Source organism: Biomphalaria glabrata, chromosome 7 (genome assembly GCF_947242115.1).
Source record: "Biomphalaria glabrata chromosome 7, xgBioGlab47.1, whole genome shotgun sequence".
Classification (NCBI taxonomy): domain Eukaryota; kingdom Metazoa; phylum Mollusca; class Gastropoda; family Planorbidae; genus Biomphalaria; species Biomphalaria glabrata.
In genome coordinates this window covers 21,162,576-21,223,523 of record NC_074717.1, presented here as the reverse complement: position 1 = coordinate 21,223,523, position 60,948 = coordinate 21,162,576, and the positions used below count along the sequence as shown (strand labels likewise).

The 60,948-nt window shown below is 39.8% G+C and overlaps 1 protein-coding gene across 2 annotated transcripts; it reads left to right on the top strand.

Annotated features, from left to right (window-relative positions):
* Nucleotides 1-3,847: 3,847 nt before the first annotated feature.
* On the top strand, nt 3,848-60,095 carry LOC106051357 (uncharacterized). Of its 2 annotated transcripts, none has more exons than XM_056036358.1 (19): nt 3,848-3,997; nt 4,589-4,794; nt 7,414-7,627; nt 15,985-16,073; nt 18,860-19,070; nt 24,578-24,789; nt 29,020-29,242; nt 30,688-30,764; nt 35,398-35,608; nt 36,297-36,481; nt 41,142-41,337; nt 48,014-48,087; nt 49,939-50,134; nt 50,986-51,161; nt 52,786-52,945; nt 54,117-54,217; nt 55,931-56,174; nt 57,737-57,967; nt 59,819-60,095. In XM_056036358.1, the coding sequence occupies exons 1-19, from the start codon at nt 3,949-3,951 to the stop codon at nt 59,869-59,871; spliced, it is 3,108 nt and encodes a 1,035-aa protein (XP_055892333.1). In that variant the 5' UTR covers nt 3,848-3,948; the 3' UTR covers nt 59,872-60,095. The 2 variants fall into 2 exon arrangements, with proteins under 2 accessions (XP_055892333.1, XP_055892332.1); XM_056036357.1 differs by having other exon boundaries at nt 57,734-57,967.
* The last annotated feature ends 853 nt before the right edge of the window (nt 60,096-60,948 follow it).

The following is a 60,948-nucleotide window of genomic DNA, read 5'->3' as shown; positions in this document are numbered from 1 at the left end:
AATAATAATAATAAGCAGTATTTCTCAGTATTTTCTTGCATTCTTCACTGCAGAAACGCATTCTCCTGACATCTAAAGCTCTTTATCCATCAGTGGAGTTCGGGGCGAAGCCCAGACGCCAAAAAGCGTTTTCTTGCATTTTTCACTGCAGAAACGCCAGCTCCTGACATCTACAGCTCACTATTCATCAGTGAGTTTCGGGGCGAAGCCCCGACGCTTAAAGCGTTTTCATGCATTTTTTACTGAAGAAACGCATTCTCCTGACGTTTACAGCTCATTATTAATCAGTGGAGTTCGGGGCGAAGCCCCGACGCCAAAAGCGTTTTCTTGCATTTTTTTTACTGCAGAAATGCCTGCTCCTGACAACTACAGCTCACTATTCATCAGTGATTTTCGGGGCGAAGCAGCGACGCTAAAAGCGTTTTCTTGCATTTTCATTTTTTTTTACATTTTGTAATTTCTTAACTATAATACAAAAAGAAAAATTATTGCTTTGTCCGATAAGGGAAAGGAGATGGCATGTATCGCCCCTCCCACCTTTTTCCTTTTATATTTACTAATCATAAAATTTGAGATTAGAGTGTGGTGCGACATAATATACAAATGGTTTCACATATCAATTATATAGATATTCAACTATTTTTGTTCACAAACTATGATTCCTCCATAAAAATAGGACCACTCCCCACTCAGAGGGCTAGAGCGGGGAGGGCAGTACATGCAATCGCCCCCCCCCTTTACCCCACGGAATCAGCCAAGATACCAGAAGGGGAGCGACATAATATCAAATGTATATATCAATTCAACTAATCTTGCTCACAAACTATGATTTCTCCATAAAAGTAGGACCGCCCCCCCCACTCAAAGGGTTTAGGTGGGAAGGGCAGTAGAGGTTTCGCCCCCCCCCACCAATCGGACAACAGGGGAACGACATAATATAGAGATCGGTTAAAATATCAATAAGTTTTAATCATATAGATATTTAATTGATTCTTTTAGCAAGCTGTGATTTTTACAGATAAATTGGACCGCCCCCCCACTCAAAAGTTTATGGTTGGGGGGGGGCGGATTGATGCTATCGCCCCCTCCCGACCCCACCAAATCGGCCAACATACTAGAGGGGGGGGCGAAATAATCTAAAAATAGTTTGAAATATAAATAATTAGTATATATTATTAACATAAGTAATAAATTCGTATACAAATTGTGTGACTTCTATACTAAAATTCGTCGGGGGGGTCGGCCGAGTGGGGGGGGGGCGATCGCCCCTACCGCCCCCCCCTGGATCCGCCAGTGGCTTGGGCTCCATTAATAAAGTGTGAATAGTCTTCTACCGAAATTGAAAAACACTAAATGTGGCTCAACAAAGATGGCTAAGACAGATTTTAGGAGTCAGTTATAGAGATCGGGTCTAAATCATAGAAAGCATATGCCGAACTGGGAGTCGAATCCTTAGTAAGGTTGTGACAGAGCGTCGCATGAGGTTTTGTTCTCCGACAAAATGAATTACGCAAAATAAGAGTTGCGGAAACAGCTCGCCGGAAAATGCGCCGAACGGTGCGAGAAGGTCTAAGTCAGTAAGAATAGCACATTAGGTTTTTGAAATAAAACTATTTAATAGCAAGATAATGCACTGTAGATACCTCAGAATATGCATTTTGTTGGTTTTAAATACCAGAAATAGTGCTTGGCGGCGGGGCTTCGCCCCGCGCTGGGGGAGCGCTGCGAGCTCCCCCAGACCCTCTTGCTAACAAGGGCAAGGAGTCTACAATAAACAATAAACGTCTTCCGAAAGGGTCAGAATGTAATAAAGATTAATTATGTACACATACACACACATATATAAATATATAATTTTTTTTCCGACGGGGGTGGGGGCGGATCGGGGGTGGGGGAATTCCCCCCAAACGCCCCCCCCCCCCCCAAAAAAAAATCCTGGCTACGCCCATGCATACATACATACATACATACGCCAAACATTCTGCTTTATATAATAGATATATGTCTATGGGGAAGACATATTAGGAACTTCATTTATTGCGTAAACACAAGCAGAGTTGCACTGACGCGCTAGTGTGCAAATGTACATATAATACCAATATGTTACACATATTTTTATATAGGCCCGTGTTGGCAACATTTGTATACTTTCACTGAACGGAAATGTGCTTAAAATAAAAATGTGGAATGTACCTAATGGTGTATCTAGATCAAGATTCTAATTGATTTTCTTTCTGGCATATAATTGTTGTATAGTAGGCCTATTATCATTTTGTTTATCAATCATCTTTCTTCTACAGTAGTACAACTCTTTAAAAATTAACCTACTGTAAGTAACATTCTGTTACAATCTTCTTTTTTTTTGGGTAACGTCTGTAATAGTAATCATAGGCCTATATATTATAATATAGATCTAGGCCTGATATAATACATTATATAACCCACAATATTATAAAAAGTGAAACCAACTAAATTAAGAGCAACCGTTAAATTTCTACGTAACAAATAAGTGGTTTCCAAATTAGACAGCTCTCCGTATAGTTGTTCCTATAGTCGTGTTATGAAGCCATCTACTCTACAATATTAATATAGGCCTATAGTTCTAGATCTTGACCAATCGAGATAGGACCAGGGCCCAGGGATTTACCGTCTCTACAATATTTAAAAAATCTATAATATCTGTCCCGTGAAGTCAATGTAGGTAGGATCTAATTACTAAATCTCGTGTCTCATAGTGGCGAAGGCTGTCTATGCTTGTACTAAGTATGGTAGATCTACCGGTTATAGAAGGCAATGCATTTGTTTTTCAAAAAAAGAGCCGCTTGGGTAGGCCGTATGCAACAGGATATTACTTATGCTTAGTAATAAATCAAAATTCAATAAAACGCGGTGGCTGATTGGTAAAGCGCTCTGCTGCTGAACTGGGTATCGAGCCCTGGTGAAGACTGGGATTTTTAATTCCGTAATCTTTAGTGCACCTCTGAGTCCACCCAGCTCTAATGGGTACCTGACATTTGTTGAGGAAAAGTAAAGGCGGTTGGTCGTTGTGCTGGCCACATGACACCCTCGTTAACCGTGGCCACACCAACAGATGACCTTTACATCCTCTGCCCTATAGATCGCAATGTTTGAAAGGGAAACTTGACTTTTAACGTCAAAGGAGAATACTAATCTGTCCAAATAAAGGATACTGATAGTGACAAAAATGAATAAGCCATTATTACTTTCTCTGTTCACCAACTTTCCATGTACGAGGTAAAGCTCAGAGGAACCCATGATTGTTATCTCTGTTTACCAACTTTCCATGTACGAGGTAAAGCTCAGAGGAAGCCATTATTACTTTCTCTGTTCACCAATTTGTCATGTACGAGGTAAAGCTCAGAAGAAGCCATTATTACTTTCTTTGTTCACCTTCTTGCCATGTACAAGGTGTAGCTCAGAATAAGCCATTATTACTTTATCTGTTTACCAACTTTCCATGTACGAGGTGTAGCTCAGAGGAAGCCATTATTACTTTCTCTGTTCACCAACTTTCCATGTACGAGGTAAAGCTCAGAGGAAGCCATGATTGTAGCTGTTCACCAGCTTGCATTGTACAGTATACTGATATAGCTTAGGGGCCTGTCATCGCAAAAAATTGAGTCCGAGGGAGCCGATTCTCTGTGACTTCATTTCGTGATGTGGGCAAACGTTTCGGGTGGGATCGCACTGCGTCACAGGCCGCAAGTGGCCCGCGTGTAGTAGTTTGGCATCATAACTCAAATACCTTTATCCTTTATTTATTTTATTAGTTTTTTAAAATTATAACTTATATATATACACATCTGAAACTGAATGTTAGTGTTGATTAGGTCTACAAGTGAGTGCCATGTCCACTTCTCAGGAAGAACATAAATCCAAAACTGACTAGATGACGTGTGCACAGGACAACGTTCACCAAGTGACGCAATGCTGGGATACTTGGGATTAGTTTTTATCTGTCTACCCATTGTGACAGGTGAGTCCGAGGGGAATGGTTCCAACAGGTGCTTCTAGTGTAGATAGTCGTCTGTCGTACAATATTGTGACAAATTAGTTATACAGATTTGACAGGTTAGTTTTTTGTAGAGTTTTTCATCGAACTGTTATATTAAAAAAAAGAATAAATGCAGTTTTCCATATTAAAAAAAATCACATAGCAAGAATAGTGTAGAGATTCTATTTAGAGACATAGGTCTATATCTAATTAGTCGTTAACTAATAATAAAAATACATTAAAAACATAGACTACAACAAGCGTTCAAAGCAGCAAGAAATAAGATTAATTTAGGGGAGATAATCACATTTTCTTACGAACTAAATTTTAAAAGTAGTAATTGGAAAGGAAATGTAAAAGCTGATACACTCTCCATGTAAATAATGTGTACCTCTATCTATAGTCTATGGCGAAACAGGGAGGCATGTTATATGTTTCAGCACCATATTGTCTGGAAATGTCACGCTATTTCGACTGCGCTATTTTTTTTTGTTTTTGGCAATGTTGAATCGGCACATTTTAGTCCGCGATATTTTGTAGGGGAACCCTAATTTTCCTATCTAACCCATACAGGAGTCCTACTACTTCCGGTTGTAAGCCAAACTGAAGCGTTGCTGGGAGACATTGTGACGCTGTCCTGCAGTCTAGAACACTTTGAGGAGAAGCTGAACCTCACGTTGAGAAATGTCAAAGAGCTGGTGATAGAGAGGAGCGAGAATGGAAGTGACAAATTCTACTCTCTACTTGTTTACGACACTGCTAATAAAAGTTGCACACACGTAAGTTTGGTGAAAAGCTCTACTCTCTACTTGTTTACGACACTGCTAATAAAAGCTGCACACACGTAAGTTTGGTGAAAAGCTCTACTCTCTACTTGTTTACGACACTGCTAATAAAAGCTGCACACACGTAAGTTTGGTGAAAAGCTCTACTCTCTACTTGTTTACGACACTGCTAATAAAAGCTGCACACACGTAAGTTTGGTGAAAAGCTCTACTCTCTACTTGTTTACGACACTGCTAATAAAAGCTGCACACACGTAAGTTTGGTGAAAAGCTCTACTCTCTACTTGTTTACGACACTGCTAAAAAAAACAGCACACACGTAAGTTTGGTGAAAAGCTCTACTCTCTACTTGTTTACGACACTGCTAATAAAAGCTGCACACACGTAAGTTTGGTGAAAAGCTCTACTCTCTACTTGTTTACGACACTGCTAATAAAAGCTGCACACACGTAAGTTTGGTGAAAAGCTCTACTCTCTACTTGTTTACGACACTGCTAATAAAAGCAGCACACACGTAAGTTTGGTGAAAAGCTCTACTCTCTACTTGTTTACGACACTGCTAATAAAAGCTGCACACACGTAAGTTTGGTGAAAAGCTCTACTCTCTACTTGTTTACGACACTGCTAATAAAAGCTGCACACACGTAAGTTTGGTGAAAAGCTCTACTCTCTACTTGTTTACGACACTGCTAATAAAAGCTGCACACACGTAAGTTTGGTGAAAAGCTCTACTCTCTACTTGTTTACGACACTGCTAATAAAAGCAGCACACACGTAAGTTTGGTGAAAAGCTCTACTCTCTACTTGTTTACGACACTGCTAATAAAAGCTGCACACACGTAAGTTTGGTGAAAAGCTCTACTCTCTACTTGTTTACGACACTGCTAATAAAAGCTGCACACACGTAAGTTTGGTGAAAAGCTCTACTCTCTACTTGTTTACGACACTGCTAATAAAAGCTGCACACACGTAAGTTTGGTGAAAAGCTCTACTCTCTACTTGTTTACGACACTGCTAATAAAAGCTGCACACACGTAAGTTTGGTGAAAAGCTCTACTCTCTACTTGTTTACGACACTGCTAATAAAAGCTGCACACACGTAAGTTTGGTGAAAAGCTCTACTCTCTACTTGTTTACGACACTGCTAAAAAAAACAGCACACACGTAAGTTTGGTGAAAAGCTCTACTCTCTACTTGTTTACGACACTGCTAATAAAAGCTGCACACACGTAAGTTTGGTGAAAAGCTCTACTCTCTACTTGTTTACGACACTGCTAATAAAAGCTGCACACACGTAAGTTTGGTGAAAAGCTCTACTCTCTACTTGTTTACGACACTGCTAATAAAAGCTGCACACACGTAAGTTTGGTGAAAAGCTCTACTCTCTACTTGTTTACGACACTGCTAATAAAAGCAGCACACACGTAAGTTTGGTGAAAAGCTCTACTCTCTACTTGTTTACGACACTGCTAATAAAAGCTGCACACACGTAAGTTTGGTGAAAAGCTCTACTCTCTACTTGTTTACGACACTGCTAATAAAAGCTGCACACACGTAAGTTTGGTGAAAAGCTCTACTCTCTACTTGTTTACGACACTGCTAATAAAAGCAGCACACACGTAAGTTTGGTGAAAAGCTCTACTCTCTACTTGTTTACGACACTGCTAATAAAAGCTGCACACACGTAAGTTTGGTTGGGTATAGCTTTGCTTCATGATTAGAACAAAAGCAACATAAGCAGCAAGAACAACAGCCACTGTAAGAACAGCAGCAGCAACACCAAAAAACTCCCCATTAACAATGACACCACCACCAACACCAAATTGTAATCAACAACAGCATTAGCAACAAAAACAACAGCAACAACAACGAAAACAACAGAAACAGCAGCAACAACAATAGCATCGATACCACCACCAACGAAATCAACAACAACAGCACAAAAAAAGTTAACAATAACACCACCTCCCCCATCAAAATCAACAACAACTTGTTTTCGGATTTCATTTCTTTCACAAGTACTACGTGTCTAAGTGTTGGTGTTTTCTGGGTATTTATGAACCGATTTATTGAAGTAATCATTACGTCTAAGATCAGAAGAGCTTACTGACACCACGGACATATAAACATTTAGACTTTGAAATAGTAAACATAATAACAACCATACGATTCAAAATACATGTACGATAATACATGTAGTTGGAAATGATTTTTAAGGAAACATTCAAACGGAAGAGGAATCCTTCTGAAGGTTTAAGTATTTGTCATTTTTAACAAATATTAATTGATTCACTATAAAACTGTATCGCTTGGCTAGCAAGCGTAGATTGGATATGATTATATAGGTTAAGAAAGTCTATATAGGAAATGATTATAGGTTGATAAAGTCTATCTAGAACATAATTATAGGTTAAGAAAGTCTATCTAGGTTATGATTATAGGTTAAGAAAGTCTACCTAGGATATGATTATAGGTTAAGAAAGTCTATTAATAATCTTTCTTTTCTTTCTTTCCTTTTTTCTCTTACTTTCGTATTTTCTTTATTCCTTTCTTAGTTCCTTCTTTCTTTCTTTGCTTATTTCTTACTTTTTTTTCCTGTTTACTTTTCTTCAGGTTAAATGGCAAGTGGCCGTAGATTTATTTTCTGAGAGCGTGGAACATCCGAAAGAATCTTGTTCAACGGAACAACCCTTGGGCAAGGACAGGATGTTTTTTCAAGCATTGCACCCAGTGGGTCTGTGCAGTGACAGGGGCTACTACAGGTGCCGAGCTGTGGACGATGGAAGACTGATTCTAACCCCGGCATACTTCCTGGAGGTTTACAAAGGTTAACCTTGACGATTGGGCGTTGTCGATGTCTGTCTTGTTGATTGGATGTAGCTTCTGTTGTTATAACTTAACACACGTTTACGCATACTCGCGTGGCCCTCCAGTTTGAACAAAATGTCACACGCAATGTGTGCACTCCAGGCATTCCATACTTTTCAGGCATAGTAGGAAACACAGTTCTTCATTTTTCTTAAACAGTCAAGTTTTACTTGCATCAAAGTCTAGACCTGTCCCAGGGGCGGACTGGCTAAATGGGCCGGCAGGGCCACCTAAAGGGCCTCATGCAGTGGCGTACCGAGGGTGCCAGGCGCCCGGGGCGGCATAGTCTGTTGGCGCCCCCCCCCTATTAGTATGCGTAATCTATATTTGCATTAAAACAATCACCAATCAATATATTCAATTTTTTTATTGTAAAAAAAAGTTAATGAACAATCTGAAGCAACATTAGCCATTTCTTATAGAACTACTTTTCGTGATCTTGCACTAGCAAAGTTGTCAATGACATCATCAAAATTAATTGTTTCGACCAGCTCCTTTTCTATGCTTAGCAATGCCAAGTCTGACAGACGCTCCTGACCCATTGAAGCTCTTAAATAAGTTAAAATGATTTTTAGTTTACTAAAAGAACGCTCACAGCTAGCAAGTGACACAGAGATTGTCAGCATAATTTGCAAAGCAATTCGCAAGTTTGGAAATATGTCATTGCCATATGAAATAATAAATGAAAGTAATTCTAATGGTCTGCTTGGGGTAGCATCTGGCCGGGTTTTCAGCAACATACTGCAGTCACTGATTTCTACGAACAGTTCAGTTCCATCGATATCAGTTTTATAAAAGTCAGCCAGCGTAGCACAGTGCTGTTGAATATCATTAGAGGTATCATTAGCAAACAATATGCTGATGTTGAATAGAAATCCAAACTTTTCATCTAACGTCTTCAGACGACCAAATCGTGTTGTCATCTCCTGGATTAGTCTATCAATAACTGATTTCATAATGCGAGTTATTTCTTCAACCGCAGCGAGTCCTGCATCACCAGCATTTTCACCAGGCATCTGTTTTCGACGTTTAATTCTTCCTTCTATCCTAATTCCCAATTTTTCACACAGAACTTTAGCTGCATTGACTGCAGTGATGCAAACATCTTCTCGAATGCTACTTAGCCGTTGCTGCAGTCCTTCTAAATCCAGTGCTGCGTCATGGAAATTCATTGATGGATCTTGCAGTCGTTTTTGAATCCGGTCAATTTTTGACAAAACTACATGCCAGAAATCAAGTAGAGTGATGAAATGGAAATTCATCAAATTTTGAAGCAAACTGTATGCATCATTCTGAGTCTCACTAGTTTGAGTACCATCTTCATACAGGTTTTCTAACAGCTGTAAAAATCCATCAAACTGTTCGTGGATTGCATTCACCGCAACTTGTCTTGCACTCCAGCGTGTTGGACATTCTCTCTTCAATGTAATTCCAAGCAATTCTTTCATTTTCTCCCATCGAACAGTTGAAGCATTGAAAAAAACGTACATTTTCTCAACTGTACCAAAAAATGTAACAACAACTGGATCCTGTTTGCAGCATGTAATCCATCTAAATTCAAGCTATGGTTGTTACAATTAACAAACGATGCTTGAGGATTTCGAATGGCAATTCTTTGTTGGAGCCCGGACAGTTCTCCTGCCATTACAGCTGCGTTATCATAACACTGAGATCGACAGTCAGCTATAGGAAGGTTGTCTGCTTGCAACTGTTCAACAATAACATTTTCTAGTGTTGCTGCATCTTTTGCATGAAGCTGAATAAAACCAAGAAAAGATTCTTTGATGGTCACTTTTTTGGTTTTGAAATTAACATCAACAAACCTAATAACTTCTGATAACTGTTCCCGGTGTGCTAGATCAGGTGTTGAATCTAGCATTAGTCCATAATATTTGTTTCGTCGAATATCACAGAGTATCTGCTTTCTGACAGTAGATGCAAGAAGAGTTCACCTTTAAACAATATTAAATTAAATAAATGTGAAATTTTCTAATTAGTTACACTTCCAAAAACGCGTCTGCTTTAATCTGCAGCGTAATCGCTGCCTATTATCGCTTACTTTAAAATGCATAGGGAATTTGACATATTTTACCGTACAAATCTAGCAAAACATTTACGAGACTGATAGCCTATTCATGGGTGCTCTCCCCTATATAGAGCGTGTAATACCCAGATCTAAATCTGTATTTACTAGTTAATTTAAAGTGTTTTAAAATGACAATTTCAATGTACATTGTAATGTGATAACTCTTATTTGATATTTGTTATCATAATCCTCAAATATACTTTCTTTCATAAGCTGCTCAACACATATTTACAAATATTCAACATTACAATGATTGCACACGTTAAATACATTCTAATTGAGAATTAATTTTATCTGCATGCTTAAAACTTAGTATTTATAGTTCTACGTTATCCAAAATAAACAACAAAAACAACTTACTTTTCCTTTAATTAATACAAAAATTTACCCGGATTTATCTGTAAATAATTTGTTATTGGCAACTGTGCCATGTGAGTTCATTTTTATATATTATTTCAAGAGTATCCAATTGTCACCCCTTATTTTACTCTACAACACATCAATGTTTTATTAACCTACCGCACTCTTTCTCGTTAACACGATAGGCGGATTTTTTTAATACAGGGGGAATAAAAAAATGACAGCAAACTTCTACACCATCGCACAATGCGACAAGAGCTTGCAACAATCACAATAGCCTCGATGACACAGTTCCATACATCAAAGAAGTTTTCCGATCCATGCCGCTAAAAGTATGGTGTAATGTTTTGCTAGTAAAATTAGTATGGTGTAACGTTTTGGTTAATTTGATGGAACCAAAATTATTTATAGAAACATATTGAGAGAGAGAATCAGAGAACAGAAAAAAGAGAGAGGAGATTCTACTTGCGTAAATAAGTTCGCAATATGTGCCAGATTTAAAGTTGTTGTCTGCTTTTGAAAAGTTGTTTTTTTTCACTTGGGTGTCACCCCCTTATGGGTGTCACCCGGTGCGGACCACACCCCCCGCACCTGCCTAGTGACGCCACTGGTAATACCCATTTTGGCGCCCCCTACTCTCCGGCGCCCGGGGCGGATGCCCCCCCCCTCGGTATGCCACTGGCCTCATGAATGCCACTATAGAACGTATTAAATTGTTAAAGGTTTGATTATATTCTCTCTGAGAGTCGTGTTTAAACAAAAAAATCTTATACAGACTCTACAGTGTAATGCTAATTTAATCGAACACATTTTCCGAAATAATGTAATAGCCTACATCCGAGTACATCCTTTTAGGACCTACACACTTAGCGATATAAAACATCATAAGGACTATGGTTCTCATTAAGATACAGAGTTCATTGTATGCATGCGTTCAGTTATCGATACATCATTAAACTTAACAGAATGATTTTGAGGACAGATAGACCTAGAATTGGTCTATCCTATGATATACAGTTTGTGAGTCGGATTGTATAGAAATGCCCGGACCTATCTTAACCCCCAGTCCGCCTCTGCCTGTGCCATTGAGTTTATTGACCTAGAGACGATGTACATTTCCATCACTCATACGAACCGCATCTCATCGTCGTGTCCAGTGGAACTTCTCGTATTGGGAGTGAAAGTGTCGAGGGATTGGACAGTCGTGTCGAGGGATTGGACAGTCGTGTCGAGGGATTGGACAGTCGTGTCGAGGGATTGGACAGTCGTGTCGAGGGATTGGACAGTCGTGTCGAGGGATCGGACAGTACCGTGTCGAGGGATTGGACAGTACCATGTCGAGGGATTGGACAGTACCGTGTCGAGGGATTGGACAGTACCGTGTCGAGGGATCGGACAGTACCGTGTCGAGGGATCGGACAGTACCGTGTCGAGGGATTGGACAGTACCGTGTCGAGGGATTGGACAGTCGTGTCGAGGGATTGGACAGTACCGTGTCGAGGGATTGGACAGTACCGTGTCGAGGGATCGGACAGTACCGTGTCGAGGGATTGGACAGTCGTGTCGAGGGATCGGACAGTACCGTGTCGAGGGATCGGACAGTACCGTGTCGAGGGATCGGACAGTACCGTGTCGAGGGATTGGACAGTACCGTGTCGAGGGATTGGACAGTCGTGTCGATTGATTGGACAGTCGTGTCGAGGGATCGGACAGTACCGTGTCGAGGGATCGGACAGTACCGTGTCGAGGGATTGGACAGTACCGTGTCGAGGGATCGGACAGTACCGTGTCGAGGGATTGGACAGTCGTGTCGAGGGATCGGACAGTACCGTGTCGAGGGATCGGACAGTACCGTGTCGAGGGATCGGACAGTACCGTGTCGAGGGATCGGACAGTACCGTGTCGAGGGATTGGACAGTACCGTGTCGAGGGATTTGACAGTCGTGTCGAGGGATCGGACAGTACCGTGTCGAGGGATTGGACAGTCGTGTCGAGGGATCGGACAGTACCGTATCGAGGGATTGGACAGTCGTGTCGAGGGATAGGACAGTCGTGTCGAGGGATCGGACAGTCGTGTCGAGGGATCGGACAGTACCGTGTCGAGGGATCGGACAGTCGTGTCGAGGGATTGGACAGTCGTGTCGAGGGATTGGACAGTCGTGTCGAGGGATTGGACAGTCGTGTCGAGGGATTGGACAGTCGTGTCGAGGGATCGGACAGTACCGTGTCGAGGGATCGGACAGTACCGTGTCGAGGGATCGGACAGTACCGTGTCGAGGGATTGGACAGTCGTGTCGAGGGATCGGACAGTACCTTGTCGAGGGATCGGACAGTGCCGTGTCGAGGGATTGGACAGTCGTGTCGAGGGATCGGACAGTCGTGTCGAGGGATTGGACAGTCGTGTCGAGGGATCGGACAGTCGTGTCGAGGGATTGGACAGTCGTGTCGAGGGATTGGACAGTCGTGTCGAGGGATTGGACAGTCGTGTCGAGGGATTGGACAGTCGTGTCCAGGGATTGGACAGTCGTGTCGAGGGATAGGACAGTACCGTGTCGAGGGATCGGACAGTACCGTGTCGAGGGATCGGACAGTCGTGTCGAGGGATTGGACAGTCGTGTCGAGGGATTGGACAGTCGTGTCGAGGGATTGGACAGTATCGTGTCGAGGGATTGGACAGTACCGTGTCGAGGGATTGGACAGTCGTGTCGAGGGATTGGACAGTCGTGTCGAGGGATTGGACAGTCGTGTCGAGGGATTGGACAGTCGTGTCGAGGGATTGGACAGTACCGTGTCGAGGGATTGGACAGTCGTGTCGAGGGATTGGACAGTCGTATCGAGGGATTGGACAGTACCGTGTCGAGGGATTGGACAGTGCCGTGTCGAGGGATCGGACAGTACCGTGTCGAGGGATCGGACAGTCGTGTCGAGGGATCGGACAGTGCCGTGTCGAGGGATTGGACAGTCGTGTCGAGGGATCGGACAGTCGTGTCGAGGGATAGGACAGTACCGTGTCGAGGGATTGGACAGTCGTGTCGAGGGATCGGACAGTCGTGTCGAGGGATCGGACAGTCGTGTCGAGGGATTGGACAGTACCGTGTCGAGGGATTGGACAGTCGTGTCGAGGGATTGGACAGTCGTATCGAGGGATTGGACAGTACCGTGTCGAGGGATTGGACAGTGCCGTGTCGAGGGATCGGACAGTACCGTGTCGAGGGATCGGACAGTCGTGTCGAGGGATCGGACAGTGCCGTGTCGAGGGATTGGACAGTCGTGTCGAGGGATCGGACAGTCGTGTCGAGGGATAGGACAGTACCGTGTCGAGGGATTGGACAGTCGTGTCGAGGGATCGGACAGTCGTGTCGAGGGATCGGACAGTCGTGTCGAGGGATTGGACAGTCGTGTCGAGGGATTGGACAGTCGTGTCGAGGGATTGGACAGTCGTGTCGAGGGATTGGACAGTCGTGTCGAGGGATTGGACAGTGCCGTGTCGAGGGATTGGACAGTCGTGTCGAGGGATCGGACAGTACCGTGTCGAGGGATCGGACAGTCGTGTCGAGGGATCGGACAGTGCCGTGTCGAGGGATCGGACAGTCGTGTCGAGGGATCGGACAGTGCCGTGTCGAGGGATTGGACAGTCGTGTCGAGGGATTGGACAGTCGTGTCGAGGGATCGGACAGTCGTGTCGAGGGATTGGACAGTCGTGTCGAGGGATTGGACAGTCGTGTCGAGGGATTGGACAGTCGTGTCGAGGGATTGGACAGTCGTGTCGAGGGATTGGACAGTCGTGTCGAGGGATTGGACAGTCGTGTCGAGGAATCGGACAGTACCGTGTCGAGGGATCGGACAGTACCGTGTCGAGGGATTGGACAGTACCGTGTCGAGGGATCGGACAGTACCGTGTCGAGAGATTGGACAGTCGTGTCGAGGGATCGGACAGTACCTTGTCGAGGGATCGGACAGTACCGTGTCGAGGGATCGGACAGTACCCTGTCGAGGGATCGGACAGTACCGTGTCGAGGGATTGGACAGTACCGTGTCGAGGGATTGGACAGTCGTGTCGAGGGATCGGACAGTACCGTGTCGAGGGATTGGACAGTCGTGTCGAGGGATAGGACAGTCGTGTCGAGGGATCGGACAGTCGTGTCGAGGGATCGGACAGTACCGTGTCGAGGGATCGGACAGTCGTGTCGAGGGATCGGACAGTGCCGTGTCGAGGGATTGGACAGTCGTGTCGAGGGATCGGACAGTCGTGTCGAGGGATTGGACAGTCGTGTCGAGGGATTGGACAGTCGTGTCCAGGGATTGGACAGTCGTGTCGAGGGATAGGACAGTACCGTGTCGAGGGATCGGACAGTACCGTGTCGAGGGATCGGACAGTCGTGTCGAGGGATTGGACAGTCGTGTCGAGGGATTGGACAGTCGTGTCGAGGGATTGGACAGTACCGTGTCGAGGGATTGGACAGTACCGTGTCGAGGGATTGGACAGTCGTGTCGAGGGATTGGACAGTCGTGTCGAGGGATTGGACAGTCGTGTCGAGGGATTGGACAGTCGTGTCGAGGGATTGGACAGTACCGTGTCGAGGGATTGGACAGTCGTGTCGAGGGATTGGACAGTCGTATCGAGGGATTGGACAGTACCGTGTCGAGGGATTGGACAGTGCCGTGTCGAGGGATCGGACAGTACCGTGTCGAGGGATCGGATAGTCGTGTCGAGGGATCGGACAGTCGTGTCGAGGGATCGGACAGTGCCGTGTCGAGGGATTGGACAGTCGTGTCGAGGGATAGGACAGTACCGTGTCGAGGGATTGGACAGTCGTGTCGAGGGATCGGACAGTCGTGTCGAGGGATCGGACAGTCGTGTCGAGGGATTGGACAGTCGTGTCGAGGGATTGGACAGTCGTGTCGAGGGATTGGACAGTCGTGTCGAGGGATTGGACAGTCGTGTCGAGGGATTGGACAGTCGTGTCGAGGGATAGGACAGTACCGTGTCGAGGGATCGGACAGTACCGTGTCGAGGGATCGGACTTTGAAAAGTCGTGTCGAGGGCCGTTGGTTCCTTAACAAAAACTTTCGGGACAAAATAAAAATCTGGATTCATACGAGTATCAGAAAACCTAGATTCTGGGTTTAAAAAATCCTAAGTGCATTTTTTAAAAAATACAATGCTTTAAAATTCCTTTATGTATTTAAACTTTTAATTTTTTTCGGAACTCGATGGATTTCTATGATGTTCTTTTTTCTTATATTCGCTATAACTGGGAGACTTACAGATTTAGCCTTTATTCTTTTAGGTCAAATGGACGCCATCACTAAGCTTGGTGAACCGTGCAACTATAGTTTGAAGGGCTCAATCACTAGTAATAGTGTATCTATGGTTCACATTGGTTAAGCTATATTGATACGAAATATTTCACTGAGTTAGGTTGAAGGTCCAACAAGAGTCTGATTTTGGTTTTGGAGAGAGAGAGAGAGAGAGAGAGAGAGAGAGAAAGTACTTATTAGCATTTGATAATTATAACATTTAATCATAGTTCTCGAAGGGACGAAGTGTTTGAGTGAAAAGCGCCTGGGATTTCGGGTTCGAATCTTAATGAAGAATCGAAGTTTGAATTTCGGAATTATTAAGATTCCCATGAATCCACCAAACTCCAGTGGATACCTTGTATTAGTTGGGGAGAATTAAGGCGGTTGGTCGTTGAGTGGGTCAGATGACACGTTCGTTAATCATCGGCCATAGCCAGAGATGACCTTTACATCATCTGTCCTATAAATCGCAAGGTCTGAAAGGGAAATTTTACTCTTTACTTTTTTAGTTCTGTAAGACTATATTTGAGTACTGTGACTGTTCAAACTCTTTCTGTTCTGTTCAGAGAAACCAAAGCTGAAGGCGTACACTGTACAAACTTGGCGGATGTCTAATCAAAAATGCTTTTTTCAAAATTTTACCTGTGTTGTCCATGTAAGTAACTTTAGAACACATCTGTTGTTTAGTCTGTATAAGTAGATATCTGGGTATTCAATACCAGCCGTTTATTATCTAAGCCTACATAAACTTTAAGGCAGAAAGCAATTCGTATCTCTTGTTCTCTCAGTTCGCTGCCTGGTAAACTTCTGAGTAGATAATCACGTTTGTTGTGCTAGTAGACAGCTCAGTTTGCTGGTAAACAAGAAGAACTCTTCAGTACTACGATAGCTCAGTTTGCTGGTAAACAAGAAGAACTCTTCAGTACTACGATAGCTCAGTTTGCTGGTAAACAAGAAGAACTCTTCAGTACTACGATAGCTCAGTTTGCTAGAAACAAGAGGAACTCTTCAGTACTACAATAGTTCAGTTTGCAGGTAAACAAGAGGGTTTCTTCAATACTTCGATAGTTCAGTTTGCTAGAAACAAGAGGAGCTCTTCAGTACTACGATAGTTCAGTTTGCAGGTAAACAAGAGGGTTTCTTCAATACTACGATAGTTCAGTTTGCAGGTAAACAAGAGGGTTTCTTCAATACTACGATAGTTCAGTTTGCAGGTAAACAAGAGGGTTTCTTCAATACTACGATAGTTCAGTTTGCCAGAAACAAGAGGAACTCTTCAATACTTCGATAGTTCAGTTTGCTAGAAACAAGAGGAGCTCTTCAGTACTACGATAGTTCAGTTTGCAGGTAAACAAGAGGATTTCTTCAATACTACGATAGTTCAGTTTGCAGGTAAACAAGAGGAACTCTTCAGTACTACGATAGTTCAGTTTGCCAGAAACAAGAGGAACTCTTCAGTACTATGATAGTTCAGTTTGCCAGAAACAAGAGAAACTCTTCAGTACTACGATAGTTCAGTTTGCCAGAAACAAGAGGAACTCTTCAGTACTACGATAGTTCAGTTTGCCAGAAACAAGAGGAACTCTTCAGTACTACGATAGTTCAGTTTACCAGAAACAAGAGGAACTCTTCAGTACTATGATAGTTCAGTTTGCCAGAAACAAGAGGAACTCTTCAGTAGCCTACTACGATAGTTCAGTTTGCAGGTAAACAAGAGGATTTCTTCAATACTACGATAGTTCAGTTTGCCAGAAACAAGAGGAACTCTTCAGTAGCCTACTACGATAGTTCAGTTTGCAGGTAAACAAGAGGATTTCTTCAATACTACGATAGTTCAGTTTGCCAGAAACAAGAGGAACTCTTCAGTACTACGACGGTACGGTTAGGCTGTTAGACGTAATTGATTTTGGAAAGATAATCCTCATGACGGAAAAAGGGGGTGGGGTGGCTGAGTGGTAAATCGCTTGGCATCTGAACCGGGTTTGAATCTAGGTGAAGCCTGTTATTTTTAATTTCGGGTTTTGAAGGACACACACTGAGTCCAGCCAACTATAATGGGTACCTGACTTTAGTTGGGAATTTTTGGTTTCTCAGACCCGTCGAGACGGAGATCATCAAGTCTAGGGCAGTCAAACAGACTATGAGACACGGTTCCCTCTTCTTCCCCACAGCGGGGGCACCGTGAGTCAAAGTCTGTCCATAGCGTGAGAAATATGAGCCAACAGGACAGTGGCCTGTCCTTCATTGTGCTATAATAGCGTGCTCAGGCTTGGACAGCCTCCACCACGGGGAAGTGCGGTCAGGGCGCCTCATGCGCTCCCAGACTCCACTGGCTTTTTGGGACTTGTCCCAGCACTCAAACCACTTTTCCATTTGATAATGGTAAAAGATGGGACAGAACATTGCTACACAAATGCGGACGTCTGTTGACAACCAGAAGTGGAGAACTATTGTTTAAGCATTGCGAAGAGCTCTCCCTAACTATTTAATAACGAAGTCAGTGGTTCCAAATAATGAGTCACTTATGATTCTTCGTCCACTCTGACCTACATTACATCTAATGAACTTGCAAGAATAGTCGAAGCCTGAATACAGTTGGGCGTATAATGTTCGCAGACATATGTCAAGTATCTGTTGGATGACATGGACCTAGGGCTTCGTAGAACTAGAGATCTCTCAAATGTCATTTGTGGTCTCTATAACCTTTCATTCTTCTGCCGACCTGACATTTCCCACTAAATCTTGCTGCGTGACAAGACATTAAAAAAGTTCCGAAGATCACTTCATTCAAAACATGACTTTGTTTCCTCAAATATGTCTGACCATCTGTTTTTTTTCTTACATTGACTTACAATTTTTTAAAAATGTTGAAATTATCATTTTATCTAGTAACTAAAAGCTTAAATAGGTAACAAAATGTCCACGAAAAGAAAGAATGTTGTCTCTGCAGCAACTGTCCATAACTATAATTCTTACATTAAACTCACTTGTTCTGTGTTATTTCTTTGGTCTCATTAATTGTATGAACATCTCGGCCAATTAGGGTGTCATATTACTATTAAAATTCTATTCCTGTAGAACTTTTTTTTTTAGGAATAGGTAATTATCATTTTTTGCGAGCAGACATTTTTTTTTCTTGGGGTGAAATGCGCCACTTTTGGCGCATTCTCCATAGGTCGGCCACCCGTGGGTTAGGGATTACATGGAGTCTGGTTTAAAAAAAACGCTCCTCCCCCTTTAAAAAGTTCTGGATCTGCTAGTGCCTTGTGTGTTTGAGGAGATATTGTAAAAAAAATAATTAAACAAACTTCAAAGTTTTTGCTTCTGTTCTATTCGAACACAATTAATTTTATTTTTAAAGAGCGGGTTAAAAATATAATTATTTTCTAAGTATGGATAGGAAACTCAAGTTATAGGAACTTGAATTTTTGTTTCCCAAAGGGGTCAAAGACCTTGAATATCACCTGGAAATACCAGGGCAATGTGACAGACTCGCTCTACAAGCAGCGAATCATTTCAGTCTCCGAAGACTTCTGCACCCAATTTGAACACACACTTCAAGTGACGACGAGAAGACGGAAGTCTGATCAGTGGCCAGCATGCGAGGTGCAGTTCAATGACGCCGTGATATACGCCAGGAATAAGGAACTCGGTAATCTAGATACACAATATACACACTAGTTGTGACTCTTTACTTTGTCAACATAAACAATAGTTGTGGGTCTTTACTTTGTCAACATAAACAATAGTTGTGACTCTTTACTTTGTCAACATAAACTATAGTTGTGACTCTTTACTTTGTCAACATAAACTATAGTTGAGTCTTTACTTTGTCAACATAAACAATAGTTGTGAGTCTTTACTTTGTCAACATAAACAATAGTTGTGGGTCTTTACTTTGTCAACATAAACAATAGTCGTGACTCTTTACTTTGTCAACATAAACAATAGTTGTGACTCTTTACTTTGTCAACATAAACTATAGTTGTGACTCTTTACTTTGTCGACATAAACTATAGTTGAGTCTTTACTTTGTCAACATAAACAATAGTTGTGAGTCTTTACTTTGTCTACATAAACAATAAGTTGTGATTCCTTGAATCCTGTCTACATGAACAATAGTTGTAATTTTTGACTCTGTCTACATAAACATTTGTTATTCCATGCTTACATTTGACACTCGAGAAATACAACTCAATCCATTGAAATCTATAAGAACAAGATTACAAAGACAGTTTGTGTGGAAACACCAACTCAAAATCGGCCCCCGAAGTGGTCCACCCAGGAAGGTAAAAAGGCAAATATCAATATTTTCAGAAAGAACATCAGAATTAAATTCTATCAAAGACAAATGACAGAGAAGAATGGAGAAAGATGGTTGACAGATCTTGTATGGTGCCCCAGAGGTCCTGCAGACCAATGGTTAGGTGAAAGTGAATGTGAGGTTCATTTTGAACCTAGCGTAATTGATGTCTTATAATGAATATGTAATTAATTAAATTGTTTTGTAAAGAGTCAATCTCTTATTCAAATCCTCAAAAAAAAAAAAAAGAAAAAAAAAATTCTGTAAAAAAAAAAAAAGAAAACAAAAATCTTTTTTAGCGGCCCCCGTAAGGGGAAAAAGCCGCTATTAGGTTTGTGCAAAATGTCCGTCTGTCCGTCTGTCCGTCTGTCCGTCTGTCACACTCAGATCTCATAAACTAGGAGAGATATGAAAAATATTATTTCATCATTAAATCCGGCTTGAAAAGTTTAGGTGCAACGGCTACTTTTGGTTTTCTAAAAGCAAACCGTTTAATTTATAAAATTAATTATGCAAGCGATTTTTTCATAAAAATACACCAATTCTAAAACAATTACGTAAATGTAAGGGAGGCAATGTTACAATATGCTAACAAAGATGGACAATTTTTGTGTATTTTCAGTATCACTAAGTCAAATATATTTTTAAAATGTACAGGAAATGTTTACAACAAATACAAATAATAGTTAAAGACGTTTTTTCTGGTCAACTAGCTGCTAAAATTAAAAGAAAACATTTCTGTTTGTTTATAAAGGCTAATAATGCACTTTGTATGTAAATATCACGCACATTTTTTTAAATGGACTTTTTATGCAGCGATTTTCGTGCAGTAGCGTAACGTCGCAACATGATCAGGTGCTAAACCAATTCCTTAAACTTTTTTTAAAAATCAGATTTTATTTATTTTTTGTTTAGTGCTCCCATCCGAATAAAAGAAGCTTATTTTTGTGCGTTTTGTCTGTTGGTCGGTCTGTCCGTCACGATTAGATTTAAAAAACTAGAACTCTAAAAGCTATTGAAAATCTGATTTACCCTTTAATGTTCCTCCCATAACATCTCAATAGTTTTAAGTATCTAAAATTGATTGTTCCGGATTTTTTTGTGCAAAACTAATCAACGCCAACAAATGTTTGTTTGCTCTTCTAACTTATATTACATTCAATTTCCATGCTTAAACGTTGCAAAAACACATTATCAATAATATGTTGTTCCGTTTTTTATGTAAATAGCATATTAATGCTAAATCATAATCTCTATACTGACTTATATTTCATTAAGTGTAAAAATGTTCCGGATATTGTTTTATAAAACATGAATTATGCCTAATGATTGTTTGAAATCGCATAAGGCTTTTAAAAAAAGTAATTTACTAGAATTGATTACTGAAAATTACTTTTTAGACATTTAATTTTCTTGTAAAACATAACATAGAAGTTTTGTAATCGATAAAGAAAGTTCCGGATTTTGTTTCTTACAAATCGTCGCCAGAAATTTCCGAATTTATTTAAAAATCTACTAACGCCAAATAATTGTTTGAACTCCCTCTTCTAATTAATAAATAAATAATCTTCTCATTTACGAAATAATGTTTTTACGAATTTTTACGAAAAATATTTTAACTCACTACTCTCTTACAGTACATTTAACTTTCTACCTAAAACATTAAAAAATCTAATTATCGTTAATATTATGTTCCGATTTTTAAGGAAAACAGAATCCAAACACCAAAGTAAGGTATGAAAATCTCTCCACGTGGCTGTAGTACATCTAATTTTTATACGAGACCATCCAAAAAATTTAATTAACGGTATTACATTTATCTGAAATTCTCTTTTTCTTTTACTATTTATACAAACATCCGGAACAATCTATTATATAAACTTTTCAATTGTGTTCATACCTAAAAATTATTGCGATGTTTTGAAACGTAAAATAAAGGTTAATCAATTTTTAATAACTTTTAGTTGTTTTTTTTTATATCAAGATAACGGACAGACCGACTGACAGACAAAACGCAAAAACAATGTGGCTTTGATCCTTTTTAAATAATATCTATTAGAACTCAGTGCACCAATGTCTATGAACCCTCGTTAAATATCTCGTGTAAATAAAGACATTTTTTTTTATAGTACCGGTACTAGCCTATTGTGAGGTAATGGAATTTTTTTTTCTTTGACGTCATATGAATGGGCTCTTTAAATGTAATGTTAAAAGAACGCACTCGGTGCACCAATGTCTATTAACCCTCGACAAAATTGCTTGTATTAATGAAAACATATTTTAGTCTAACTAAGCCGTGTGACGTAGTGTTTTTTTCCTTTGACGTCACATGGAATGAATTCTTTAAATGAAATGCTAAAAGAACGCACTCGGTGCACCAATGTCTATGAACACTCGAGAAATGGCTCGTGTTGATAAAGGTGATTTTTAGTCTAGCTAGGCCGTGTGACGTAGTGTTTTTTTTCCTTTGACGTCATATGGAATGAATTCTTTAAATGAAATGCTTAAAGAACGCACTCGGTGCACCAAAGTCTATGAACACTCGATAAATGGCTCGTTTTGATGAAGGCGATTTTTAGTCTAGCTAGGCCGTGTGACGTAGTGTTTTTTTTTCCTCTGACGTTATATGGAATTAATTCTTCAAATGAAAAAAGAACTTGGTATAGTAATGTTTATTAAGCCTCGTTATGTGGCTCGCGTTTAAAAAAGGAATGATATCTTGATTTAGATCTAATCTAGATTTTTTAAACTAGATCTAGATTTTTATTACAGTATATCTAGATCTGGATTTATATTCTAATTAAAATTATTTTAGAGTCTAGATCTAGAGTTTAGACTAAAATAGACTAGATTAAGATGTAGAATTTCAATTTCTAAACTTAAAGTGTAAAAAAAAAAGTGTAGATTTTCATTTCCAAACGTTTTGATCAATATTGTAATGTTTTAATATACTAAAACTAATCTACTATTTTTTTATTAAATTTAAATTTAAATTTACGGCAAATGAATCTTTGAAACATTATTACTTTTGACCATCGGATGGCTGCCTGGTCGTGCGGTTTGCGCGCTGGACTGTCGTTCAGATTTATGGATGGCCCAGGGTTCAAACCCTGCCCGGTCCCATCCCCCGTCGTCCTGCGGGAGGTTTGGACTAGGAAGTAATTATCTTCAACTCTGAAGGAACATCCGAAACGTGTAAAACATTTTACATCAAAATTAAATCACCTCTTGAATATTATTTGCGAATATGCAGATCCGACAGGGATCCGACTTCGACGGGGGCCGCCTCTGAGTTTGTGTAACACAAACTCTCTTTGTAATCTTGTTTTTTTTAGTTAAGTTTTCTATGGCTATGGTGCTGTATTACAGTTCACGTGATACTATGTAAAACTAATTATTAAATGACAAAAAAATCGAAAACCATTTGCATAAATGTGTTAAAAATGTGGCAAATTGTCATCTCCCCCTACTAAAGAGCCTCCGTTGTTTGTTACTATTAATAATGAATATTTGTAAAAGTGGTGTACTTTTATGAAACAAATGCTTACATTAGTGATTTAAAAAAAAATTGATTTTTCGCGTTCAGAAAAGAAAAAAAGTAGCCGTTGCATCAGAACTTGGAATGAACTAAAATATTATGATGTCGGATTTTCACTATCTTTTCTAGTTTACGAGATCTAAACGGACAGACAGACATACATTTCACACAAAACTAATAGCGTCTTTTCCCCTTTCGGGGGCCGCTAAAAATATTTTTTATCAGAATTAGAGCTCTTAACCATTCAGTTCGGCAGCTAAATGTTTTTCTAAAGAAAGTTACCAGTGGGGGCTCGGGCAAGACGTTTTCATTCATTCTGATCTTCAGACACTCATTCTCCTGGCGTTTACAAAGCATGATTTTTCTTACAAAGAAGTGTGTAGGCTAAATAATATATATATATATATTGTTACGTATCTCTCCTCTACTATCCAGGCTCCCTTCAAACTGCACCACACGACACAACGAACTCAAAGAACCTCACAACTCATCAGGGCTCCAAAGTAACAGTAACAGTTTAATTTCAAATACATTACAAATACTGTACAGTTGGCAACAACATCACACTAACTGTCCAAAACCTAGCCTTGCTCCGCCTGACTTTTTCACACACCGTCTGTCTCTAACTTCGCCTCGTCTGGTCACATTGCGAGGTAACGTGAAGTCCAGTCTTTCTGACACACTCGCTCTTATATAGTGTCTCTACTGGCCTTCTAGAATCGGATGGAACGTTCTTGACCACTCAGAATGATCACAATCGCCGTGACTTGCGTGCGTAATATTTACACACAGGTCGTTGTCGAACTGGCGTGTACTGTCACTGGTCACGGTTGACCGCTCGTCTAGCGCCGGACTGGTGCGATTTGCGTAGGCTAAAAACACACACAGCCTACGACCATCTGTGTCACCACCGAGTTTGTAACAATATATATATATTAGATTCGACCGTTCTCACGCAAGAAAGACGGGTAAAATCGAGGTAGCGAAGATGTAGTGAAATTGTTTCTTCAAAAGAACTTTTGACTAGACCTTATTGCTGCGGCCTTTCGTAAAAACATTATGAACGCTAGTTAGAACATAAAACGACGTCAGTTAATGTACAGTTTTTAAAAGATTGCTAACAATACTGTTTTAAATCGATTCATAAATTATCGAATGGGACAAACACAAAAAAGGCACTATCACTTCTTGTCAGCTAGTCGCGTCTTAAAATTTAAAGAAACTCTTGGATTCCTGTTGGTTCCTTATGGCTAGGCTATTTCTAAATGTAACTGTTTTAAAACGTAAACGCCGTTCTCTCTCTCTCTTTATTTCCTAGATCCTAGCGGCAAGGAGATACACAGTGTGATCAATCAAAGCGAGGCTTTTTTTGGTGATCCTTTTGTCCTGTTATGCAGCCTCCAACAGTTCAACATCTCCTCAAAGTACGCCTCCATCCAGGGGTTGAGCCTGGAGAAATGTAACTCAACTACTGACGAAGCATGTGACCTGATCGCCGTTAATAAGCCATACGAGAAAACGTGTGAAGTGGTTAGTGCTGCCCTTATTGTCTCCTGAGTTTGTGCGTGCGCGCGTGTGTGTTTTTGTTGCGATCTTGATAAGATATCTTAAATATGCAAGAAACTTCATATAGTGCTGTCATGGGCATAGCTAAGTTGTTGGTTTTTTTAGGGCTAGAGGGTTGGAAAAAAAAAGGGGGGGGGGGCTTTAAAATTGTTTTCCTTTCTCTCTCTCTCTCTCACACACACACACAAATATACGTTGTTAGGATTTACTCTCCTAATCAGGCTCTCTGTAAACACAGCACAACCACCAACTCAAGAACTTGACAACAAAGAGTTCCAAAACAATAAGGTAGTTTAATAACAAATAAATAAGAGCCAAAAACTGACTGTCTACAAATGCTACAGATTTACATCACCATACTTCCGTAGTAAACCTGGTCAGATAAACGTTCACATGTAGGCCCAGTGTACTGTAGTGTATAGTCCATGATGATAAGACCATGATGCAATACTGTTTGTTGTCTGGTCAGACAAGAAACTAACACATTGGCATGGTTGTCAAGCATATTTACGTAGATCTACCTTTACACTAAAATAGTTACACTGGTCAAAGGTTTCTTAAAACTCGTGAAATTTCATTTTTATTTCTAAATGTGAACTAAATATACCTGTCACGTAGCAGACGAGCTGCCGGCAGTAACCTTAGCAACTAGCTACGCCTTTTGTCCAGTAGGTTCTAACTGAAGTGCCATTGGGGGGCGTGGTTTTGTCCGGGGCTTTGTTGTAGCTGAGCTAGACGCGTCAGTTGGCAGATGGAACTTAAAGAGACAAGTCGTATAATTTTCAGTTGTAGAATTAACATGTTTGTTTGAATTTATTTGATAACGAGCTCAGAAGATATTCAATTGATACAGTTTCTACAGCTGTGCGGCTAAACTAGAGACTGGTAGGTTTAAAGATGTGCACAGAGGCGGCCTTAGAGCGCAGGGTCTGTGGTGTCGTGACTTATCAAGGTTCTTTTGTATATACTATTGGACATCGAAGGTTAAGTGAAGACATGTTTGGTTTACTACATTTTCCAGTGAATGACCCGGAAGTGATGTTATTTATTAGTGACGTGAATAAACATAAATATATACATTCGCATAATAAAAAAAAGAATAATATACCACAGGGCCCTGGGCCAGTTTCATATGTGGGGCCCTGAGCCTATACCGTACCACATCACGTACCACATCACGCTAACGGGCTCATCCGCCTCTAACCCGCTGTAGACCTTTTTTTTTAGCTACTAAACATAGTACCATATCGTGTACTATTGTTCTTTCACTAATTACATACCGTATTTTAATTGTTCTATATGAAAGATTTCGCCTTATCTTATATAACTAATTGTTATAGTGGCCTCAACCTTGACCTGCGGCGTCGCAACCTGAGTAGACCAATAGCTCGTTGCCCGGTCACAGGTCATGACGTCGCCTTTTAAGGTTAATAAACCTAATTAATGATTCAGAACTATTTTGCATGAAAAATCAACAAACAGAAAGTAATTTCTGCTAAGCGCTCTGGAGTCAGAAAGTAACTATTAATAGGAGAGCCTGAACACTTGCAATAACCAAATAGTTGCATAGACAGTCTCTTATCTCCCGATGCGCCGTCCGAATGCTGAAGCCAAATTGATGTTCTATAAAAACAAGGTGTGCGATAGGAGTTACAAAGTTGTTCCTTGACATTCACAGATCCGACTTTCGCGAAAGGGCTATACCGTGGGTTTTCAAAATAAATAATGAAAAAAAAATACTCCCGCGTTTTTTTTTTTTACACGGGTTTTCCCACGGCTATCCGATGTAAATGCACAGTAGCATATTGAAAAAAAAAATGAATACGCCTTCGCCAAACTTTCTGGATGCTTATTGGATGAAAAAACCGTATAGCACATTAACTGGTTCAATCGAGACCAATCGTAACAGTGGCCTCAACACTGACCTGCGTCGTCGCAACCTGAGTAGACAAATAGGTCATTGTTCCGTCACAGGTCAGAAACAGATGGCATGTAAAGGTTATTAAGAGAATGGGAAATTGTTATTTAGGAGATTCAAGTGTTAGGGAATATCTTGTGATACTGGTTGAAAATGAAATTAAATACCGCGGAAATTTTAATTTCTCAGAATGTATCCCCTCAAAAGTCAAGGACACACCATATTTCTTTAATAATTTTGATTTTAAAAAATCAATTTTTCAAAAGTTGTATTTATGTTACTACAATATAAATGACCTATGACTCTTTCGTGTAGAAATAACCAACGGCATAGTAGCTGCATCAAACTTGATCACTCCTTGATCCGATTGGATATCGTCTTTTTACAAAATAAACGATGCTAATTGGTCGCTTCCAGCTACTAGTTTTTATTGATGCCAAGGTGAATTGTTAAACAATGATAGCCTCCTAGGTCACAGGATACTGTCTTTACCAAAACTGAACGGTATTTGAAACCTAAAATGTCATGTTAAGAACTTGCCTAATAATTGGTATAGAGATGCCTGGAAGGCTTCCAAACTATTGAGTAACAAGCCCTAGTTAATGAGAACTGATCTGGACAAGTCTTAGTTTAATGAGAACTGATCTGGACAAGTCTTAGTTTAATGAGAACGGATCTGGACAAGTCTTAGTTTAATGAGAACTGATCTGGACAAGTCTTAGTTTAATGAGAACTGATCTGGACAAGTCTTAGTTTAATGAGAACTGATCTGGACAAGTCTTAGTTTAATGAGAACTGATCTGGACAAGTCTTAGTTTAATGAGAACTGATCTGGACAAGTCTTAGTTTAATAAGAACTGATCTGGACAAGTCTTAGTTTAATGAGAACTGATCTGGACAAGTCTTAGTTTAATGAGAACTGATCTGGACAAGTCTTAGTTTAATGAGAACTGATCTGGACAAGTCTTAGTTTAATGAGAACTGATCTGGACAAGTCTTAGTTTAATGAGAACTGATCTGGACAAGTCTTAGTTTAATGAGAACTGATCTGGACAAGTCTTAGTTTAATGAGAACTGATCTGGACAAGTCTTAGTTTAATGAGAACTGATCTGGACAAGTCTTAGTTTAATGAGAACTGATCTGGACAAGTCTTAGTTTAATGAGAACTGATCTGGACAAGTCTTAGTTTAATGAGAACTGATCTGGACAAGTCTTAGTTTAATGAGAACTGATCTGGACAAGTCTTAGTTTAATGAGAACTGATCTGGACAAGTCTTAGTTTAATGAGAACTGATCTGGACAAGTCTTAGTTTAATGAGAACTGACCTGGACAAGTCTTAGTTTAATGAGAACTGACCTGGACAAGTCTTAGTTTAATGAGAACTGATCTGGACAAGTCTTAGTTTAATGAGAACTGATCTGGACAAGTCTTAGTTTAATGAGAACTGATCTGGACAAGTCTTAGTTTAATGAGAACTGATCTGGACAAGTCTTAGTTTAATGAGAACTGATCTGGACAAGTCTTAGTTTAATGAGAACTGATCTGGACAAGTCTTAGTTTAATGAGAACTGATCTGGACAAGTCTTAGTTTAATGAGAACTGATCTGGACAAGTCTTAGTTTAATGAGAACTGATCTGGACAAGTCTTAGTTTAATGAGAACTGATCTGGACAAGTCTTAGTTTAATGAGAACTGATCTGGACAAGTCTTAGTTTAATGAGAACTGATCTGGACAAGTCTTAGTTTAATGAGAACTGATCTGGACAAGTCTTAGTTTAATGAGAACTGACCTGGACAAGTCTTAGTTTAATGAGAACTGACCTGGACAAGTCTTAGTTTAATGAGAACTGATCTGGACAAGTCTTAGTTTAATGAGAACTGATCTGGACAAGTCTTAGTTTAATGAGAACTGATCTGGACAAGTCTTAGTTTAATGAGAACTGATCTGGACAAGTCTTAGTTTAATGAGAACTGATCTGGACAAGTCTTAGTTTAATGAGAACTGATCTGGACAAGTCTTAGTTTAATGAGAACTGATCTGGACAAGTCTTAGTTTAATGAGAACTGATCTGGACAAGTCTTAGTTTAATGAGAACTGATCTGGATTGCGAAGCTGAAGGTGATAAGGAAATCTACGATCGCGGGGCCCCCATCGTGCGCGGGGCCTGGGCCGGTCGCCCCACTTGCCACTCCCTAGGACCACTACTGGCTGTGCGGCTAAACTTGAGACTGGTAGGTCTACAGCTGAACTATTTATACTATTTTGCCTTTCAGCTCCACTTTCGGTTCAGGAAGTGTGAGGTAGAGTATCACAACAGCGGCCATGTTCACGAGTGCTCAAACAGTGCAGAATACCTGAAGAGTGAGCAACTGATCATCTCCATTCTAGTCAACAACCCTCCAGCTACATGCGCCGACTCAGGGCTGTACCGCTGTGTGGCAGAACTAGAGGACGGAACGCGCGTGATGTCGTCCTTATACTCTCTTAAAGTATATGGTTTGTAATGATTGCTTACTCTATGTCAGTGTATTCAGTGAGGCAGCATGTCAGTCAATCGGTGTGTCAGTGAGTTAGTGTCAGTGAGCGGTTTGTTGGTAACTACGTGTTTCACTATATCAGTGAGTCAGCGCACCAGTTAGTGTGTCAGCATGATAGTGAGTAAGTGTGTCAGTGAGTGGGTGTGTCAGTGAGTCAGCATGTTAAAGAGTCAGTTTGTATTCTTGAAATCCCAGTTTAGTGCAACCATGTTTTATAACAAACAGTAGCAGACTGATCGAGAACAAAATCATCTCAACACTTCCAGATACATAACTTGTCCAAAATATTACCACATGGCACTTTTCAATGGAGCAAAAAAAAAGGAGTTTGAATTGTCACAAACTCGTAAGCAGCCCTTATGAATCCGATGTTATGTGAGCAATGCAGGTCTTAGTTTTTAAACACGGGCGAACCTGAGAGAGAAATTAAATTACAAAAGCGCTTTTCGTTTTTGACGATGACTATGTCGCAAGTGATCTGCTACGTCTTTAGACTTCATGGCACAAACCTTCAGTTTCCTCTCTTGTTACAAAGCTTATATCAACTCAGTCTGTCTGTCTGTCTATCTGTCTGTCTGTGTCTGGCCTAAAGTTTGTACACATTATTTCTTCGACACCCTATCTCATATAAAGCTGAAAATGTTAACAATTATTTCTTTTACCTGACAACAAAAGAATCAATAAATTTTTTTTTATCAATTTGTTAATTAACTTTGGTAATAAATTACTTTTTTTTTTTGGTATCTAAAACAAGGGATAGAAATAGTACCTGACTGAAGTGGTGGTATAAGCTGAACTAGTCCCCTTTATATTAGGCTGCCGTCCGAGGCTTAGTAAACATAAACATGAAATAGAAACAGTAGATAACTAAACAATCTTCTATGTTCATAGACTCTTCGCTAGCAAAGTGGTTGGCTCCACAAGCTCAAGGAGGCTTTAGCCCACAAGTTCAAATTTAGGTCGTTCCCTTTAAAAAAAACAACATTTAATAAGCAATCACCCATATACCTCGTACTGAGAAACTAAAAGCATGAAAAACAATTGGTAAAAAATATAGCTAAACCAAAATAATTGGTAATACATATATATATATAATCGCATAGATTTATTATTGTTTTTTCTAGATCTATTACAAATTTAATAACATGACTGATCCAAACTAATTAATACACATTAATAAAACCTTTGTTTTTTTTTAAAGTATTTTGTTTTGTACTTTGGTTGTTGAACGAATGCGCTTGGAAAAATTTAACGCTTCGTACTCCTCCGACAAATTGTTCAAAGCAGAAACGATGTGAGCTTGATCTCACTCAATGGACCTTGACCGAGGTCCGTGTAATGAAGATAGACTGACTTGGGCTTAATTCCTACTTCTCCTCATTTATCTGCATGTTTACGACACAGCAAGACCCATGGTAGTCAAATTTGACCTGTTGGATGTTCCCAACTCAGTAGATGACAGCTTCGTCTGCATAGCTCATGTAAGTAGTGGACTGAACCTCCTACATCCCAGTACTGAACGTTAGTGGTACTCAAACTTTAATGAGTGGCGCCCCCTAGACAAACAAAGTTAGTGCAGTCACCCCCCCCCCCCACACACACACACCATTGGCTTCTGGGAGAGCGCTATATTCTCCTATTCTGTGTCCCGGAGTGTTTTGAGAATGTAATGAACAAGAAAAGAAATGTAAAGATATAAAATCATAACGAACTGTCCGATTTTTCTTTGCATTTATATTTACAAAATGTTTGGAGCCTAAATCTACATCATGACTGTTAATGAAAGCTAGTCTGTTGACACTTTTTTTTCTGGAAATTTGTTTTGTATACTGGATTATGTTCTTTCAGGAGATAGTTATTTAGCCAGCAAGGTGGTCTGGAGAAGTTTACCCAGAGAGTTAGACCAAACTCTGTCAGAAACCGCTAGCCTCGTTCTGAGCTTAAGAAACTCTCTCATACAACGACATTTCTCTCAATAAGAAGGGCGTATATATATATATATATTCATTGTTTAGGTAGTTAAGTATAATTCCAATTACAATGGTGTATGTTTATTTGAAGAGTTATTTTTTCTAATTATAATGCTATTAATCTCTAAGTTCAGCCTAACAGAGACACCATGCGCACACAGTTGTATATAAAGTAATAAACTATGTAGAGGATTTGAAACAAAAATATAAGTTTAAGACTTTGATATTTACACAATGATATTGGTATGTATGATGAAAATAATGAGAAAAAATTAAATATGAAGATATCAAAGCATAATTACATATCGAACAATATTAATGTAATAAGCACCTTTTATAATGATGTTTAACAACAATGACAAGTGACAGTGACTTCAATAACATCAACTGTTCCACAACTTGTACCAAAAGACTCTTCACTGACCAAAGTACTTCAAAAACTCTCAATAGAACATCAACTCTGACAATGGCAATCAAGGACTGTCAGGAACTTGTGTATATCAACACTGGTCATGATGAAGATCACACTGTCAATGGTTACAACCCAGACCGCCAAAGTAAACCCAACTTTGAAATGGGTCACGTTAATACTGAAACCCTATAGAAATAAACACAAGACTCTAACGTCGTATCTAAAACTATCAATACGAACGAATCCGCACAAAGAATATCATTACAATATAAAATAAAACTCATCCTAAACAGGGGTCAAAGAGTCCTAGTCAGACTAGATCCAAGGTAATATCGCTAAGGCTGTCCAGTAGCATAAAACCAAGACATATTGAGCACCAAAGGAAACACGGCTTGTCTCTCAAGTCCAAGATGGCGAAATGCAAAGAGCTACAAATGACGTCACACTTATTCATGACAAAGCGAGAAGGAAAAAAAAAACTACACAAAATAATTTCAGTTGCAAAAATGACGTCATTGACTCAGAAAAAAAAAGCGGCGCGCCTTGAACGCGTAGAATAAAGCGGCGCTCTCTGTTAGTGTACATTTTGTTTCTGTGGCATGTTACGTCTCGTGATACCATCTTTTCCCTTAGCAACTTCTTGTGTGACTAAAGAGGCCAATCCTTGATACACAGCTGCGGTCTCAGGCTGGGCATATGTAATCGCCAGGCGCCGTTGCATTTTCACCCTTCTTTCTGCTTCTGTTGTGTATGGCATCTGCAATCCAAGACTCTTCCTTTATGCTCTTTCTCCATGTGGATCTATCCAGTGCCACTTTTTCCAGGCTGCTAGTGTCGATTTTGAAGAACTTCATGTCGCGTTTGCATACATCCGTATACCGTAAAAGTGGGCTCTCCTGCCTTCTATTAGATCGCCATACAGAATGTCTTGTTGAAGTCGACCTACTGGCATTCTACGAACGTAGCCAAGCCAGCCAAGCCAGTCTGCTGCTGATAACAGAGCGGATGTCCTGGCATCCTGCTCTTCGTAGCACTTCCTCATTGGTTACTTTACCTTGCCACCTTATTTTAAAGATCCGCCTTAGGCATCGGAGGTGGAAGACATTCAGCTTTTTTTCCTGCCATGAGTAGATTGACCATGTTTCACTTCCGTACAGCAAAGAGCTCAACACACAGGTCCGGTAGACTAGGGCTTTAGTATTGTCAGCAATATGTTGTCCCGCACTCTTTTCTGCAACCGTGACATGGTGCCCATTGCTTTAGCTATCCTGTTGTAATGTCTTTATCCAGTAGATCATTGTTGGATATGATGGATCCAAGATAGCGAAAGTGATAAACAATTTCTAGTGGTTGGCCATTAATGTTTACTTGAGGTGCAGTATTTGTGTTCTGCAGATAGTGTGTCAACCGGGGAATGAAGCTGAGTATCAGAATCATCCATAATAGCTGCATCATCAACATACAGGAGTTCCCTGATAAGTATCTTCCTAACCTTGGTTTGTGTCCGCAGCCTTGATACATTAAATAGTTTTCCAGAGGATCTTGTATGGAGAAACACACCTTCGTTGATGTCGTTGTACACATAATGCAGTAGACAGGAGAAGAATATGCCAAACAGAGTAGGTGCACATCCTTGCTTGACACCACTGCTAACCTCAAAAGGTGCTGATTGGGCTCCATTGAATTTGAAAGTACATTTCGTTTCCTCGTGGAAGCAATCAATAAACGTCATTAGTTAGGGAGGGCAACCTATTTTCCTTAGGAGTTTGAAAAGGCCACTTCTGCTGACCATGTCAAAAGCTTTAGTCAGATCAACAAAAACGATGAAAGAGGGTCTGTCTGAATTTCTCCTGCAGTAGTCATAGAGAAGATATCATGTCTATGGTGGACCTAGCACTCCTGAATCCACACTGAGACTCTGGAAAGACTCTAGAAGCTATCACTTGCAGCCTGGATAGTGCCACTCTAGCAAAGATTTTGCCAACTATGCTGAGGAGAGAGATACCCCTATAATTGTTGCAGTCACTCCGATCTCCTTTGTTCTTATATATTGTGACTATATTTGCTTCACGCGTTCGGACACATTTTGTTTATGTAGAATAAAACTCTTGAACAAAAACTAACTGCGACACGCATGTAAAAAAACAAAAAAGTTACAGTAAAAAAGGGGGTAGGACGGGTAGCACTGTGTTTTTTGCAATTTGAACTGTTCAATGCTTTCATGCTAGTCAAAAGAATGCAAGTAAAATTTGGTATAATAAGTTAAGCACTGGTCTACTATTATGCGAAGGACATTAGAGGTACATATAGCGCACATATTTCTGTCATGAAAATGATCTTCATAAGAGTATCGCACATATTAAGAAAGACGTCTTGTCACGGAACTTTTGGTTGTCACACCATAAACAAGTCGTCTACATAACAAAAGACGACAACCGTTATGAGACAAGAAGTCAAGGAGACGCCCTGCACACGTCATATTTTGAAACCATGGTTACTATTTTTTTTAAAGCATGATTGTTATCCAGTGATGCTTTTTTCGTCGCTCTCTAGGCCTAGATATAGATCTATGAACTCACAGGCTACTAAATAACTCTTAACATTTTTTTTACAAAGTGTATATCAACTCATTCTTGTCTGTCTGTCTGGTCAAAAGTTTGTACACGTTATTTCTCACAGTTGGTTTAAGTTGAAATTTGGCACAATTATTTCTTGTAACTGACAAAACAAGAATCCATAAAAAACAACAACAACCAATTAGTTAAGTAACTATTGGTAATAAATTATGTTGTTTGGTATAGTATAAGGGAAATATTGTGATATAAGTGGAATAAGTCCCTTGAGCCCTAGTGAACACTTTATTTTAATGCCATCACGGTGACCCAGATACCCCATTTTAATGCCATTACGGTAGAAATGGAAAAGTGGTTTGAGTGCTGGGACAAGTCCCAAAAAGCCCGTGGAGTCTGGGAGCGCATGAGGCGCCCTGACCGCACTTCCCCGTGGTGGAGGCTGTCCAGGCCTGAGCAAGCTATTATAGCACAGTGCAGGACAGGCCACTGTCCTGTTGGCTCATATTTCTCGCGGCTATGGCCAAATTTCGATTCACGGTGCCCTCGCTGCGGGGAAGAAGAGGAAACCGTGCCTCATATTCTGTTTGACTGCCCCAGACTTGCTGATCTCCGTCTCGACAGGTCTGGGAAACCCAAAATTCTCGACCTGTATGGCGACATTCATGCACTACGCAAGACAGCAGGGTTTCTGTCCAGGGCTTTTGCAAGAGAGGATTTGAGCCTCTCAAGCGCTCACTCTAATGGAGTTTGATGATGATGATGATGAATGCCATTACGGTGATCCAGATACCCCATTTTAATGCCATCACGGTGACCCACATACCCCATTTTAATGCCATCACGGTGACCCAGATACCCCATTTTCATCCCCTCCCCTTTCCCAACTGGTCCAGACAGTGATAGGAGTCCAAACAAGTGATAGGAGTCCAGACAAGTGATAGGAGTCCAGACAAGTGATAGGCTCATAGCGCATCGAGAAAACTAAAAGCATACTATTGGGCTAAACAGATGTATTATTCTTTGTCTAGATCTATAACAATTTTAATCACATGACTGATCCAAACTAATTGATACAATGACACGTAATGTAACTTTTGTAGTTTTACAAATTATTTTTTAAACGTGTTTTCTTGTTTATTCTTTCCTCTACCACAAACAGGGCAACGAAGACCTGGACATCAGATGGAGTAACTTGACACAACTTAATGCTAAAATAGAAACAACTTTGATTCAAACTGTTGACCAGGACTGCCAATCTTTTCGGTACACCTCAGTGGCGCAGACAAAGAATGCAACAAAGACTGGCGTTTTCCCGGTTTGTGAAGTCTTCTTCCAGTGCCAGTTTTACGAAAAGATAGAGAAACCAATGGGTGAGTTCTAAGACTAAGACTGCTTTAGTGACCCTTCTGAACATTTGTTGTTGTTTCTCATATAAAGACAACAGGGGCGTAGCTAGGGATTTGGGGGCCCCTTGCATTTTGACATTCGACATGAGATAATGTACGCAAAAAATATATAAGCCCAAAATCAAATTGGTTCAGTATATCAGTAAACTTTACAAAAAAATAATCATTAAGACTCTTTTTATTAAATAATGCCGTTGTTTATCCACATATCGGAGGTGGGCAGACCAGTTTTTCTTGAAGCTGTCGCGAGTTGTCCTTAAAGGATGGCTTTCGGGATACGGTTGCCCTCCTTCTGGTGGACATGACCAGGTAAGCGGGCAGGCGGAGTTGTCCTAGGATTGTAAAGATGCTGGGAATTCATGTTAAAGTAATTATTTCAGTGTTAGTGTTTCACACTATTTCTTCTTGCCATGGGATTGTAAGGATCCTACCGAGGAAACGCAAGTGAAATGAATTCAATTTTCTCTATTGTCTTCTCTTCGTCTGTTTTCGTTATTGATGAAAGCAATCGCTCCGCATTGCATTATTTAACCAAAAGGAAAAAAGGCAATAAGGGGCGCAACTTAGGGGTGAGTTTCTTCCCTTGGTCTCAAAACAAAATCTTACCGAAATCGCAAAAGTGCAAGTCAATGTTTTGTTTTCCTTATAACAGATCTAGAAAATAATCTGGTCAATTCTACACTGGTTTCCGAAGGGCAACCACTAGTGATAGACTGCTCAACCAAGTATTTTAATTTTAAAGACGAGAAAGTCGAATACTTACTGTTGTCAATGCATGTCGACATGAAGATGAAACCACTGGCGACGTACTTCTTTCATAACAGTTCTATTCATCAAGTAAGTACCCCCCCCCCCCGGCGTCTTAGTTCTTTCAGAACAGTTGTAATCATCAAGTAGGTAACCTCCCTGTCGACACACTTCTTGCATAAACAATTCTATCCATCAAGTAAGTAACACCCCCCCCCCCCTGTCGACACACTTCTTTCATAACAATTCTATCCATCAAGTAAGTAACCCCCCCCCCCCTGTCGACACACTTCTTTCATAACAATTCTATCCATCAACATCATCTGCCGATAACAAGGTGTGAAAGGGAAACATTTCTGTATCCTTTTCATTAAGTCCTTTTTTTTTTGCATTGTGTCAATGTATTCTTTCATATCTCTTGGTATGACATTGCAAACACGCATTACATTGAGATCTACTAGCATTAGCCACCGGCTACGCCCGTCGATTTGGTCTCAGGCTATATATTATTTATTTTGCCATGGACCCCCCCCCCCTCCTTTTTTGTTCTTAATTATAACTTGGACCGACCCTTAAATTCGAATATCACTTTTCTCCTCCCCACCCCCATCTGTCGCCTTAACAAATAGTTTTATCTACACTCTCTGGCTATTCTTCTTAAGTTAAGTTATTTCAAAAGATTTGATAGGCTCTAAGAAACTTTTTTGGTGTTGGCTTTTATACATCCTGATCACATTACTCTTTGCCCCCCCCCCCTTTTGCTTCGCACTTCCGCAATCCTCTTTTTGTATATTCTAGATCTAGTACGCATCCACCTCCGCCCCTCCCCCTAAAACTTGACTTTTCTGTTCCATCTAATTGGCACGGTCCAGCTTTATAACGCTACCCCCCTCCCAACCATATACTTTTGACCCGTGAATTCGACGACCTGTATCACTTATCCCCCCCCCCCCCTTCCCCATATAAATTGCAAAGGTATCAGAGTCGAGTCAGTCACAACTTCCCGATCTACGGGTCGAGTCAGTCACAACTTCCCGATCTACGGGTCGAGTCAGTCACAACTTCCCGATCTACGGGTCGAGTCAGTCACAACTTCCCGATCTACGGGTCGAGTCAGTCACAACTTCCCGATCTACGGTTCAGTACGCGAAGCCAGTAGAGTTCTTTCTATAACAGTATAGAGTTGATACGGCGGTTCAGATATCTACGTCAGAACATTCGTACAGTCTTGTGTTATGTGTAGCCAAATGTAGGCCTACAGTCTTGTGTTAGGTGTAGCCAAATGTAGGCCTACAGTATTGTGTGTTACGTGTAGCCAAATGTAGGCCTACAGTCTTGTGTTACGTGTAGCCAAATGTAGGCCTACAGTCTTGTGTTACGTGTAGCCAAATGTAGGCCTACAGTCTTGTGTTACGTGTAGCCAAATGTAGGCCTACAGTCTTGTGTTACGTGTAGCCAAATGTAGGCCTACAGTATTGGCCGTGATTTATTGGACATTCCACTTGTACGTTACTTTGGAGACCTGAGTTGTCAAGTTCTCTAAGTTGGTGGTGTCATTAATCTCGGCTTTATATGACACACACACACACACACACACACATGATATTATTATTACCAGACAGAGATAGTGAGTTGATATAAGCTTTGTAAAAAAAAATTGAAATAGTGCTTAACAATGGAAGAATGTTTAATCTTCAACTTGAAAAGAAAAAACGTATTTAGGTCTAAATTGCGAATAAAGAATCGCTTATGGTAAACTTAACCACTGGAATTTTGATCGTGAAAGTTGCTTAGTTGTCCTAATAATAAATGGTTAAATTTTGCCACAGCAAGTGGGAGAGCTGGTGATGGATGAATCAGTCAGGGTCCTTGCAAATATGTAATAGATGAGTTTGCAGAATAAAGGGAGGCAATAACGTATGTAAAGTCATATTTAGTAATAGAAATTCTTATTTCTCTTTGAATTCTCTTTCTCCATCACGACAATACCTATGATGTGACCTAGGGCCGGGGTCGGCAACCTGCGGCTCGCGAACCACATGCGGCTCTTTGGCTGTGAAGCTGCGGCTCTTTAGTTCCATTCGAAAATATTAATTATTTTATCGAAACATTTTTTAAAATAGTTCTGAAATGTTTAAATAGCATTAGGCACCGATTCTGTTTCTCAGCCTCTTGTCGCTTTTCACCACACCCCTTCCCCGTGACACGCGTCGTCACTGTCGACAGTCCGTCGGAAGCTCTCGAATGACTCAGTCGTCGGATGTTTTTATGTAGGTTTTAATGGACCCCATTCACCAATCGTAAATAAACACATTTAGCCACGTCATAATATAGATAAAACAATGAAAAATACGTATCACATGACAGCCTTTATCCATTACATAATTTGTATAGAAGATATATAGAATCACGTGGCCTAATGTTGTTTGTTAACGATTGGTGAATGAGGTCCATTCTCTTTCGACGCAAGACAAATTGGCATTTTCACCACTCGCTTTGGCTGTGACGTATAGTGTGTTGTTTTAAATAAATGAGTTAGAAGTACTTAGAAGGAATTATCTTCTCAAAGTTAGAAGCAATCTATGAGTAACGCTAATCTGGTAGACTTTGCGGTACCACTGGAAATTGCACAAAAAGGCAACCCATTTACAGATGGTGAGTATGTCAAGACTGCTTGCATCTAAAGATCTGTTTCGTGATTTCAAAAACAAATCATAAATCTTGAAAAAAAAAAAGATTTGCCACTATTCGCTAAAACAGTGCAAGATAGAATAGCTAAAATGTCTTCAAATGTAATATATTCGCAGGTGGTAGATATTCAGCTTCTGTCTTATCACTTGCTGTGGATGAGTCTTGCGACATATACACAGGGTACAAATTGCCCTTTCTGTCAGGAATATGTCTTCCCAAGGTCCAAAAGAAGAACTTCTAGGATTGCTGCCGCTCTCATGACACACTAAAGGGGAAGATAGAATGCCGTGCAAGAATACATTGAAGACAATAAGATCGATTTAAATAAAATCATTTCAAAAGCAACTTATGGAGCCAGAAATAAGACAGTAAAAAAATAAAGGGACAACAACGATTCATGAAATTCTTAAATTTCACTACATAATACACCAAGTAGCGCTTTGTGCAACGAAATAATGAAGGTCATATATTTGGTAATCAAGATTGTTAACAGCATCTGGTCAAAAGCCTTCTACCATCGTCATTTTAAAGAATTCTTAAAGGAAATGGAGACTCGGTACTTAGACCTCCTTCTTCCCAATTAAGTGCGAGGGCTTTCCAAAGGTTGAAAAGTTTTGCTTTGTGCTTGAATGAAATAAATACATTTCTAAATGAAAAAAGGCGTTAATCACCCTGAATTAGAGAACGACAAATAGTTGCAAAAAGTTTACTTTATGCTGGATGTAACAGAAAAGTTAAATAAGCTGAATCTTAAATTGCAAGGAAAGGGAAACATAGCCTATGTTTTGGTAGAAGAAATTGGTTTGTTTCTAAGAAAAAATTATTTTTTTTTTACAGAAGATATTCAGAGCGTTAATTTTCTTCATTTTCAATGTCTTAATCAGTATCGCGATAAAATCAGTGCAACTTTTGAGACGAATTACTTTAGCACAGTTATAAAAAAAATCAAACATGAATTTCTTGACAGACTTGAGCAGTTCAAAACCAACAAAACCATTCAAGCATTCCTGGTACACCGTCTCAACACAAATAGTCACGAAATCTTCATGAACGTATATGGAATTGGTGCTGGATCAAATGCAATTACTCGATTTAAAAAGTAAAGCTTTGTGGGGTACAAAATTTACAGAGTTAAAAAGCAAGTTGGAAGTGTTGGAGGTCCAGAAATGTACGTAACGCAACAAAAAATGGAAAGCTTTAAAAGGAATGCCGCGAGTTGATTCTGCGAATATAAAGTGTGGTGAAGAAGTTAGCATTTGGAATGCTGACTGTCTTTGGATCAACATATTCGTGCGAGCAAGCGTTCTGTTGCAGGAATATAATTAAAAGTAAAGTAAGAAGCTAACTAACAAATTAAAAGTTAGAGTCGTGTTTCAAACTAAAAACAAGTTATGAGCCAAATTTATCCAAACTTTCTAAAACCTTGCAAAGCCATCGCTCCCATTGCATTTATTTGCTTAATTGTCTTTTTTTAATTGAAGAATAAATAGTGTGAGTACTATTTATAGTTGGCAGGCGAGAAAAAACTTTTGTGGCTCTTTAAAAACTTTGAAATTTTGTAAATTGTACTTTTTGGCTCTTCCGACTCAGAAGGTTGCCGACCCCTGACCTAGGGGTGTTTCTAGGTCGTTGGTTTGTAGCTCCAATCAGCTAGTACAACTTAACCGATGAAGGCGTATTCAATTCTTAGCCAAGTAAACTTGAACAGGCTTCTTTTTAAACAAAACGTAATGAAATGTGGAAATGACATGATAATTAAAAAAAAATAGAACTCACTAAAATACAACTCTGTCTTACGTATCTCGCCTTTTCTTTCGCAGCCCAAAACAATCTCTCGTTACCTTGGAAACACACACACACACACACTCCTAACACCTAGGTCAGTGAATCATAAACTGAGACTCGCGATCCGCCCGAAACGCTTAAATTTAACTGCTTTCGATCGGCGAGACATCAAAGAGACATTGACTTTAACCAAAGCGATTAGTTCATCACCATTCTAAGGCTTTGGCTCATTCGTTATTATGATACTATTAACTTGAATACACTGTGTTCCCAGCACGATGTTACAGGCCTCTACAACTACACCAAGAGCAGCATCCTTGGGCATGTACACATTTATCTGAGAACCACTGCGGTCTTGTGTCCAGAGACTCGCCGCTACTCTTGTTCAGCTATCACCCACACTGTTGGCGTCTATGCGGGCTTTGAGCAGCAACTGAACTACACTAAAGTTGTGTCTGTTTTTGTTATATGTAAGTGCACATATAGGTGTAGGTGTGCCAATGTGGTTGTCAGTATATGTGTGTAAATGTATTTATAGTGTTATAACTCTGGTGGTAACGTGGCGATACCCCAGGCTACGGAGATTTATTAATGTTATTATTATTATTGCATTCATCATCATCATCATCATCAAACTCCATTTGAGTAAGGACTTGAGAGGCTTAAATCCTCTATTGCAAAAGTCCTGGACAGAAACCCTGCTGTCTTGCGTAGTGCATAAATGTCGCCATACAGGTCGAGAATTTTTGGTTTCCCAGACCTGTCGAGACGGAGATCAGCAAGTCTGGGGCAGTCAAACAGAATATGAGGCACGGTTTCCTCTTCTTTCCCGCAGCGGGGGCACCGTGAGTCGAAATTTGACCATAGCCGTGAGAAATATGAGCCAACAGGACAGCGGCCTGTCCTGCACTGTGCTATAATAGCTTGCTCAGACCTGGACAACCTCCACCACGTGGAAGTGCGTCAGGGCGCCTTATGCGCTTCCAGACTCCACGGGCTTTTTGGGACTTGTCCCAGCACTCAAACCACTTTTCCATTTCTGTTTTTTTTAATTATAGCCATAGCATGATGAAAACTTAAACCTGTTCAGCGGGTGGAATTGGTAGTATAGTGTTGCCAGTGACACCTATGTGACTCGGTACCCACTGCATTATTACAGGGGTGCCATAGCGTTGTTTGATGTTATGTGAAGCCATGATGACAGTGTCGATATTGGGGGGGGGGAATGGTCCAGGGCTTTGCAAAGTCTGTAGTACAGATTTTGAGCCAGTGACAATAACAATCTGTGTCACTGGCGGATCCAGGAAAGGGGGGGGGCTGTAGGGGCGATCGCCCCCCCAACCCGGCCGACCCCCCCCCCCCAAGGGGGGGCGGACGCATTTTAGTATAGAATTCACACAATTTGTATACGAATTTATTACTTATGTTAATAATATATACAAATTATTTATATTTCAACCTATTTTTAGATTATTTCGCCCCCCCTCTAGTATGTTAGCCGATTTGGTGGGGTCGGTAGGGGGCGATGGTATTAATCCCGTCCCCCCCCCAATACACTTTCGAGTGGGGGGGGCGGTCAAATTTATTTGTAGAAATCACAGCTTGCTAACAGAATCAATTAAATATCTATATCATTAAAACTTGTTATTGATATTTTAACCAATCTTTATATTATGTCGTTCCCTGTTTGCCAATTAGGGGGGGGGGCGAATACCTCTACTGCCCCTCCCACCTAAACCCTTTGAGTGGGGGGGGCGGTCCTACTTTTAGGGGAAATCATAGTTTGTGAACAAAATTAATTCAATTAATATATACATTTTATATTATGTCGCTCACCTTCGGGTATATTGGCCGATTCGCTGGGGTTGGGGGGAGGGCGATTTCATGTACTGCCCTCCCCACTCTAGCCCTCTGAGTGGGGGGGGGGCGGTCCTATTTTATGGAGAATCATAGTTTGTGAACAAAATTAGTTGAATATCTATATAATATAAACTACGTATTGATATGTGAACCCATTGTATATTATGTCGTACCACACTCTAATCTCAAATGTTTTCATTAGTAAATTTAAATGAATCGCATTTCCCCCATCGGACAAACCAATACTTTTTTTTTTCTATTATAGTTAAGAAAGTAAAAAATTAAAAAAAATCTGTCACTAATACAATTTATATATACTGTTAAGACTTTGCCATGCACACCACCATCCAAGATAGTGCAGAAAGAAGGTGCGCACTATCTGTGACTAAACAAGTCGGATGTTGACATGAGAGAGAAAACGATTTCCGCCCAAGTCTAGAGCCAATATGGAGATGCTGTGCTCAAGGCAGATGCCCCTTTGTGTTTGTCATGTCTCCGTGTAAATAAACGTCTATGTCTCGTTGAGTTGCCTCCCTTCAGTTATTACATTGGTCTCAGAAGTGGGATTATAGGCGTCTCAACGGGAGGAGGTAGGATTCTAGCACAATGGCATCTTTGAAACAACTAGACCAACTCTTAATTACAGAGCTAAGGCAGGAACTTCGTTACAGACGCCTGAAGCTTGGTGGTAGCAAGGAGGTGCTTACAGCTGGTCTCCGGCAAGCCCTAATTGATGAAGACGAAGATCCGGAGACCTACCTATTTGAACCGGAGATTTATGAGCTTATTGGCAAGATAAATGAAGGTATTGATGCATTGTGTGAACAAATTAACAGTATGGGGAATAAGGTAGATAAAATGGTGTCTCAAGTGAAAGAAGGAGTAGACTCGTTGGTAAAGGAGCAGTTGCCTTTAGACACGTTGGTAAAGAAGTTGCGTGGTCAAGACTGTGGCTGCACAAACAGTGGTGACTGAGACGCTGGGGATTTGAGCGCCGTCTGTGTTGTGGGCAAGTCTTGTGGTTGTGACTTTCAAGACGAGAAACTTGACAATGATTGCTGTGATGATCTCAACGAGATGTAACAAATCGAAGGGAAAGAGACAAATGAAGAAACTGAAGTCTGTTACATGCCTGAAGCGTTTGTTCCTGTTGTACCTGTTACCAGTACCTTAACTGAAGTCTGCTATGTGCCTGAAGCGTTTGTTCCTGTTGTACCTGTTACCAGTACCTTAATGAGCTGGACAGATCAAGACAACGTTGGGTCTGCGTTCAAGCCTGTTGCTATGGACCTTAAAGACCTCTGCCTATTTGCCGGTGCTCACGAGGGAAATTCGAAGCTTGACAACTGCATCCAGAAGTTTACCATGAACTGTACGTGCGGCGCATCACACATAGAATTTAGATGCCAAGAAAACCACCAACAGGGCATATGTACTTCTACCATCATCATCGACATTGGCATAGATGAAGGTCAATCAAACCACTCTAAATCTGAGCTGTCAAGAGGAAGACATTTTCCACTTGAACCTGAAGAGACCTATCTTCTGGACGTGAGACTGTTATCTGAGGATGACTGCGGTGCATTGGACTTTGTTTGCAACGTGGCTGCATGTGAACCTGCAGCTACCTTGAGAGGCGTCTGTCGGGAAGGTCTGCTGAGACAACGTGTCCGATCAACGGCTGTGCTGAAGAAAACAGTGCTTGACACTATCTCTTTGTGTGTCAAACGGCCACGTCATCATCGTAACAACAGCCTGGTCAACTGGAGAAAGAGAAAGCGGCACTGGAGGAAAACAATGCGGATGGCTTCGTGGGGAACACGCCTCTGCCGCCTGTGGCTCCCACTGATCGACCTCCACCTGAACTGTCAAACCTCAGCTGCAGTGTTTCTTTTCGGGACGAAAAGTGCTAAGACGGGGGCAATGTTATGACTTTGCCATGCACACCACCATCCAAGATAGTGCAGAAAGAAGGTGCGCACTATCTGTGACTAAACAAGTCGGATGTTGACATGAGAGAGAAAACGATTTCCGCCCAAGTCTAGAGCCAATATGGAGATGCTGTGCTCAAGGCAGATGCCCCTTTGTGTTTGTCATGTCTCCGTGTAAATAAACGTCTATGTCTCGTTGAGTTGCCTCCCTTCAGTTATTACATTGGTCTCAGAAGTGGGATTATAGGCGACTTATCTTATCTTATATAATACAGACGTTACTTCAAAAAAGAAGATGATTACGTCCTACGCGTCATGCATTTAGTCATGCATATTAACCAATGACTTAAATTCTGCCAAGTCACTAGTTTTCCTGGCTAGCTCAGGCAACCCATTCCATGGAGGTAGGATTCTAGCACAATGGCATCTTTGAAACAACTAGACCAACTCTTAATTACAGAGCTAAGGCAGGAACTTCGTTACAGACGCCTGAAGCTTGGTGGTAGCAAGGAGGTGCTTACAGCTGGTCTCCGGCAAGCCCTAATTGATGAAGACGAAGATCCGGAGACCTACCTATTTGAACCGGAGATTTATGAGCTTATTGGCAAGATAAATGAAGGTGTAAATAAACGTTCATGTCTCGTTGAGTTGCCTCCCTTCAGTTATTACAATACTATTAATTAAATTCTTATATCGAGTCAACCAACCCCTATTCTTTAGTGCCAAATGCAATCTTTAGCAGAAATTATTAAAGGAGCGAGGATTAATCATTTTTACTCTACCTCCCTCCCATTTCCAGATAGAGTTTATGATATTTCACAAGAATTTATCATAATTATTTTAAGAAAGACTTTGCATTGGAAAAATTCAAACGAAATGTTTCAGTATAAGAGTCATGATTGAGATGAGTTCAAAACCCAAATAACGTTTTTTTAGTCGCATTTTTCCCAACCTTTACTCAAGCTGATATTTTTCTCGCTAAATAAATTTGGGACTATAACTCACAATTTATACTTCAATTTTATTGAATATTATTTATCAAATATTCTTTTTCGGCGGCGATCCTCAATGCCTTAATCTAAAGATGTGGGGTATCTTATCTTTTCAATGAACAAATCGGTTTTATTTGCAATGTATTAAGGGACTATAAATTCATATAAAAATATTTTTGAAGTATAACATTATTCAAAAGATCCTTTTTTTAATAGTATGAATAATGAGCTTTAGGTCAGGAGAATGCGTTTCTTCTGTGAAGAATGCAAAAATACGCTTTTGGCGTCGGGGCCCACTGATAAATAATGAGCTATAAATGTCAGGAGAATGCATTTCTGCAGTGAAGAATGCAAGAAAACGCTTTTGTGTTCGGGGCTTCGCACCGAATTCCATTGATAAATAATGAGCTGTAGATGTCAGGAGAATGCGTTTCTGCAGTGAAGAATGCAAGAAAATCTTTCGGCGTCGGGGCTTCGCCCCGAACTCCAATGATGAAAAATGGGCTGTAAATGTCAGGAGAATGCGTTTCTGCAATAAAGAATGCAAGAAAATGCTTTTAGCGTCGTGGCTACGCCCCGAACTCCATTGATGAATAATGAGCTGTACTTGTCAGGAGAATGAGTTTCTGCTGTGAAGAATGCAAGAAAACGCTGTTGGCGTCGGGGCTTCGATCCGAACTCCACTGATAAATAATAAGCTGTACTTGTCAGGAGAATGCGTTTCTGCATTGAAGAATGCAAGAAAACGCTTTTGGCGTAGGGGCTTCGCCCCGAACCCCACTAGGGAACCTTATAGCGCTGCCCCAGTTGTTTTGTTTTTCGCCGAAGGTTGAGAAATGCTGCTTTTTTTTTATTCTCGTATATATATATGTCAAATGTCCCTCGCCGAGTTGAGAGTCAATGACTTTTAAGGCTTCACAGACTGCCATGGTCTCCGCATCAAAACTGCAAACACTACCACATGGTCCAAAGATTTTGACCGAGTAAGAGCCAAGAAAGTCGATGTAGGCTCCATAACTTGCTCTTCTAGAATCTATCGATGCCGACCCATCAGTATATGAAAAACTGCAATGGGCTTGAAGGCATTAATGGTCTCCAGTGTTAGCATTTGAAGGTCGTTAGATGAACGACGTAGCTTAGTGGCATTAATGCATCAAACGTATGTCTGGGGTCGACACCAAGGGGGAAGGGGATGAAAACGCTGAATGTTTTGTCGGTTGGTGGAGAGGCCAGCTGTATCAGATAGTCTACTTGCATGATACATAAAAGACTGCATCTGGATAGTATTGCATTGCTAATAATTATATGTATTCCATGACCTGATTGTGATGTCGCTATAGTTCAATGTGAACCTGGCTAACTGATGCTATTGAAGGATAATCTATCATATTCAATTGTTTTGTAAAAGACCAATCTTTCATATTCAAGACCTCAAGGAAGAAACTTTTTCCTTTGCTTAAATTCATAAATAGGAGAGCCACATTGTACACGAAGCGTCACCTTTCTGAATGGGGGATATTGCTTATTGTTTGTTTTAGATTAAATACATGTTTTTTAGCTTATGGAGTTTGTTTTTTTATTATGCTGATGTAACGTTTCTTTGTCTGTGTACCCCTGTTTAGGGTGAGTATCTAAGGCAGTGCTACATTTCGCGGTTGCTTCGCTGCCATAGTGTATTAGATTAGCCCTTTCAATTTGTCTCTCTTGCGTCTCTACAGGGAGTTAGTGATGGGATTGTAGATTGAGTCTTGACTCCGTGCCCTCGACTTATGTACATACTAGATGCATCCTTACTATTTCTTACACTTTAAAACAAAAAGTAAACATTTTTTAAAAAATGTAAGTGACCTTTATGACAGAAAATACATTTAGTAATACAACATTTTTTTTTATAACTTTATTTTAGTAAAAAGAAAACGTTATATTCTATATGTTTTAAATGTATACGGAGAGATTATTTATATTCTTCTTATTATATATTTCCATATTTTTTTTACTATTTTTATTGAATAGTTGTAAAAAAAATGGCCTATTTTTATGACAATGCTTGTGTTGTAAATTTGAAAACTTATTTTTTCTCTTTCAGAAAAGAAAAAAGGTAGCCGTTGCATAAGAACTTTGAGAGATCTAAAATATGATATTCGATTTTCAATATTTTCTTTTGTTTATAGTTTTTTAGAATCTAAAGGGGACGTACGGACAGACAGACGGACAGACAGACCACACAAATTAAATAGCGCCTGTTCAACTTTCGGAAGCCTTGAGAAAGAGAGAGAGAGAGAGACAGAGAGAGAGAGTGACATATACAAATGATACATATGAATTCTTACTTTCTCCCCCATCTACTCTACACCGATGGACAGCCAGGGACAAACCAGTTATCTCCAATGCTAACAGATCCACCAGCTTGGCGACAACATTTAAATGTTCATTTCAGGTTCGTTTTTTTGTTTGTTACGTTCTTATGTACATACAAGTCCTGGTCCAATAGACAATAACTATTTGAAGTAGTGGAACAAAGAGATGTAGTCTAATTTTTACAAAGCTTATATCAACTCACTCTGTCTGTCTGTCTAGTAAAAAGTTTGTACACGTAATTTCTGCCACACCTAATCTCGGATCAGCTAAAATTTAGCAAAATTATTTCTTTTACCTGAAAACACAAGAATCAATGAAAACATTTTAACCAATTAGTTAATTAACTATTAGTAATAAATTACTTTGGTATCCAAACAAAAGAAAGGAGCCTATCCACTTGATGATGTAGGTAGGATCAAATAGAAAGCCTAACCATTTGAGGTAGGACTTATTCTAGTCACTTGATGAGGTAGATAGGACTAAGCCTAGTCACTTGATGAGGTAGATAGGACTAAGCCTAGTCACTTGATGAGGTAGATAGGACTAAACCTAGTCACTTGATGAGGTAGATAGGACTAAGCCTAGTCACTTGATGAGGTAGATAGGACTAAGCCTAGTCACTTGATGAGGTAGATAGGACTAAGCCTAGTCACTTGATGAGGTAGATAGGACTAAGCCTAGTCACTTGATGAGGTAGATAGGACTAAGCCTAGTCACTTGATGAGGTAGATAGGACTAAGCCTAGTCACTTGATGAGGTAGATAGGACTAAGCCTAGTCACTTGATGAGGTAGATAGGACTAATTCTAGTCACTTGATGAGGTAGATAGGACTAAGCCTAGTCACTTGATGAGGTAGATAGGACTAAGCCTAGCCACTTGATGAGGTAGATAGGACTAAGCCTAGCCACTTGATGAGGTAGATAGGACTAAGCCTAGCCACTTGATGAGGTAGATAGGACTAAGCCTAGTCACTTGATGAGGTAGATAGGACTAAGCCTAGCTACTTGATGAGGTAGATAGGACTAAGCCTAGTCACTTGATGAGGTAGATAGGACTAAGCCTAGTCACTTGATGAGGTAGATTTGTTCCCAGGCTATATATTTTTTATTTTCGCACTAACATTCGCTTTTTTTTTTTGCACTTCCAACAGAACGACCCAAACTGCAACGCTCTCGAAATATACTTTTTTTTAGCCCTTGAATTCTAGTATTTCTTCTGTTAAATAGAAACGTCCCGTTCTGTCTCTATCTCCTCCCCCTCCCCACCCCCCCTCTCTCTCTCTTGTCATCTCTCATTCTTTCTCTCTCTGGACTAGCGCGCTTACTTTTGGTCCGTGAATTTTGGTTTCACATTTCTTCTACTTGCCCCCCCCCCCCCATCGAATAAAACATTAATTCTTCTTACATTGGCTTACTTTTATTCTGCTTATCAATTAAATTTAAAGTATTAGATAGGCATTAGTTGTTTTTTAACCATGTGAATCGTAATGCTTTCCCACATACACTTTTGACCCTTGAAGTTTCCCTTAAAGCATTTCTCCTTTCATGGATACGTTCAAAATGGACACCAGTTTCTGACTATACAGAACTATTTAGTTCTAGATTATAAAATACCAAATACATTAATTAATACGTATACTTTTAATATAAATTCCTATCTTATAAATTAATAAAGTTTAATTCCCCTTTTATTCATGTAATCGTGCATGTTAATTAGAGACTTAAAATCTGATAAGTCATTGGTTTTTCTGGCAGATTCAGATAAACCACTCCATGTTCTAATGGCATTAAGGCCATAAGGAATAACGAGCATTTGCAAGACTTTGTCCTTGTATATGGAATAAGAAATGTACTTTTATCTTTGTGTCTTTTTCTGAATATATTTTCTTACTAGCAATGTACCCAAACAAAATTGCTGTTCAATTGGCAGGGCCCAGACAATATTATAGTTTTATGGGAGGATAGCAGACCACAGACTTTGAGTAAGGTGAAGTCAAGAAATCCAGACCAAGAGTGCCAAGAACGTTTTCTCTACGAGACAAAGATCACTGTACAAGGTAGCAAAGCGCCACCACAATGTAACGTTCTAGCACTGGGTATTCTCTACGAAACTCATCATATTATAGGTAAATACAGAGTTTTGAGTTTATTTGTTGTTGGGGTGGGGGGTGGGGGTTAAGAAGTAATAAGAGTTGTTAAGCCCAGGATAATCTTCTAGGATGTGTAGACGTCTTATTTGTAGCACAGAGAAAGATGAGTTTGTAGTTCATCAATATGCTTCACCAACTGGGATTGAAGGATTTACTTCCCCTAGGGAATAATCTAGGGAGTACTGATGAATAGTTCCCGAGGATTCAGCCCCTGTCTAGTAGCGGAATAAGATGGGCTAAGAATGGGAAGCAACAAGGCCTGTTCCGGCCCTTGGGGGGGGGGCTCTTTTTCTCAGCTAAGTGGAGAGCTTATGAACATGGAAATTGTATAGTTATCTTTTGTTTCTACAGTCTCGTCCTATTTTTTAGGTTTGTGTTCTCTAAGACTCAGACGACGACCTATAAAGGGGACTAATTCAGATTCTGTCAATTACAATTTCTTTCCCTTGTTCGAGATGCCAAAAAATTAAATTTATTACCAATAGTTAATTAAGTAATTGTTTTTTTATATTTTATTCTTGTGTTGTGAGGTAAAAGAAATAATTGTGAAAGATTTCAACTTGATCCGAGACTGGGTGTGGGAGAAATCACGTGTACAAACCTTTTACTACACAGAATGAAAATGAGTTGATATAACGTTTTGCAGAAATACAAGAGATATTTCTATTTTGGTCTGCAATTATTTTTAGATAAATAGATGCGTGTTTATTCTGTGAATAATTGGGTCACTGTTTAGTCCAAAAATAAATAACACTATTTTTGTCAATCAATAAATGGGTCTGTATTAAGTCTATCAATCAATGATTCTGCCCTTTCAATATCTTTAGATCCTGTTATAGCCCTTGAAGTCATTGAAGGCGAATCTTTTACACTCACCTGCACAAATGTAGCGCTGAACGTTGACGTCAACAACGTCGAGACGATTTCTATCTTCAAAGAAAAAGATAGCTCTTTCCTGAAGTGGCTGTCCACCTACAACGTCAGAACAAATCAACTTTATAAAGTGAGTAGTACACACTCTTTAGTGGTCACTTGCTCTAGTACTGGTACACTTGGACAACGGTGTGCAACGATTGGCTAAGGACGTGTTTTTACGCCTTTTATTTCTGGCGCTTAACGTTTTGGCGCTGAATTGTTCTTATTACAATGGTGTACATTTCTAACAGTGTATTTAATCTAACTCTTGCTATGAAGTATTATTATTATTTTTAATTTGTGGTGGTCCCAATTAAAGGCCGTAATTTCGGCCCTAAGACACACAGTAAAACGCTATAACATATCAATAACGGGCTTCCTTTGACGATTTGTGAAGGACCTCTTCTTTGCTAAGGCAGCTATGTCGGGAAAATTCTTGCAGATGAAATACAAAGTATTTAAGGGAAACTTGAATAGCGTTTCATCATGGTTATTGTCAATTCCTTGGTGACACCTCAATGTTCACAAAATGAGGACAGTTTACCTAGCTCAAATTAAATCACACGTTATCACACTTGGAAAAAGAAAATGCCAGAGAGACGCTGATTAAAACGTAGTCCAAGGCTACAGCAGGGAAATATAATTAACACATAGGTTAAATGTAAAAAAAAAAAAACAGACGCAGAAAAATTAAAAGTAAAAAAGTCAAGGGTTAGGTGTCATGGTTCTAGATTATTCTAAGGAAAGATATAAAAAGAGTAGTATCAGCTTGTGACTAGAGAGAGAGAGAGAGAGAGAGAGAGAGAGAGAGCTAGAAAGTTAGATCTAGAAGTCGCTAGTTTGAAAGTAAATAGTTGCTTATTTTTAGCGGACCCTGAAAGGGGAAAAGACGCAATTAGTTTTGTGTGGCTTGTCTGTCCGTCCGTCCGTCCCGTTTAGATTTCAGAAACTAGAAAAGAAAATGAAAATAGGACATCATGATATTTTAGATCATTCAAAGTTCTGATGCAACCTAAAAAAAACCCAACCCAACCAAACAATACAAAGGCAGCACTTTGTTTTTCAAATATTACTTTGAAACTTAAAACTATTTTGTTATAGTAGAGAGTAAAAACAAAACTTATAAATAAGTGTAGTTGAAACAAAAAGCAAACATGGGTGTGGTGGTAAACGCTTGGATTTTATCCGAGGCGCCTCAAGCTAGAATCTAATGAAGGATTACCCTGAGTCTATCTAACTCAAATTAATAGAAACAGATGAGCCAGACATCGATCTGCCCCCCCTCCCCACTAGTTATAGACAAACTAATTATCTTTCATTTAGAAAAGTGGTGGCCAACACGTTTCAGCCTGGGGGGGGGGATACGTTCTCAACACTTGTGCCAGGGACCCAATCATATCCTATTGTCGACGAGTTCAATAAACCTATCCTGACGTCATTGTGAATTTCGCTGGGCGGGATTTAGAGGATAATTTAAATGAAATGACTTGAATGTGCCATCTAATAAACACGAGGTAGTCTAGTATTGTTTTTTTTTAAATATTTTTTTTCGAAATAACTTGTGTTTGAACACATGGTAGAGGTAGGTCTGTGTTAATAAGTGTAGCCAAGAGAGAGAGAGGGGGGTTGTTCTAAAAGAAAACCCATTGAGTTGTTGTGTGGACGTCATAAGTGGATGATTCCTAATACAATGATGTCCCCTTGTCTTGCAGAGTGATGAGCACTCCCAGTTGGTGGTCAACAAGTCCGGCGTCGTGGGCATCTCCACTAACGTGACCAAAGTGACTTGCTCGGACTGGGGTCATTACAGATGCATGGCTACTTTAAAGAACATGGAGTTGATCGAAGTGTGGGAATTAATTACTATTGTTGGTCAGTTCTCAAAATATATGCCAGATCTTAGCATCCGTCTCTGTCTACGTGTGTATGCATGTTCACGTCTGTTTCACTGACGCTATTCTTGAGTTTTCCAGTATTCTGTCTTTTTGGAGGTGAAGAATGAGCACCTTTGTTGGAGTTTATAGAAGGTTTTCATCGAGCTTGTTTGGGGAATCCCCTGTCAGGAAGTGGCATTAATCCATTTATTTCCAAAGGTTTACGAGAGTTAGATTTAGCACCTTGACAATAAATTGTGCACTGTTTCGTTGGTAGCATATTTGAACTTTATTATTTAGTTACAGAGATCTTTGAACTCATGTCTTTGACCATTGTTTAGCTTGCCTATTTCAAAATCAAATCTCTTTTTTTCTGTTATCTTTTTATGTTTCCTAATATAGCCTCAACATTTCTCCTTACCGCGTTCTCTTTCTTTTTAACATTTCTCTATTTTATTACTTAAAGAATGTAATCCAGATGCTTAACAAATTGAAAACTAAAAAAAGAGGAGATTACTGTGCTAAAAATTATTGTAAAAATCCCAAATTCCATTTTCGCATTTAAAGAATCGAATGGGTTCTATTCGACCATCCTTTGTTGATTAAATCGGGACTAGAAATATCAAGGGTTTTAAGAAAGAAAGTTGTTGTATTTGTCGTTGAATAAAGATTTGGCCCTAGAAAACTTTTCTTTTTACAAAGCTCAATTCTGTCTGTCTGGTACACAGTGTTTTCTCCATTTTAGGATCGCGTTGAAACTTTGCAAAATTATACATTGTCCCCGATGAATCAATCAAAAACTTTTCAAACCAATTAATTAATTAGTGGTAATTAATTTTGTTTGACCTAAAAAAAGGAGTAAATCTTACAGTATTGAGATATACACTGTAAATATACAGTTCTTTCCAAGGCTGTTTTCTTGTTAGCGGAGATTTTTGCGCCTGTCTCCATAGCTCTGCGCCACGATGTTTTCTCATGGGCATCAGTCTCCCAGGTTTAAAGGGTTCATTCTGAGAGACCCTTTGTTCACTTTCTTTCCGATTGCCTTTTGTTATCTGGTCGTAGCGCGGAGTCGTCCATTTTGTCCGTCACACCTTTAAGTGTGAACTGTCTACTACATCTACAACTAATTGTTTTTGTCTCATCTCTCGAATATTGCTACTGCTAAGCTAAGGTCCAGACGCCTTCCATTAAAGTGGCGGGATGTCATAGCAGAGGGGAGTGTTTTATTGACTTCATGGACAACGCTCACCTAACTTGTGAATACACGGTATGTACAAAATAGATCTGCTATTGAGAACTATCTATCTATTTCGCAGTTGATATTTCGACCAGAGTTTATTAATTAGCTTGTTGGTGTCACTCTAAAGCTCCTCAACCCCCCTCCCCCCCCCCCAAAAAAAAATCATTTTAATGTGTAAAGATTCTCTGCCATCTAGTCTATTAATACTACTATAAACACACATATCAGATGGTATCACTTTATCTGATGGTATCACTTTATCAGATGGTATCACTTTATCAGATGGTATCACTTTATCTAATGGTATCACTTTATCAGATGGTATCACTTTATCTGATGGTATCACTTTATCAGATGGTATCACTTTATCAGATGGTATCACTTTATCAGATGGTAACAACACAACAGTTGGTATTATATTAGCGAGAGTATCTTATACCTTATGCCCAATTTTTTAATTCGAATCAACACAACCAGTAACTTCATGAATCTCGAAGTGCATTCGCTTTTAGGGTATTGCTCTTGATTTAAAGATGACTAAAATAGTTTTAGTCTAAATACACTTCAAATTTTCTGGTTCACCCAAAAGAAATGACAGAGAACGGAAATGTATTTATAAAAAAAATCGAATATATACGTGCACACGTTAAAAGGATTACGCGCAAGGCCGGTTTTAAGTATCATGAGGCCCCGACAATTTTCTGAAAGCTTTAATCGAGATCCATTTATGACTGACAATACTTCCATCTAAAAGCTCTATTTGACAAGAAGGAAATAGAGTTCTTGTACATTGAATCTCACTTTCCTTTTACAAATATTTCATGTACATAGTTTAGTTTAAAAAAGAGCATATTTTTTAGTTTGTGGAGGGTAAGGCCCTCGAAGACGCACTGTCGTAAATCTTGAGCTGTATTGACTTATTCCGAGCGTACACTTCTTAATTACAATTTTGTCAGCCTTAAAAATGCGAAAAAATATGTTTAAAAAATAACTTTGGGTATTTCTAACGTGGAAATACGGATATACTTTTATTTCTTTTGTGGAGGCCACTTTATTGTGGATTCTCGGGGCTGTAGTCCCGCCTGCCTCCCTTATATCCGGCCCTGATTACGCGCATAAAATAAAATAAATAAAATTACGTGATTTATTTAAAACCTAGTGACTCCAACAATAACGTTTTACATTTATCGCTATTTCTTCTCTAAAAAAAATTTCAGAGTCCTGTGGGAGGTCCCCACCAATCGGCGGCCTTAAGCTGCCTAGTTTGCATATTCCTAAGGCCAGCCGTGGTGTAGGGGGAGTAAGCAGATGAGGGATATGCCTAATATCCCTAAGGTCCCTTGCATATTAAATTTCCCACAAAAAAACCAAAACAAACAAAAGCTGTACTTTTTAAGTTCTTGTCCCGCTAGGACTGTTCTACTTATGTCTTCTTTTCTGTCGAAGCTCCACTAGGGGGTGGGGTTGTTTAATTGATGTCTCTGTGGATGCTCCACTAGGGGGTTGTTTAATTGATGTCTCTGTGGATGCTCCACTAAGGGGTTGTTTAATTGATGTCTCTGTGGATGCTTCATTAGGGTTGTTTAATTGATGTCTCTGTGGAGTGGATGCTCCATTAGGGTTGTTTAATTGATGCCTCTGTGGAGTGGATGCTCGATTAGGGTTGTTTAATTGATGCCTCTGTGGAGTGGATGCTCCATTAGGGTTGTTTAATTGATGCCTCTGTGGATGCTCCATTAGGGTCCGTTCGCCGAGGAAGTAGAATGGTTTTTCTCCGAAGATAACGTCCACTTCGTCCCCATCGACAAGTATCTTGGGCTCAAGAAAACGGTGAGTGTGGTCAGTAAGTTGAACTCCACCAATGATTGCATCTTGTACAGACACGACCACACCCTGATCATCTACTCGTTCACCAAGTTCGGCATCTTTCTGTGTCGAGTCAAGGGCTACTTCCAATTGAGGATCGCATTAGATCTCTCTTCACGTGAGTCAACATTTCTATACATGTGTGTGCGTGTTTGGGAATTGTCTCAACTTTCGATTCTCTCTAGCTCTAGAGAAACTGCATTAGTTTCTCACCAAGTATAGGTGATCCTGGGTTCAGCTTAATTACAACACACTAAATAACTCGGTCAAGACGAACATACAACATTTTTACTCTTGATACCATATATCAAACATTGGTTACTGTCCTTGTCTAAACTTACACACTTCCGGTTATTCGCACATACATAATTTACATTCCAACTGTCATATATAAATAAAAATAGATTATCCACACTCTCGTGACTGGGTGCTTGTGTGCTAATGTATGCCATTACTTGTTGGCCCTTACTTAATTGACCACTGATTCAAGCTATGGAAGATATGTTCTGATGAAACTCAAGCCATCCACAGAAACATGTCAAGTAGCAAGCTTGCCTTTTCTCTTTAACATCACTTTCTGTCCTTGAAGGTCTTCTTAACATCACCGTATCTTCTTGAAGTAGCAGTCTGTTCTATATGTTCTTTTCACCACCCCAGTCTGTTCTATATGTTCTTTTCACCACCCCAGTCTGTTCTATATGTTCTTTTCACCACCCCAGTCTGTTCTATATGTTCTTTTCACCACCCCAGTCTGTTCTATATGTTCTTTTCACCACCCCAGTCTGTCCTTGAAGTTCTTTTTACCATCACCGACTGTTCTTGAAATGCTTTTTTTTTTTTAAATCTGGGTGTTCCCTCTCCTAGGCATTAGTACCAGATAACCCTAGGATAAGTAGCCCACCTCGCATATCCAAGCGCCTCACTCTGAAGTCTGATTTGGAAGAAGCCGGCAGTATCCCTTTCCATCAATGCCGTCCCATGAAGAATGTCCTTCTAAAACTTGGACTTACTGCCACGTTGTAACATGCTAGAAGTGTGGCTCTTGGTGGATATAGGAGGCAGCCTCTATTTCTGTGGTCACTGTGTTGTCCCACTTGTGATAGGTTTCCCTAGTAAAGAGTGAGAGAAGTGTCTCGCCTAAAACACTTCAAACTACTGCACTGGACTGGGCTATTTATCCGATCTTTAAAAAAATGCTGACTTCGGGTACCCGGCTTCGTTATCCAGTCGCAACGTGGCGCCATGGTGGATAGGGTTGTTAAAGGTAGAGACTAGGCCAATACTCTAGTAAAACAAAACTCCCTTTGGGGTGGCTAAGAAAATTGTTTCATTGCACTGATGGAAAGAGCCCCAACAACACTGTCACGATCCTCACACCATCCTAATGGAACAAACACCCGCACGGTCAGTAGGATACATTAAAGGAAAATGGTAGAGGTCCCCGGCGTACTCGGCCTTCGGCTACGTCTCTAGTACCGACAGTTTTAGGTTTCGAGTTACTGGAAATAGAGATGTGATACATAGACATATGCTTGGACCTCTCCCAAACAGAACATGTTGTTGAGACATACTGGCTGAAGCTTTCATTAGCCTAGAGTTTAGCCTCGGTTCAACCTTATCGACAATTACAAATTTGACTACAGGTTAACTAACTTGTCCCTCTCCCTCTCTCGACAGCAGGCTTCAAAGAAGAGATGGTATTGAAGTTTTCCTACAGCACTCTGGGTGCCGGCTTGACAGTGTTTGTGATCGTGGTGGTAGGGATAGTGCTCTTCCTGTACAAGAAAGCGGACTACAGGACCGAGACCAATAACATAAAGATCATTGAAGATTCCTCCTCGGCGTCTATTACTGTGTCATCTCCCGTCGACCATATGGGGAGCAAAAATTTTTCCAACAAATCTCCATCAGGTAAAGTGTTAGCGTTTGAGTTTTGGTGTTAGCGTGTATGTGAACATATTTGTTTCGTGAGTGTTTGTGTGTGAAGGGTTTTTTAACTGTGAGCCAATTATTTCCTACGACTCTTGAGGCATTCTAGAGAACTTGTACTCTACTGGTAATATATATTTAAATCTACTAGCCCAATATGACCTGCGGTCTGCGGGCTTTAGTTTGAATACTACTGATCAAGTGGAATGAATTTAGATCTGTCAAACATGGCGAATATTTCCCTTCACATTTTAAAAATATATTGCCACAAAAATTAAAGTAAAGTTATAATGGGCTTACCAGTTTAGCCGACATAATGATATCAGATTCAAAATACAATGAAAACGGGTTTACCCAATTAGTTAAAAAAGATCCTTCTTTCATCGACATAAATTAAGTTTTGTTTTTACAAAGCTTATATCAACTTACTCAGTCTATCTGTCTGTGTGTCATCGGTCTGTTTGGTCAAAAGTTATTTCTCCGACACCCAATCTCGGATCAAGCTGAAATTTTTTATTCAATTATTTCTTTTACATGACAATCAATAAAAAAATTAACTAATTAGTTAGTTAACTTTTGGTAATAAATTATTTTGTTTGGTATCCCAGACAAGGGAAAGAAATAGTACTCGACAAAAGTGGTGGAATAGGCTGAATTAGTCCCCTTTCAAAGGGAAAAATAGTACTTGACTGAAGTGGTGGTATAAGCTGAATAAGTCCCCTTTATGTAAGGCTTAATTAACACAAACATGAACTAGAAACAATAGATAACTCTACAATCTTCCATGTTTATAGACTCTTCGCTAGCAAAGTGGTTACCGCGTTAGCTTCAGAATTCAAATTTAGGTCTTCCCATGTTTTTAAATACATTTAAAAAGCGATAACCCAGAGACCCAGTTCTTTCTCCTCCTATCCCTTTCCAAGTGGTCCAGACAAGTGATAGGACCACAGCGTATTGAGAACGCCAAAAGCATGAAATTGCGCTAAACAAAAACAATTGGTAAAAAATATTTCTAATCGCACAAATTTTGTATTTTGCTTGTTAATTTTATTTTTAGGGCCTCGCGTTTGTGGGAAGGACATTAAACATACAATAGGGTCTACAACATAATCTAAGAAACATATAAGCCAAGTTTCATTCATTTATCTAAGATCTATGTTCTAAGGAACGTTTATGCCAAGCTTCATTAAAAATAGTCAACTAGTTTTGATTTCTATGCGGGACATACATACACACTCCTTACATTCTACTTTATATAGTAGATATCTTTATATATTTATCCATCTATTTTGCTTGATAATTTAATTTCGAGGGCCGGTTGTAGGAGGGACATTAAACATACACTATGGTCTCCGACATGATCAAAGGAACTTTTATCTATCTATCTATCTATCTATCTATCTATCTATCTATCTATCTATCTATCTATCTATCTATCTATCTATCTATCTATCTATCTATCTATCTATCTATCTATCTATCTATCTATCTATCTATCTATCTATCTATCTATCTATCTATCTATCTATCTATCTATCTATCTATCTATCTATCTATCTATCTATCTATCTATCTATCTATCTATCTATCTATCTATCTATCTATCTATCTATCTATCTATCTATCTATCTATCTATCTATCTATCTATCTATCTATCTATCTAACGACGGAACATCCTCCCTTAACTCCCACGCACACTCTAAATAAATCCTTGTTATGCCCTTGAGAGGGAGGTTACCTGGAATATGTATCAACAGTTCCTACCAATAGAATAGAGAATAAAAGAATGCCCTAAAAAAATAGTTCATGGTATATACCAATTTGTCTTACAGTGAGCCCAAGCCCCGCCTCTGTGTCTGCTCCACCAGTGGATTCACACGTTTAATGAAGCTAATCTTGGGTTTTCTTGGTTTTGTCTCAAGTTGCACCATTGGATTCGCAAGTTAAATCAAGCCAGACTTGGGTTTTCATTTTTGGCACCTGAGTTGTACCAGTGAAAGTTGTGAACTAGATTGCTACTGTATTTCAACATATTAATCAAATACAGTGAATATACAGTGCATTGTAGACACATTCGTCAAATTAAAATGTTTTTTTTTTCTATCTCTATTGAGTGTGAATTGTTTTGTTTATGAAATAAAAAAAAACAACAACAACATTACAACTCTTGACATTACAACTCTTGACATTACAACTCATGACATTACGTTATAGTATCGAACATTTATTTAACTGTCACGTTTTACCAGACGTGACCTTTGGAAGGCTAACAGGAGCGACCTCTCAAGGCTCCGCACCCGAAGAGACCTCGCGATATGGAGATTGTTTTTGGTTGTCATCAGCCTAGAATGGAAATATGCGTGACCTTCGCATTTTAATGTACCATACACAGAGAGAGGTGGGTGGATTTAGGTGTCAATTTGAAAAGAGTTCAACAATGACACGTTACTTAATGAAAACGCCTTTCCTGCGTCTATTGCAATGTAGATGATTCTTAGTGAGTTAAGGTTAGGTCCCGATTACTTCTATAAAAGTAAAGTCACATCTATGTCTACGTACTAGTCTAATTGCTAATTGTTTGACTTGTTTCGGATGTTGAAGATTATCTACTACCAAGTCCAAACGTCCCTCAGTGGGCAGGGCAGAACCTAGTACCATCGAGAAGACTGAACGACAGTCAAGCGCATTCCGCACGACCAGGCATCATTTCAATCAAAGTAGAAAGGGAAACAGGAATGTGACATTCAATGGGGGCCTTCGGGAATTTTTTTTTCTCTAGGCCAGAAACTGAAGGTAAGAAGAAATGTGTAATATGTACATTGCTTGCATTAAGATTAAAGGGGGGGGGGAAGGTCAAAATATAAAAAGTAAAACTAAAAAAAAAAGAGGGTAATGGAGGTCAAGGTCAAAATATAAATAATAAAGATTGAATAAAGAAACCGAAGAAAGGTCATAGAGTGTA

Bases quoted from the DNA above. Each gene is read 5' to 3' on its own strand.
- LOC106051357 (XM_056036357.1), top strand. From the start codon at position 3,949: ATGCTGGGATACTTGGGATTAGTTTTTATCTGTCTACCCATTGTGACA. The intron at 50,135-50,985 runs GTAAATACAGAG...CAATATCTTTAG, and splicing joins CGAAACTCATCATATTATAG to ATCCTGTTATAGCCCTTGAA. The intron at 54,218-55,930 runs GTATGTACAAAA...ATGCTCCATTAG, and splicing joins ACCTAACTTGTGAATACACG to GGTCCGTTCGCCGAGGAAGT.